General features: G+C 42.6%; 1 protein-coding gene across 1 annotated transcript; it reads right to left on the minus strand.

The window, feature by feature from the left end:
• Positions 1 to 13,163: 13,163 nt before the first annotated feature.
• On the minus strand, positions 13,164 to 42,348 carry LOC115482512 (pepsin A-like). Its single transcript, XM_030222364.1, has 9 exons — positions 42,231 to 42,348; positions 41,687 to 41,840; positions 38,118 to 38,235; positions 37,036 to 37,154; positions 36,374 to 36,573; positions 28,842 to 28,958; positions 25,644 to 25,788; positions 14,295 to 14,393; positions 13,164 to 13,719 (listed from the first exon to the last, which is right to left on the minus strand). Exons 1-9 carry the CDS (start codon positions 42,281 to 42,283, stop codon positions 13,570 to 13,572), a joined length of 1,155 nt encoding a protein of 384 aa, XP_030078224.1. The 5' UTR covers positions 42,284 to 42,348; the 3' UTR covers positions 13,164 to 13,569.
• Between the last annotated feature and the right edge of the window lie 26,516 nt (positions 42,349 to 68,864).

A 68,864-nucleotide genomic window follows, 5' to 3' on the forward strand; every position in this document is an offset into this window, starting at 1 on the left:
GCCTCATATTGAACCCTGAGAAAACAGTGGCAAGTTGGATCAGAGATTCATTACCTCCTCCTTTGATTATACCTATTTTGTTTGATAGGCAAATCACCCTAGTTACCTCATTTAAGTATCTTGGAATTAGGGTACTCAGACCTGGGAGATCTTGCCCTGGGAAAAGCCCTGAAAGGAGGAAGCTGATAGATGGGGCAAGATTTCTCAGGATTGAGCACCCTAAAAGGAAAACTCAGAAGGGATATAATAAGTTTGAATTTGCTGCTGTGATACTGGAAGCACTGTGAACCTCTGATTTGATTTTTTTTTTCTGGCTACCCTTTTTGGGTTCATTTCTGGGGTCCCTGATGCAGGCATTCTGCCCAAACATGGCTGTGTAGGGTCAGTCAATAAAGGATTTTTTTTTCTTGATATGTGGTTGTGCCTTCATTTGGGCTACCTCCACTGCCTTTGGTTTCCAACTCAAAAACCCAACACTTTGCACCTATGATTGGGATTGCTTTTCCCTATTTGCATCAATTTGCATTGTCCACATTAAAATTCAGCAGTTCCCTAGTGTCACAAGATCATGCTGTAGTTTCTCAATAACATACTTGAATAACTTTGTGGGGCCCTTTTACTAAGGCATGTAGGCACCTACGCGCGTCCAACATGGATCAATTTGGAACTACTGCCCAGCTACTGCGAGCCCCCGATGGAAATTCCATTTTTTACGTGCATCCAAAACGCGTGACAGAAAATATTTTTTATTTTCTACCATGTGGCTCAAACCGGGCAGTAATCGGCAGCGTACGCATGCTGATGATTATAGTCCAGTTAATACATGAGACCTTTCCGCCAAGTCAATGGGTGGCGGTAAGGTCCCAGGCACAAAATGGACACGCGCCAATTTTTTATTTTGCCACACATCCATTATCGGCCAAAAAAAGGCCTTTTTTTGCAGGTGCACTGAGAAATGGACCTGCGCATGTCCAATACAAATGTCTACACCAGCGCAGGCCACTTTTCAATACACCTTAGTAAAAGGACCCCTTTGTGTCTTTTGCAAATGTGGTCCCCTCACTCTTTGCCAATGGCGTTCCTAGTTCGGCTGCCACCAGGGGCCGATCAGTGCTTTGCACCTCCCCTGGCGCATCATCTCCCCCCCAGTGCATCACCTCCCATCTAGCACATCACCTCCACCCCCCAAGTGCATCGCTGTTACCTCCTGGAGGGGTGCAAGGAGCAGTCGCACAGCTGTCGGCTCCGCTGGTTCCCTGCCTGGAACAGGAAGTAACGTTAGAGGGAGCAGGGAAAGAATAGTTACTTGTGGCTAGATAATCACGGAGAATCACCATTACAGATAAGTAAACGGTGGTTCTCCGTGATTACCTAGCCACACAGCTGAAGTGACTCCTCAGTGATGTCACCAACCCGGCCTTTGTATAGCACAGACAACTCAAATAGAGCTCTCTGCGCATGTCCCTGCCTTCCTGCCACTGATAGGCACTATATATAACTCACACTCAGCCCTCTCGCCTCAATTAATTATAAAAGCTGGCAGCAACTCTGGGTGGGAGAGTGAGTCTGTGTGTCTAGATGATCTACTGTCCACGGAGAACCACACAGCTGAAGACTCCCAAGCTATAAGAGGGAAACAGTCCATACAAAAATACCACATATATGAAAATGTAATTATAGTAGGACATGGGAGATCTTGCCCTGGGAAAAGCTCTCAAAGGTGGAGTCATACAATTAACATCAAGAGATGGCAGGGCACCGAACTTGCCCAGGACATGGCATCTCCTTAGGGATATTGAGTGTTTGTTCTTGGCATTGATGAAGAATCTTTATGGGAGCCATCAGGTCAGGTTTACAGGCAGCTGCTTTAACCATTAGAGCTAGAATGGCTCTTTCTCCAGCAAAATCTGTGCTGCTGCAAAAGCAGACACCTGATCCCCGGGCACTGAGGCAAGGGGGAGAGCAGATATTGTTTGGTCTACCGAAGAATGTGTAGTTGATGCCGAAGTAGAGTGATTTGATATGGAGCACTTTGTAGGAGAGCTTGCAGTTCAAGTCATGGAACACGAAGCATGGACAGGGGCGGCCCAACCATTAGGCCACCTGAGGCGGGGGCCTCAGGCGGCACTCTTCAGGAGTGGCATCACGGGTAGAAGCAACTCCCCCTTTGTTGTGTTTTACCTTGTCATGGTGACTTTCCAAACCCGGCAGTGGCAGCGATTCCCATACACTACCCTGCCGCCGCCAGCACCCGCCTCCTCCCTTGACTGTGGCTGCCTCTCTGATGTAGCTTCCTGTTTGATCAGAGACTCAGGCAGCCTCAGTAAAGGAAAGAGGCAGGTGCCAGCATCAGGGCAGCATATGGGAATTGCTGCTGCTGTTGGTTTGGAACATGACGAGGTAAATGCCGCCTGGGGGGAGGGCGGCATCTTGACCTGGGGGGTGAGGCCAGCCCTGAGCATGGAGATATATATTAAGTTTTAGTGCTCTTATTTTCAGAGTCTTTTGAGATATAATTCTGCAGGTAGGGCAATTTACTGTATCCCGCTGTTTGCCTAAACAACTAAGGATGCTGACATAATGAACATTGTAAATAAAAGTACAGATAAATGAAATTGTATAATAATTACTGTCAAAATGGAAAATAATTAACTAAAATGAAAAGTAAAATTAAAATATCTAAATCTTGAAGGGACTGAAAGGCAGCACAGGTCCTTGCAACCACGGAAGAAATATAACTGAGGTGAGAGGGATGAGTGTGTGGTATATATAGTGCTTATTAGTGGCGGGAAGGCAAGGACATGCACAGAGAGCTCTGTTTGAGTTTTCTGTGCTATACAAAGTCCGAGTCGGTGACGTCACTGGGGAGTCACTTCAGCTGTGTGACTAGATGATCACCCTCTGTGGAGAACCGGTGGAGCCGACAGCCACGCAACTACTCCTTGTACCCTCTTGCAGCATGCACCTGGGGCGGACCACCCCCACCGCCCCACCCTTGGTACGCCACTGCTCTTTGCTCCTTTTTCAGATCATTTATGAATTGTTAAACAGAACAAGTCTCTCTACAGACAGACCCATGGGGTGCTCTATTTTTGACATTTTTCCATTTGGAAAACTGACCTTTTAGTCCTACTCTGTGTCTTGTCTTTTAACTAGTTATCAATTCACGATAGGTTATTACCTTTTAGCCCTTGAATTTTTTAACTTTCTGAAGTCTTCTATGAGGGACTTTGCCAAATGCTTTATGTAAGTCAACATACTTGTAACACAGTATGCCTGACTTTAAACATATGTAGACTGTCCCTTCTGGATACTTGTTCATTAGCAATGTGTGATCTGCAAACTACTCATGAGAAAAGACATGCTTTAGATTGGCTGTCAGCTTTTACTGGACCACACTTAACATTTAGAAATTAAAGCTATTGACTGGAAGAACATTCCTTGGTTGGATCACTTCATAGCTGAAATCACCCTTTCTGTGTCCTTTGTCCGCTTCCCCTTCTGTTTCGACTATTATATCTACAAGATGTAAAATACAACCAACTACTTTTTGGAATACGGTTCTCTCCCAATTAGGCCTTATCAATGTGTTAGATCATTTAGAAACTTGGAATGATGCTCTTTCCTTGACAGTTGACACTCTGTTTCCTTTAATTTCTAGGATGAGACCAGGCAAGGACAAATCAAACTCGGGTATACATATAAAGTATTGCATATCATGTAAAATGAGTTTATTTTGTTGGGCAGACTGGATGGACTGTACAGGTCTTTATCTGCCGTCATTTACTATGTTATTATGTTACAGCTAAGCATCAGGTCTCATGGTATACTAAAGAACTGTCAGAATTAAAGAAGTCTTGTCAAAGATTGGAACATCTATGGAGAAGAACCAATGATGTAGCTGTGAAACAGAATTGGAAGAGGGCTTTTAAGCGGTATAAAACCGTATTGCATTCAGGTTTTTAGACTTTTCCACAAGTTGATAGGCACCAGTCTGAATAATGATAATTCACAATCTTGTCCTACAGTAGATAATTTGTCACACTATCTCTTAGATAAAATTATGAAAATTATGGTTTCAGTCTTTCCTAATTTGGATTTATTAATCGATTTTTCACATCAATATGATTCTACCGTTTATCCAGCCAATAGACTCTGAATTGATTTTCCACCCACTGAGGCTCTGAAAGCCAAATCTTAGTTTAAAAAAATAATTGTCCAAATCTAACTTTTTACAGGACAGTTGCCCAGCCTACCTTATGGTAGATCCTCCAATTCAGATAGTGGATTGGCTCATTTCTTTTTTAATGATTTTTTGTTAACTGGTTCTTTTTCCTCTGCTTTGGGAGGTATTATTTTAACACAGATTCTTAAAAATACTAAATTGGATATTAGTCAGCCAGCTAGCTATAATCCTGTAGCAAGCATCCCTTTTTAAGCTAATTTTTTAGAATCTTATGTTACTGAATTATTGTCAGATTTTTTGATTAAATTTGATAGTCTCCGTTAACTACAGTTTGGCTTCAGACCTTTTCATTCTATTGAAGTTGTCTTACTGGCCATTACAGCCAAGGCTCCATTTGTTTGAGGTAAAGCAACGGTATTTTTGCAATATGACCTTACAGCTGCATTTGATACAATAGGCCATAACATTCTACTGCACAAATTGAGCTGTTTAGGTATTGCGGCTAATGTTCTAAACTGGATGAAAGATTTTTTGGCGGCCCTGTTCTTTACCTATTAAGCATAGGACAATGCCCACATAGCATAGTTGTCATTTTGGAAAAGTTTGAAAACAAATGTGTTTTGTAAATCATTTTACTAATTTTGTTTTATTCTATATTTTTGAAATCTGTAATCCACTTTGAACAAGTATCCTGAGAGTTGGTGGACTATCAGGCTTATTTTCGAAAGAGAAGGACGCCCATCTTTTGACACAAATCGGAAGATGGGCGTCCTTCTCTCAGGGTCGCCCAAATCGGCATAATCGAAAGCCGATTTTGGGCGCCCCCAACTTCTTTCCATCGCGAGGACAACCAAAGTTCCCGGGGGCTTGTCGGAGGCGTAGCGAATGCAGGACTTGGGTTTGCCTAACACATGGGCATCCTCGACCCATAATCAAAAAAAGAAGGGCGTCCCTGACGAGCACTTGGACGACTTTACCTGCTCCTTAGCCACAAAAGGTGCCCGAACTGACCAGATGACCACCGGAGGGAATCGGGGATGACCTCCCCTTACTCCCCCAGTGGTCACTAACCACCTCCCACCCTCAAAATAATTCTTTAAAAATATTTTTTGTCAGCCTCAAATGTCATACTCAGGTCCATCGCAGCAGTATGCAGGTCCCTGGAGCAGATTTAGTGGGTGCAGTGCACTTCAGACAGGCAGACCCAGGCCCACCCTCCCCCCTACCTGTTACACTTGTGGTGGTAAATGTGAGCCCTCCAAAACCCACCAGAAACCCACTGTACCCACATCTAGGTGCCCCCCTTCACCCATAAGGGCTATGGTAGTGGTGTACAGTTGTGGGTAGTGGGTTTGGGGGGGGGTTGGGGGGCTCAGCACACACGGTAAGGGAGCTATGCACCTGGGAGCAATTTGTGAAGTCCACTGCAGTGCCCCCTAGGGTGCCCAGTTGGTGTCCTGGCATGTCAGAGGGACCAGTGCACTACAAATGCTGGCTCCTCCCATGACCAAAGGGCTTGGATTTGGTCGTTTCTGAGATGAACGTCCTCAGTTTCCATTATCGCCGAAAACTGGGGACGACCATCTCTAAGGACAACCTAAGGATGACCATCTCTAAGGTCGACCTAAATGTTGAGATTTGGGCATCCCCGACCGTATTATCGAAAATAATGGACTGCATTATAGCCCATTAGTTATGTTTGAACTAATGAGAGACCTGCATGAAACCAAATATTTATTTTTATTATTTTGACTTATAAAACCACTTGTCCCTGAAACATGCCAAAATAGAATAATCCACTTGTGTATCTAAAATGTAAACTTCTATAAAAGAGATGAGGTGAAGATGTGATTCCATGTGCCCCAATGAAAGGAGAGTTTAATTTTACTTCCATTTCATTTCTGTGTATTCCATTATTTTTATAACACCAGGCTTCCCAAGGCAGATTACAACAGTTAAGATGAACCCATCAGGAAACTGGATATCCTCACTGAAAATTGGCCATCTGTATTGTATAGAACTGTGTAAAAAATGAGCACAAAATACAGAGTTTATCTGTGCTATTTATACTAATCTACATCTGTTAAACTCATTCATTGTGTATGCCATTTTGACTACATTTCCCCTGTTCTCTACCTTTAACACTGACCGCCTGTCTCCTCCTGTATTCATTTCAAACTGCTCATGATAGTCTTTAAGGTGCCGAAGATCAGAAGCCTTGCGCTGTTCCAAACATTGCTCTAAAATAGTGCAGGAAAAGCACGGGGCTATAACACCCCTATGATCAAAGTTAATAGCCCAAGGCACAATCCTCCCGCAGAAGTTGTTTGACAGGTCCGGGCTGTCAAAAGCCCAGACATGTCAAACAGGAGAAGAGGTTTGACAGGTCCAGGATTTTCTTCCAGACCTGTCAAGCCTAAGCCCCCCCCTAAACACAAGACGTTCCCACCCCCAAAACACAAAAACCCTGGAGGTCCAGCAGGACCGCTATCTTTCTAGCTAGCCCTCCTTTCCCCTGGCGGCCTACCTCTCCCTAGTAGTAGTTGGAAGAGGGAGGGACTAGCACTTCCTCCCGCTTCTGTTGCTGTATGCTCCACAGTAGATGCGTGCATTCTCTGTGGGCTTTGACCCCCTTCTGCAGAAGCTGTATTTTCTGCTATCAGTAGTCCACCATCTACAAATTCTGCATCAGCAGTTTGTTGGCCATCCACAGCACCTGTTACCTGTGGCAGTAGGGACCTCTACTAGCAGGCTCTGGCTCCTCATCAACCTTTTCTGCCTCTACTGACCATCTGCAAATGCCAGGGGGTGGAGTAGTTTGCACCATTAATTGCTCCTGCTGTTCATCCCCTGCAGGTGACTCCTGGCTAGTGTCCTCTGGGTGCTCTCAGCTACCACTGATTCACCTTCCTCCTCCTGCTGATGTGGCTGCTCTGCCTGCTTGCTACTGGTTCCAGACTCCCCGTTGGACTTTGCCTACATAGGAAAAGTAGAGGAAATGTGTCTGTTGCACTAGCTAACCTGCCAGTCTGCTGGAGCCTTCCTGAACATACCCCTCCATATGCACTTCTAGAACACAGCTGATGAGGAATGCATTGTCAAGCAAGCCTCTACATCCAACACTGCAGGAGACAAGGGGTATGGTGCTCGGTGAACCTCAGATGCCAGGGTTGTCACACAGCTACACAGCCAGGTGGGTACAGAAGGAAGAATTGTGGAAGGGGTGTGGAGGATACAGTGAGAGGAATACAGAGGTGTGGAAAGCATAAACTGAAATGGGTTGTTGATGGGCCTAGGCTGAGGTGGGGAAAGAAGGCAACTAAACATTTCAAATACAGGGGCCTTCCACCTGGCAAGCTGACTGATCCCAGGCCTGCCCACTAATCTGTACTCTCTGTTGAATTGTTGGGACATGGCCTCTGATAACCAGTCTTTCATCATGTACTCTGGTGTGCCTTCTTACCCCCTCCTTCACCTACCTGAGAACCTGTACTATCCATGGGAGTGCTATCAATGAGGCCCCCCCCATTGTCCCTGCTAGAGGAAGAGAGGGTGGCACAGAGAGTACAGCCAGCACAGCTTGGTTTGCCCAAACACCTGTTTCCCCAGCCTGTACTGAGGTGTCCTGACTTCCCAGGCCATGGATGCCCTCCTGGGGTAGGAGCCTGTGCACCATGCGCTCCATTGGGGTGAAGTTTACAGTATCTGTACCCGGCGGGTTGGCCCCAGCCTTATGCTTCACTAACCTCTTCAGATACCTCCATTTTGCTTTGATGTCCTCTATAGATCTATTTGCATGGTAGATCGCATTAAGCTTATCGCATATGGTGATCCATTCTTTTCCACTAGTATATGCACGTATAGTGCACATGGGAGCAAAGAGATTGTGATGGTGTGCCATGACTCCTTGACAAGAAACTCAATCTCACCATCACTGAAATTGGACATCCTGCTCTGGGCCTTCTTTTTGGGTGCCATCACAATAATGGGATATAGAGGGTTGAAAATCCCAAGATGCACATTTGTATAGGGCACTGGAGACATTTTAGTTGCAGCTAGTTAGACATTTGGGACATGGACTTTTTTATTTCGATTATGACCCGCACACGGAAATGTTTTGGGAAAAATGGCATCTAAATCCTTTGATTTAGATGCCATTTTTGAACCTCAATGTTGCTGTTAACATTGCTAATGGGGAGGTGGCTTCTCATCTTGCCTAAATTTCCTACTATGCTATTCAAGATCTTTATGTAGCAATAAGTGTCTATTTTCTAAACTATTTCCATCAAGATCGATACATTGTAAGCCACATTGAGCCTGCAAAAAGGTGGGAAAATGTGGGATACAAATGCAATAAATAAAAATAAATAAAAAATCTGCTTGGAATCTTCCACGCCTGGGAAACTCCATTCTGTCTCTGCAGCATCAGGCAGCTGAATCCTGGAAGCCATGAGCCAGCTGGGCAGTGGCGTCGCGAGGGCAGCTGACACCCGGGGCGGGTTGCCGCTGCGCACCCCCCCCAGGTGCAGCGCGACGCACCCTCCCCCCTCCGTAGCGCAACACCCCGCCCGCCCGCCCGCGAGAACATACCTGGAAGGCGGTGAGGGGCGGGTGGGAGGGCCAATCCGCCGAGAGCACGTCGCTGGGGGGGTGTCGGCGCCTCGCTGGTTCCTTGCTCTCTCTGCCCCGGAACAGGAAGTAACCTGTTCTGGGGCACAGAGAGCAAGGAACCAGCGAGGCGCCGACACCCCCCAGCGGCGTGCACCCGGGGCGGACCGCCCCACCGCCCCCCCTTCCTACGCCACTGCAGCTGGGAGTCCCCTTTTGCCACGGTCTCCAGGTATAACCAAACCAAAACACGGGGTATACTATTATCATTAACACTGGAGGAAACAGTCACAAAAATCACTTTAAAAAAAAAACCTACAGTGTGATGACTTATAAATCAATGAAGTTCAAACAATGTTTCATAAAACGTTTTAGACTATACATATAGATATGCGCTTATATTAGGTGCGTAGCTACGGGGGCCATGGGAGCCTGGACCCCCGAAAAATTTCATCCGGGCCCTTGGTTTGGCTGGCGGGGGTCCCCAACCCCCGCCAGCTGAAGCCTTCTTCAGCGCTGGTCTTCAGCGCAGCTGTGTTCGCTGCCCTGCTCTTTTTTCTTCTTGCTCCTCCTGTGCACACTGACGCTCCTTTACGTGAAACTGAGAAGCGTCAGCGTGCACAGAAAGAAGAGCAGGGCAGCGAATGCGGCTGTGCTGGAGACCGGCGTTGAAGAAGGCTTCAGCTGGCAGGGGTTGGGGACCCCCGCCAGCAAAGGTATTTGTTTGTGAGGGGAAGCGGCAAAGAGGCGAGGCGGTGGGGGGGGGGGAGGCGAGGAGGCAAGGCGAGGCAGTGGAGAGGCGGGCGAGGAGGCGAGACGAGGTGGTGGGGGGCAGGCGAGGAGATGAGGTGAGGCGCTGTGGGGGCGAGGAGGTGAGGCGAGGCAAGGTGCCCCCAACCTCAGGCTCTGGCCCCCTCCCACCATGAGGTCTGGCTACGCCCCTGGCTTATATGTGTAGTCAAGGGACCATCATAAATCCCAGTGTATTCTCTTTAACCCCAATAGGGGATGTGGGTTTGATTCTCAGTGTGGGTGTTTGGGGATATTTTTGTATTGGTTGTTTGAGGATGCTCACATAGCCTGTGACAGATGGCAACATGCAGATTGGGGGAGGGGCTGAAGGGGTGGGTATGCATTACACAGGCACAGGTGCTGTGTGAGCTGAGGTAGCCATGTGGTCAGAGGGTGTCATGGTGGCCTTTCTGTGGAGCATGTGCACTGTTGCTGGGAGGTAGATGGGCAGTGGGGTAAAGTAGGTGTGCCTTTGGGGGGGCTCAGTGTACTTTAGTGAGCTGCTGCCAACATGCCCATCAGTATGTAGGCATGGGCTAGGATGTGTGTGTGGGGGGAGGGGGTCCACATATTTGGAGCCCCTCATTTTATTATTGCATAGTAAGTGGAGGGGGGCCATAATTAGTTGTCATTGGAATTTCTGTACATTTTGATTTTAACAATTTTTTTTGGTATGGAAAAGCAGTAACATGTATTGCAACAACAAAGGGACATGAGCGTATGTGACCCTGCCTATGTATGGTGCTTGCACATGAGTGGTGCTGTGTCCCTGGGGGGGGGGGGGGGGGGGGGGGGGGCAGTACTTCACACTCACCTTTCTAGGCTGCTCCTTGTAGATCTCCATGTCTTCATGGAGATATTGTGGGGGGGGGGGGGGGGGCAGATGGCAGTGGTGTTTCATTTTTTGACTCCTGTGCCGGACCTGTAGCTCCTCCATGAAGGAAGAAATTTGGTTCCTTTCTCATAGATATAGCTGGGCACTCTGAGGAATGATCCTGCACATGGAGGGAAGATCCTGCCATTGGCACGGATGTTTTTTCAATGCAGGGACCAGTACCTCTGTGGCATGTTTTATGTAGTGTATTTTCGATTGGCAGAATCATTTATCTCTGGACATCTAGGATGTTTTCAGCATGTCCTCTTTCAAAATGTTTTTTTAAGTGTATTTTCAAATATTAGAAAATGTTTCTTTTTTTCTTCCATTATGGACTTCAGTTTTCAAACATTTTACAATAAACGTTTATTTTGCTATTTGGATGTCATAGCAAAAATGCTCCTCACTATGTACTATTTTATCCCTATTGAGAAGAATCTATATGGAAGTGGATCCCCAAAAAGAGATACTGCGTGTTTGATTCAGAAGGGAATACATTTCCTACACAAGAAACCATTTACCCCAAAGACTGATTATCAGGGCCATTTCATGGCATGGGCCAGGGCACCAAAAGTCTGCCTCACCTGCACCCCTGCAGTGGCCAAGCCGTCCATCCCTGGGTCCCCCGATCTCTCAGGTCACCCCCCCCCATCTACCTTTAAATGCAATTATTTCCTCCTGAGCACCAGCAGCGTTTCACCTAACTCTACCTGCACCAGATCCAGTGTCTTCCCTCTGCCACACCCCTGTGGAAACAGGAAGTTACATCAAAGTAGAGTGAGCGCAGCAGAGGGAAGATGCTGGAGCTGGTGCAGGTAGGTGAAGCGCTGCCAGTGCTCAGGAGGAAACAACCTTATTTAAAGGTAGATCGGGGGAGAGGGTAGCCTGAGAGAAAGAGGGGGTACTCGCCAATTGAAAGGGGCACCAAACCAAAAGTTGGTCCCGGGTGCCAAACTGAAAGTCAGCTCAGGGTGTCAAAATCCTTTGAGTTACCCTGCTGATTATTATTAACAGGAATCAGAGACACTGAAAAAAGGAATTACTCTGTTTGTGCAGTGCTGTACTACCTCAGGATAGAGACTACCTCAAAGGAGTAATTGTTTTGTATATATCTTCAGTCAAAAGAGTTGGCTCATGTCTGTCTGAGTGATTGTTTGGAGCAGGGGCATAGCCAGATGAACAATTTTGGGTGGGCCTGAGCCCAAGGTGTGTGGACATAGAATTCACCCCCCATCCCCCTCCGGTTTGCTCCTCTCTCCACCACTTCCTGCCCACAAACCCCAAATATTAAATACTTGAGCTGGTGGGGATCCCCAAACCCTGCCAGCTGAAGATTTCCTCCTCCTTCTCGAGGAGCCAGCACTCTTCCAAATGGCAGCCAGCAGCACTTGCCTCAAACTGATGCTGCTGCCAGCAGGCCGTGAATGCTCAGTGCTTTTGTATATGCAAAAACTGAGCATGTGCAGAGGGGCCGGTCTCAGCGTCAGCTCAAGGCAAGTGCTGTTAGCTGTCATTTGGAAGACTGAGGGCTGCCCAAGGAGAAAAAATCTTCAGCTGGCAAGGTTTGGGGATCCCCATCAGCCACAGCAAGAATGTCACAATTTTGGGTGGGCCTGAGTCAAAAGTGGGTGGGCCCTGGCCCACCCAGGCCTACCTGTGGCTACGACACTGGCTTGGAGGAATCTCAATGCCAGGGCCTTGAAGTGAAATCCCTTTCCTCCCCTCCCCCACCACACTCGAGAGAACATGATCCCTTGGATAAGAGTGTACATGCCATGGCCAAAGTGTAGAGGACTAGGAAAATAAATGTTCATTGAGGGCCTTTGGTATGAATCCTAAAAACTGGGACACTCCCTTACAATAAATTGGAAATAAAATTAAGCAAGGTTTAATAGGTCACTTTACTAAAATCTTTATATCAACAAAATCCAATCCTGAATTCAGATTCCTTGAGCTAAAGCTGATCTTTCCTTAAATAATTAAAACAAACTAGATAAAAGAATTTCTTTCAGGTTGAAAAACTCTTCCCCCAATCTATACCTTACGTCTTTCTTCTTACAAGGATGTGCAGATCCTGTCCCCTGCAAGGTTACATGGATAAACTGTTCAAAATGTCTTTTAAACCCAGATTTTTAACAAAGAGAGAGAATGAGTTACCATAAGCTAGTTTGGATATCAACAACTGATTCTTTGCCTCCATGAGCCACAGCAAAAAATCATTATATTCAGGGGTATGCTGGTAAATTTTTAACAACAGGCTCTCTCTCCGGGCATAGCTGGCCCTGAAATTCTTTTTTTTTTTGGGGGGGGGGGGGGGGGGACATGCCTCTCTCTCCCCTCCCTTGTGCGGGCACGCTAGGTATACCTTTGTCGAGCCCCACCAGCCAATAAATGGACTGCCACCATTTTCTGCTGCTTGTTTCTGGCTCTGAGCAGCATGATGGAATCTTCTTGCGCTTGCATGAAAAGTCTCAGCCTGATGCTCAGAGTCAGAAACAAGGAGCAGGGAGCAGCAGCAGTCTATTTACTTGGCTGGTGGGGCCAGCATCACTGCCAGCAAAGTAAAAGAGAATTCAGGAGGGGGCCCAAGCCCACATTTTGGGAGTCAGTTGTTAAAGTAGCCATGGGGAGGCCTACTTTAACAACCGGCTCCCAAAATTCTTAAAAACTTAACAAACGGCTCTCATGAGCGCGTGAGAGCCTGCTCCAGCACACCACTGATTATATTATAGTTTCATGACAATCTGATGTCCTTAGAGTAACACTTATTTTCAGCAATTTTTGTCTATTTGGTTCTCTACATTTGTTTTGGGTAATTGATAGGTGGAAATGAAGTGAGAGAAAAAGTCTTGAATGAAAGGCTGTAAACATCATCTTGATGGACTATTAAATAAAGAAATGGGGGTTTTGTGTTGCTTTTAAAGACCTCTTTATTCTACATTAGGTAACACTGTAGTGTGATCCATGCTTCTGAAGGTTCCACATACACCAGTCTGTACATCCCTGCTCACAGTTACTAAACACTACTCTCGATGATAAGGAACGGCCAAAACAGGTTGGAAGAGTCAATATTCATTCTGCAAGTGGGTTACTGAAAAAAATGTCTGGTTTAGGCAACGGGGGCCATGCCAACTTGATTGTTTCCTCTGTCAAAAACTACAAAGTACTGTCTGATGAAGATATCACCCAAAATCCAGAGTTCCCCAGAGGAGGTAGGCAGGTCCATGTTCTGGAATCCGCTGGTACAAGCACCCTGGTTCTAGAAAGGGAAAGAGAAGGCAAAGAGCACTGAAAGGCAATATCTGGGCTTGTCTTGCCTAACTTGGGATTATAAGGTAAAAGTAAAACATTACTATAGCAAAAAACATGAGACAAAACTGATTAATGAGCTCACTAGCACTGTCCCCTCTCAGCTGAGTGGGGATCCTTCACCTACAGTCTTGCCAGTGGGTGGTGTTGTTTCACAATTATGTTTTCATTAGTGAGGGACAGGTAAGTTCTGAAGGATTCCAAGGAACGTACCTGACTCTAGTGATTGAAAACACAATTTTGAAGCACCGCCCCCTGCTGGCAGCAATGCAGTTGGAGGACTTCCACTCAGGTTAGAGGAAACAGTACTCACTAGTAAACAAAAATGCACATAAAACCTTGGACAGCTGAGAATAACTCTAGTTTAATTTCACAGTTATTTTCTGATTCAAAGACACACTGATTTCAGTACAAAAAAAATGACGATTCTCCTTCAGCAATACATGCTGGTTGCAACTTGAGAAACAATTTCTCTTTCAATACTGAATAGAAAGAGGGGATTTTCTTCTGGATAGATTTTCTTACCTGACGGACGTAAGCGCTGGCCGGCACGGGGTACTGGATACCATTGATGGAGAAGATGATATCAGGCATGCTGCTGATGGCATTACAGTTGATCACATACTGGTAGGATGAAAAAAAGACAGTGAGTTTCACTAGCATCATATTTTCTACAGTGAATGATCACTTTAACAATATCACAAGATGATGGGAGTGAAGACAGTGACAGAATACATATCGGTACCCAGGTATTGAGGGGAGCGGATCCCATAGTAAGGGAATCTGGAGAAGCGGAGCCCTTACGGGGAGATGAGACATCCCTCTCCCCTCCTTCAATGTCGCTGATTCCTCCATGCCCAGCATTAGCAGCTTCACTAGAGGGAACCCGGAACGCCATCGGAAGTGTGACGGAGGTGGAACCCCACAGGGGACTAGCGTCGCTACAGAAGTCGCTGAGGTCTGAGGCCCAAGAATCGCTTGGAGCTTCAGAGAAAATTCCAGCGGTTAATCTAGAAAGGATTTGGCTGATGTTAATCAAAATGGACTCAACCTTGCAGAAATCTTCAGGTGAAGTAAATGCTCTTTATATTAAATTTGAAGATTTAAAAAATACAGTGGACTCAGTTAAAGAGGAATTAGCCATGCGAGTTACACAGCTGCAAAAAGATTTTGAACAGTTTCAAGAATTCAAAGCTGCTGTAGCTAAAGATAATTTGGCTATTCGTAGAAAAATTGAGCAGATAGAGAATTTCAACAGACATTTGAATCTGCACCTTCTGAATTTTCCCAAGCTCCCTGGGACTACTCCACTGGAACTATTCGGAAGATACTTAACAGAAAATTTAAAGATACCACTGGAAGCTATACCTCCAATAAATAAGATTTTCTATTTACCTAGTAGCCCCAGGGGGGAAGAAGGAGAAATAAGGGGTGCAGAAAATGTGAACTTTGATGTGAATAATATATCTGCCATATGGAAAATGTAACAGAGAGGGCTACACTCTTAGTTTCCTTTATTTTCGAACAGGATCTTAATTCTGTCCTGAGACTTTATTTTAAGAACACCAATTCTCATTTTGGAGGTGGGAAAATATCGATATACCCTGACGTAACAAAGTTGACCCAGCAGAAAAGGAAAGCCTTTTTGGCAATGAAGTGGGGGGGTCCTTTTTTCTCGCCTACCCTTGTAAATGTATCATTCGGTTGGGTCAGACGAAATATGTTTTCTTTTCTCCTGATCAACTGAAATCCTTTCTAGATTTAAAACAACTAAAATAACGTCTGTTTGACTTGTGTTGGAGGATAATGCATGTAGCCTTAATTAAGTTATAATTATTTTTCTTTGTAATCTTGTCTAATTCATTAATGCCCTCACTCAGTGTGTGGTCTAAGAAAGCGGAATAATTGTGGTTTAAAAGTGAACTAATATTCTTTGATTTTTTTTTCTTTTGCACTTATCTTCATTTCACTTTTCTTGTATCTTAATATTACCTTGCTGTATTTCAGTTGACAAGTGTACTCTTGTTAAAAGAACTTAAAATTAATAAATATATAACAAAAAAAAAAGAATACATATCGGTAATATTTTATACTTGCCCAGGACATCATTTACAACAGTTGTAATGCCAGTAATAGGGGTAAAAGAGACAATGGGTTGTGTGTATAACAATTCTCATTCCTGACCATTCCTGATTCACTTAAGTGGAGCTTAGTAATGTTACTGGGTAGGAATTTAGGATAGCTGGAGAGAGAGAGGGAGAGGGAGAGAGAGAGAGAGAGAGCGAGAGAGAGAGAGAGAGAGAGAGAGAGAGAGAGAGAGAGGTTTAAGGTTTATTGTATCTGATAGATCATCTTTCCTATCATTATCAGCAGAGTGGTTTACAATAATTACAATATTAATTTAATTTAAATACCCCAAGAGGAAACAAGACAATTAATCAGACATAGAAACAATAGGGTTTCTAATACAAACACTCCCCCTACATTCCTTAATGCAGAAGGTAAGGTCCAACAACACAGCAAAAAATTATGCTCCCCACAGTCAGAGCACCAAGTCATTAAAAAAAATCCCTTCAAAAACAATCAATAAACGCACAAGAAAATAACCAAGCTTTTAAAGCTTCTTTAAGTTGTTGGTAATCAGCCTCAATATAAAGATTTGGAGGTGATCTATTCCATAATAATGGGGTCATATAAGTAAAAGTAGACACTTGAGCAAGCTTCACTGCAAATGACCAAAGGAGAAGGCAAACGTAGTGAACTAGATATAGTAAAGACAAACTGGACTCCTCATAAAATACAGACAGTGGGTAGTACAAAGTTCAAAAGGAAAACTTTATTTCTGTACAGGCTTGTTTCTCACAGGTTCTGCACTAGAGAGTTGCACGGGGACAGAAATCTTACCCATCCCCGCCTGTTCCTGCAAAAATTTAACCCATCCCTACTCATCCTCATCCGTCCCTGCAAGAATTTAGCTCATCCTCACCCATCCCCATAAGAATTTAATGGTACCTAAAAGAAAATTCCGGTCTGCTCCCTCAGTATCTCTCTGGATTTTGCCACAGCACTGTAGGCAAGGAAGGAATGGAAGTTGAAATTTGGAACACTCTGGTGTGCACATGTAAGATTTGTCTCTGTTTTACTGGCACTGTGTGCTGAGAGGTCGCCATGTGCATGCGCCGGTAGGTCAGGTGACATCTGATGCTCATGACTGTGTCAGAGCTGAGGTCTGCGCATCAGGAGCAAAGAGGATTAATTGTAACATAGTGACAACAACGGTCCATTCAGTCTACCCAATAGTCACACTCATTATCAATTCATGATTAAATCAACGAGTGTGATATTATATACTTGATTATGGTCTGTCTTTGGTGTTCCTGGGACATAGATCATAGAAGTCTATCCTGCCTTATGTTCCAACTGCTGGAGTTGCTGTTGAAGCCCACTACAGTCTATTTGTCTTCTCGTTTGTGGGACACAGACCATAAAAGTCTGTCCAGCCCTGTCCTCATGTTCCAGCCACTGAAGTTAATGTCTAAGCCCTTTCCAGCCCATCCTAAACCAGATTGCCATGTATGAGACACAGACCATACAAGTCTGCCCGGTATTGGCCCTAGTTCATCACAGCCAAAGTCACCATCTAAGCATCACTTGACACATCCACACATATGCAGCCATTTAAGGTTAGGTTTTTTTTTAATAACTTCCATTTTCTAATTAGAGATCCTCTGTCTTCATCCCACGCCTTTTTGAATTCCATCATCATTTGTGTCTCTACCACCTCCTTAATGGAAGACTTTCCACATTTGTGCTGTTAAAGCAAGGAGGAGGAGGAGGAGGAGGAGGAGACACATTCAAAAAACTTGGTACTCGGAAGATGAGAGGCTGGCACAGGTGCAGCTTCCACTTCCATGGGAATCCTGCAGAACTGCTTCCATCCCCGCGGGAACCCGGCAGGAACTGCCTCCGTCCCAGTGGGAACCCTGCAGAACTGCTTCCGTCCCCACGGGAACCCCACAGAGCTGCTTCCATCCCCGCTGGAATCCCGCAGATTCTGCAGGATTCCCGTGAACCCCATTCCCATGCAGCTCTCTAAACTGCACCCTCAATAAAGTCTCTCAAATACAATCCTTATACTCTGTTCCACACTTCACTATACACTGTTTTCCCTCATGAATCAGTGCCCCGGTAGCTTGTTTCAGACACAGCTCTCACAGATTAAACAGTCACTTCTCAGAGTCTCTTAACTTAGGCTCCTATGAACTCCTCCTACTTTACTGGAACCTCTTCTTCACAAAAACTCAGTAACAATGTCCACTTAAGGACACTCCACTTCCCCAGGCCTTCTTCAGGTACTACAGCAAACAGTTCACACTGGAAGGATTGTTGATCTCAGTAACTTCCCTTCCAGAGGCCTCTTGCTTCGGGACCTCCCTCCTGGAAATCTCTATACTCGGGACCTCACTGGTTCTACGCTCTCTGAGGGCATTTAACCTTTCTTCCCTCTGATTTCTGCCCTTCTGACTCAGGACCTGTTTTGGCAGTTTAGCGCCACCTGCTTTCAGGCAGCTAAACTGCACCCTCAGAGGGTCTTTTACTAAGGCGCACTCACGTTTTTGGCGCACACTAAAGTTTAGAGATGCCAGTGCATTCCTATGGGTGTCTCTAACATTTAGAGCGCCCACAATTTTAGCGTGCGCTAAAAACGTGAGCACGCCTTAGTAAAAGATGCCCTCAGTGATAAATTGCTCATCGCCATACCATCCACTTCCTCACAAAGACATAATGGAGGGTAATTCTGGAAAAGAGCACCTGTTTTTAGACAGGTGGAGCATGGACAGGCCTCCTACTTACCACACATAGCTTACAGAATATTATACGTTACATGGGACCCTGCCACATTTACGCGTCTGCAATTCCACCAGGTCTACAGGGTAACTGCAGGTGTGATACAAGGTTATGCTAGTTCTGAAGTAGAATCTGAACACCCGTTCTAGAAAAGGCTCTCACTGCACGTCCTCAGGGCGCATAAATGGCGGGGCCCAGTTGTAAAATTGTCCCCATGATGTCATTTATTAAATTACCTCACACATAAAGCTGTGTGTTTGGTGTAGGCATGTTTTGGGACAGAGTTTGAGTGGAGCATGGACAGAGTCATAATACTCGTTTGTACTATACGAACTATGTGAGTTCCCTGGGTATAACATTTACACCTGCTCCCGAGCAGCTGTAAATATATATGGGGTCCACTTTGCCTGTGATTGCAGCTGGATTGGTGCCAGTAATTTTATGAAGACACAGGGCTAACGTACAATAGGAGCCTGTGGTGCTCATTTTCAAAACAACTTAAAAATGGCAGATAGACATTTTTTTAATGGGAAAACGCCCATGTCGTGAATTTCAAAACTCAGATTTAAGATGGTTTTCTCCGCAGTTTGTCTAAATCACAAGGGGGCATTTTGGGGGCATATCTTGGGCGGGATTTGGGCAGGCCAAGAATTTGGACATTTTCCCAGGATAATGGAACAAGATAAAAATGTCTAGAGCAAAAACTGGGACATTTTTATCTGGACCTGTGTCAATCACAACTAATTCACAAAGAAGTACCCTAACTGAACAATTAACTACTGAAGGGATTAAGGCATTACCCCCTCCTTAGTCCCCCACTGGTCAGTGACCCCCTCCCACCCTCCAAAGTTGTGACAGTGACAGTACATACCAGGATCTGTGACAGCTTCAGATATGATGGCCATTCCTATTAGAGTAGCAAGCTGGTCCCTGGAGTAGGCTAGTAGTCAGTGCAGTGGACTGTAGAGTCCAGGTCCGTATATCCCATTCTAACCAGTATACTTATGGTGGAAACTGTGAGCCTTCCAAGACCCACAAAATACCAACCTACCTATAGATAGGAGACACCTGCTGACCTGAAGGCTTTTCTAGTGGTGTACAGTTAGGTACAGAAGGTTTTTCTGGTGTTCCTGAAGGGCTCACAATACAAAAAGAGTGTTAAGGTAGGATTTGTACCTGGCTTCCTTTATGTAATGTCCACCACACTGACCGCTAGGCTGCCTCTCTGCTCTGCTGGGTTGTCTGTATGGCCAGTTTAATAGGAATGGTGCCACACAGCCATCCCTATGATTTGTTTTTGGGTGTTTTTCTCTAGGACTTTTTTTTTTTAATGAAACCTAAAGAAACATGTACTGAGCACAAAAATGTCTGGAACACAGCGAGTTTTGAAACAACAAAATAGACATTTTCCATTTTGAAAATCGCTATGTTCAGGATGAGAATTTCAGACGATTTCAGTAAAATGTCTACAACTGGATTTGGACGTCATATTGAAAATGCCTCTCTATGTGCCCTTATAAATTATGCTCCCGAAAAAACTCCAATAGCATTCAAACACCCACACAGAAATTCACACCTGCCCCCGAAAGTATCAGTTTGAGCGTGAACTCTACACGTGTGCAGTGGCGTACCAAGGGCGGGGCAGTGGGGGCGGTCCACCCCAGGTGCACGCCACTGGAGGGGTGTAGAGAGCAGCCGCGCGCCTGTCGGCTCTGCTGGTTCCCTGCTCCCTCTGCCCCGGAACAGTCCTGTTCCGGGGCAGAGGGAGCAGGGAGCCAGCGGAGCTGAGAGCTGCGCAGCTGCTCCCAGCAGCCAAGAATGCACCCGGGGGGGGGGGGGGGGGGTTGATGTGCTAGGGGGGGTGTCATTGCACCGGGGGGAGGGGGGGTGTCGGGCTGCACCGGGGGAGGGGGTGCGCGCATCGGTGATCCGCCCTGGGTGGCAGCCGACCTAGGATCATCACTGCACGCATCCCATGTGTTTTATAAAATATACATGTATAGTTTATTTTGTAAAAGCAGCTAGGTACATATGCTGCGTTAACAGTTTGAATGAAAGGAACTAATTCAGTTAGGGATCCTTTTACAGAGCGGCGATAAGCTCAAAGCGGGCTTACAGCTCATTCTTCAAGGACTACCGCTGGCTCAATGTGGCTGCCAGCAGTAGTCCCGACCCGAGCACGCGCCATTTCCAGGGGAAAAAGAAACCCCCCAGAAATGACTTGTGCAGCGATAACCTGGTGGTAATCGGGCATTGCCACTCGTTTCACGGTTACCACTGGGTTAGCGCAGGAGCACTTATTGTTACCTCAACGGGTGGCAGTAAGGGCTCCCTGCCGCATGGCCAGGCGGTAAGAGTTATCTCACCGCGTGGCCATTTGTTTTGGGGGGGGGGGGGCTTTTAGAATGGCACTGAAAAGAACACTCATCTTAATGTAGATTCAAGACGCCATTATGCAGCCCTGCTTTCTCACAGCACCGCATTATCACAGGCACAGAAGCAAGACAGTGTGAGAAAGCAGGGCTGCATAATGGCGTCTTGAATCTACATTAAGATGTGTGTTCTTTTGAGCGCCATTGTAAAAGATTTATTCTAAAGAATATTTATAATAAACATAATGACATTGCCTTGGACATTTATTTTTTGGAGGTTTTTTCTGACCAATGATTACTTTTTCAACTGGTTGCTGTAAAGAACATTGATTTCCTAAATTCTACAGCCTCAGTTTGATGAGGTCTTTCCCTCCTATTTTCATATTTTATATTGATAAAAAATACACATAAAAAATAAAAAATATATTTCTGTGTAAGACTTTTCAAAAATTTATTTCAGATTTACATATGCTGTATTATCCACTATGCACTGATCTGCCATTCCTCTCTGGCTGCCTGTCTAAGGATATTTTTATAACTGAGCACATGTGTGAATAATACATACATACTTTTCTCTGTGCGGGCACCGGCAAAATTTCAAAACAAATGTATGCGCATGCTCCTGCTTTGAAAATTATTCCAGGAAATTTAAGTGCATGTTGGCATTCTGATCTTCAGTTTACACAAAAGTTCTGGCTTACCTTATCACATTCATGCATGTTCTATAAAGTATCTGATTTTCTAATTGATTTACATAATTGTTCATTTTCTTTAGCTTTTACAAAGTTTGCACATGAATGGTAACCCTTTCCTGATCCCACTATACATGCATAGGGGCCCTTTTACTAAGCTGTTTGGATGCGTGAAATCGGCGCGCGCTGGGCCATTTTTTACCATGGTGGATAAAAAGGCCTTTTTAAAATGGGGCAGTAAATGGCCATGCATCAATATTAAAAGTAGCGTAAGGCTATTTACTGTCTGAGCCCTTAATGCACCTATTTACTTGGCGGTAAGGGCTCACACACTACTTGTGCAGTAATCAGGCATCATGGGGCAATGTGACCGTGCTGCTGATTACCGCCGAGAACGCCCATGGTAGAAAATAGAAAATGATTTCTCTACCTCAGGAAATGGTACATGCCAATTTCAGAACTACCATCAGGCACCCACACTACCCCAGCAGTAGGGTCGATTTGGCACGCGCTACCCACGTGGTAGCCCTACTGCAGCTTAATAAAAGGGCCCCAAAGAGAGGGTAGATTTATAAAAGCCGATTTCTACACATAAACAACTAGGTTTAGTTAATGGCGCTCAAAATTCGGCACTGAAAAAAATCAGCACTGAACAGTATTCTATAAAGGGCTCTTCAGAATGGGCACCCTTTGTAGAACAGCACCTAGCGCCAGGATCTGCACTCAACTTTGGGCGCGAGGATTTATAGCAACTGAAATCAGGTATAAATCCCGGTGCATAAGTTAGGCACAGATCCCAGGTTCTCTATCATATTGTGTGCATCTTTAATGAATGCCCATGACCTACCCATGCCCTTCCCATGGCCGTGCCCCCTTTGAGTTGCACGCTAAAAGACTGGCATACAGATCTTTACAGAATAGCACATAGGAAGATGCGCACGCAAATCCAAATTGCTGATAATTAGTGCTAATAATTGATTGCTAGCACACAGCTATTGTTGCTAATAGGCTCATTAGCCAATTTAGTTGCACATGCATCTTGGGATTGCACACAATTTTGCACGTGGAAATGTACGCGCTTTTTAAAAATGATCCTTCCTTGAGATAATTTCCTAAATTTATGTTGGTTGTTGCAAAGTCTTGTGGGTACTTTTACTTTGAAAATTGCCCAAGGGAAAAAAAATCCCACAGAGATTTATTGCTTTCTGGACAGATAATTTTCCACACAAATCAATGCACATAGTTTGAAAATGTAAAACTTATATATGTTGTTACCTCCCCTAACCTAACCCCACCACCTATGTGCCCACCTATTCTACCCACAGGTAAAAGTGTGGGCTTGTTGATCTCCACGTCACAATTTTTTGATAGCCTGTTTACTAGAGTAAATAGACATTTCCTTTCCACTCTAACCATACTAGTCCAGAATGCATAGGTTATACTTGTCAGCCACCAGATGGAGACAGTGACCAAAGAGTTATAAAAGGCACCATGCAATCACAGATAGTGATGGGAATTCCGTGCAGCTAGAACTGATCATCCAGTTGAGCTTGTACAGATGGAGCAGAATTAGGATTTTCAAACCGTGGGGTATATGTGGAGGAGTCCAGGTCCCTCCCTGATATCCCAGATGGATTCTATCAGGGTTGAGTAGTCTCCATGCTTCACTTAAGTGTTTATTTTCAATTTATGAAGAAAGACTCCTGAGGATCCCCCTTACAGGACTGCTAAAGAATTATTATTGAAGGAGGGAAATCTTGTCTGACTTGCCTTTCTGTCCTCCTCCCTCCTTCCCCCATTGGTAAGTGTGTCGGGAGTGGCACATTCTAAACAAATATTTTTGAGCAATTTTTTCTGGTACCATAAGAAGCACTGGATTGTAATTTTTCAATCTTTCAGTCCCGATACAGAGTATGGGGTGAACTGTAAAACATACTGAGAATAGGTATGAGTACTGGCAATAGGTTCTGTGAGTGTCTTTCACGGTACCGAGTCAAAATAGTCCTGTCAAAACAGCCCCAAGAAAATGGCCTTTACACCAAATTCCCCCAACAAAATATCTTCTAACATAATAGCCCTCCACAAAAAGGCTCGCCTATAAATCGCTCGTGAGAAATCAGCCACCAACAATACCTCTCGCCTTGACTACTGCAACCTACTCCTCACTGGCCTTCCACTTTGCCATCTATCCCCTCTTCAGTCCGTTCAAAACTCTGCTGCACGTCTTATCTTCCGCCTGAACCGGTACACTCATATCACCCCTCTCTCAAATCACTTCACTGGCTTCCGATCAGGTACCGCATACAGTTTAAACTTCTCCTTTTAACCTACAAATGCACTCAATCTACAGCCCCTCCCTACCTCTCTACCCTCATCTCCCCTTACATTCCTACCCGTAACCTCCGTTCTCAAGACAAATCCCTCCTTTCAGTACCCTTCTCCACCACCGCCAACTCCAGGCTCCACCCTTTCTTCCTCGCCTCACCCCATGCCTGGAATAAACTCCCTGAGCCCATACGCCAGGCCCCCTCCATGCCCATCTTCAAAGCCTTGCTCAAAGCCCACCTCTTCAATGTCGCCTTCGGCACCTAACCACCATACCTCTATGCAGGAAATCTACACTGCCCCTATTTGACATTTCTCCCATTAGATTGTAAGCTCCTTGGAGCAGGGACTGTCTTTTTATTAATCTGTACAGCGCTGCGTAACCCTAGTAGCGCTCTAGAAATGTTAAAGTAGAAAAGTAGTAGTAGTAGTACTATGTGAAAGAACTATGTCACTCAATTTTGTGACTATTCACAGCAGGCTACAAAAAAATTTCAAGACATAGATTCTGGTTTATCTGATTGCTTTAAGCATCTGGGAGGTTTAGAGTAGAAAGTGAATACACTGCAGGCTACATCCTCCACAGGCATTAAAGATAGTGTTATTTTATACAGTAAATGTGAGTCCTTATAGAATATGTATAAAGCCAAGAATCTGAGAGTACTTAATTTTCCTGTGAGTTATCTGTTGTCTCTTAAAATTTTGTTTCATAAATATACGAAGGAGGTCTTCTCTCTCTATGTAGCTGATTCATTTAAGATATCCAATTTATATTATATACCCTAGAAAAGATTATTTAAAAAAAGAAAAATAAGCACTTGATGTGTTGGAATCTATTTCAGATTTTGGCGTTACTAAGTTTCTTGAGACTTCACAAGATGAGTTCCCACATCATGCTACTCTATTGGTTACATTTATATGTGAATCAGATAAAATTGAAGTTTTCCATGCTTAAAATAAAGATGCCTTTAAATGTGGCTGCTATCTGTCTTTGCACTCCTGTGCCAAATTGTACAGGTTAGATATGCAAGCTAAGCAAGAAGTGGCTTTTGGAGCAGGAGTTTTGGTGGCTGGAGTGTCTTCGTCCCACCTGAAGTAAGTATTATAGTTATATCTCATGCATTCTGGACTGGTCTGGTTAGGACAAAAACAAGAAAAAATTTGATCTGACCTGCTAATTTTCTTTCCATCAGTCCAACCAGACCTGTCCAGAGGCCTGCTCTATAGTCTAAAAACTGTTATCCTTATTTGTGGCTCTATTTTAGGTTTTGGTCTAATGAAGACTGTGCAGACAAGCCAGAATCTCCTTGGGCTGTCCTGGAGAAGCACAACTAAGTTTTGGAGCCCTGTATTTTTTTCTCCACATATTTCCAAAAACGGTATTTAATTTTGTTGATCCATATGTGCTTTTTTACAAGAATACTGCTGAGCCGTGGCTGCACAGTGCCTTTAATGGCGCAGAGCTAGCAGTTCATTGGCCTGTCTCCATCTGTTGCCTGATGAGCATAACCTATGTGTTCTGGATTGGTCTGGTTAGACACAGAAATAAAATTAGCAGGCAAAAACCAAATTTTTCCTTAACTTGGTAAAGGACTTTTGAAAATTGCCATCCCTACAAGAACCATCTTAATGTCTACCTGGCCGTTAGAGTCCTCGCTGGCTCCAATGTAGTACTGGATGTTAGCAATAGGGGTGGGTGGACCAACAAGCAGAGATGTTCCAGTATCCACAATAGCCTGACAGCTGCTACTGCAGGCAATGACCTGCCCATTCATGCTGATGCTGAGTGAGAGAGAAAGTAATTAAACACAGTGGCTCACCCAAAGCTAGAATGCAGTCATAGACCAAAGATATCAACTTTCATGCAACACTGTTCCTGAAATCAGATCCCCTCCCTCAGGAGTCAAGACAGGATTCTAGAACAAAGCTCATCAGGGTCTTCAGGAAGAGTGATGTGAACCTAGAACAAGATTAATTAGGACCTGAATTCTAAGGTTCACATCTCCAAGATTACAGAATGCACCTTGTTCACACACACAATCACTTTTATTTGATATTTTCTTATTTGTATTGCATTTGGTGACATGTTTCTGTGGCTTGTGGTCCTGTTAAAAAGTCAACTCTTTTATTAAAACCAACTTTTAATACAACTATATTGAAAAGGGCTTTGAATTTTGAAACTCCTTGGCAATGAACATCAGAGTTATATTGAATTATGAGAGTTTTAAGTGTTCTGTGAAAACATGGTTATTTCGGAATATTTTATGTATTTATTGTTATAGAGATTTAATGATTGAGTACATGTTTTTTTTATTATTATTGTTTTTAGAGGGAGGCATGCCTGTCTGAATTTTGAAAATGTTTGGAAAATTGATTGTGTTGCTATCCGCCTTAAACTACTTTTAGTTAATCAGAATATAAGTGCTCAAATTAAATTAAATGACATTCAACTTTTCTGTGCAGTTGGGTTAATTGATTAGCTTTTAGGGATAATTTTAAAAAGTAATTTTCATGAATTTGTGGCCACATATGTAAATACATTCCTCTTATAAAATACCAACTAGTGTAAAAGTGCATGTCCTGACATGATAGCGTATACCCCAAAATTCTATAAGTGGCGCTTAAAATTGTGCATGCAAATATAGCCGTGCACTCAATTTGTGCGTGTAATTTAATTGAATAACAAGCTAAGTAGCACCAATAATTGGGTGATAATAATCAATTATCAGCACTAATTGGCCTTAATTGAAATTTATGCATGCATTTTTAGTTGTACGGATCCAAAAAGGGGGTGTGGCATGGAAGAGTCATGGGCAGATCAAGGACATTCCTAGAATGTACTGTTATAGAATAAGGGGGCTCCATGCATAATTTATCCCCCTTTTACAAAACCATGCTAGCAGCTGCAAGTGCAGTAATGTTGACACAGTCCATTCAAAGTGAATGGGCTCTGTCAGCATTGCCATGCGGCTTTGTAAAAGTGGGAGTTAGATGTGAGGATTTACACCAGGGTTTACTTGGTGTAAATCCTTGCATCTAAGGTTAAGCACTAACCCTCTATTTCTATAAAAGTTGCCAAAAACCGTGCATGCAAATTCAGGTGCGTGCACAATTTAATTGAATAATGAGCTAACTAGTGCCAAAAATTGGCTTTTTTACAAGCAATTATTGGTGCTAATTGAAATCAATTAATATGTATGCACGTAAATATAGGTGTGTGATCCACACTTAACTTTTATGCATGTCCCGGAAAAGGGGGCATGGAAATGGAAGGGTCATCAGAATTTCAGGGCGGAGCGTGGGCATGAATTCCAGTTATGCACGCAATTATACAATAAGGGGGGTTCCATGCTTAAATTTAGGTGGGGGCATTTGCACCATGGTTTTGCTGGTGTAAATGGATGTATGTGACTAAATTTATACACGACCCCTGCACTTAAGCTCTATTCTATAAACCGCGTCTAACTTTAGGCGCGGCTTATAGAACAGTGCTTAAGCAGTTTTTTTTGTGCGCCAATTTTTAAGGCACAATATAGAACTCAACCCTACGTGTATTCTAGAAACAACACCTAACTTTCAGCGCCAATTATAGAATAGCGCTTGCGTGTTATTTTTTCAGGGTTGATTTTTCAGTGCTATTTATAGAATTTGGTCCATATTGAACAGTGGATATGTGCATGCACGAAGTTTGGAAGAGCATGGGTAGAATTTGCAAATATATACATATATGATAAAATATGCTAATCTACATGAGAACATAATTAATCTAGATCAGGGGTGTCCAATCTCGGCCCTCACCAGGTTGGGTTTTCAGGATTTCCCCAATGAATATGCAAGAGATCTATTTGCATACAATGGAGGCACTTCATGCAAATAGATCTCGTGCATATTCATTGGGGAAATCCTGAAAATCTGACTGGATTGTGGCCCTTGAGCACCAAGATTTGACAACCCTGATCTAGACACAGATCTGTACATCAGCTTGAGAGTGGTAGAAAAGTGTCCATGCCTGCAAGTAGGCGCAGTTTCTGCTGCTTATGCTAGTATTTTTTCAAGGCACGTGGGGTTGGATCATTGGCATACCTAACTTGCTTGCCACCCGGGGTTTTCAGTGGTGCAAATGGCGACACTTAAATTTACACATGACCTCTCCGCCAGGGAGTGGGAGGGGGGGTCGAGAGGGTCATCGGCAGGGGGGTCCAGGGCCAAATTTACGGGGGCCCAGGCCCCCTGGCTCCACATAGCTACGCCACTGCTCTCCGCTAAGCGTTATTCTATAAACTACATTGAACTTTAGGTATGGCTTATAAGAGTATCACTTAAGCAGGGTCTTTTTGAGTCGATTTTTTGGGGCACCATTTATAGGATTCACCCCCCCTTACTGTCTAATGATCTGATTTGTGGCATAAATTAGAACTTAACAGAATTAATCAGAACCTTTTTAGATCCAAAATTGTTTAAGTAAAAGTTAGAACTTTCTCCAGCCCACCTCTTCCTGTTCTGCATTAGGTGGCGTCAACAGTCCATACCATCTTCACATGCTCCGTTTACTGCTGTTAACTAGGAGGCATGAAGAGCGAGTTTCTCACAAAACTTTACATTTTTACTACGTTTCATGTGGAAGATTTAGTTTCCAGTCTATTTTTATTAATCAGCAAACTGCCTTGTTCTAATTCTTTCTTAAGCTCAGAACAAGTTTACGTTTAAGGTCACAGCGGTTTGCAAACAATAAAATCATTATAGAAAGGAACACCAACATTCAAAAGAGCAGGTATTAGTCAGACATCTCCAGCCGGCAAATAAAGAAAGGTTTTAGCAGCATCAGTAATACTTACCTGTCCACAGTAATCTGCCAGTAGCCTTCGGCTGAGAGAGGCACCCAATTAAGGCTTCCCGTGTAGTAGGATGAGTCAAATCCACCAAACATCACCACACTGCCACTCTGGTCATCACTAAAAGGTGTATGATTGTAAGAATAAGAACACAGTGTGAATTTATCATATAAATAAGTCCCTATTGGGTTAAAACCAATTATATGAGACCACCTCTAAGAAATGATGACTAAAGTCTGCAGAAACAACAACAAAAGAGGTTTTAATTAATTCTGTCAGAGCCAACAATTTATAATACAATAGACCAAAAAACCCTCGTCCTTTTGTGTAAAAAAATTAAAAAGTTACAGGTGTTCAAACATGTAACTTTTTCAGACTGTTTATGGACCCATGACATGAAAAATCATCCATTCTCAACATTTTGGATCCACTACATTAGTCACCTTTTCCCAGAGACGGTCACATACTTCTTGGGCAGGTCTCTGTGAATCAGGTTAGCAGATGAATTAATAGGCTAGATCAGGGCTCTACAAAGTTTCTTAGGATCTAGGAGCTGGCATAAAAATCTAGGCGACGGAATGACTGGAATTTTAATTTATACACATTTATAAATCGCACATTCATAATGTGCTCAAGGTGATGCACAGAAAGTTATTTATTACAGTATACTGTGCCATGAGGAGGGTTGGAGGGGAAGTAGAACAAGGCAACAGTGTGCGATGGGATGGGAGGGGCTGGAAGAAGAACAAGTTGAGTTCCATGGAGAGGGTGTGGGATGTAAGCAGAGCAACAGAGCAAGGTAAGAGTGTGCCATTGGGATTTGGGGGAGGAGGCAAAGAAAGTTGAGGGTGTACCATGGGGATGGGAGGGAGGCAGAGAAAGCAGAGTACGCACCACAGGTATGAGAGAGGTAGCAGAGAAATCTGAGAGTGTGTCACTGGTGTGGGGGGAGATCAAGTTTGAGAGTGTGCCATGGGGAGAAAGGGGGAGAGATACATTGATAGCTGGGGAAAAGAGTTGAATGAGCGATGGGGGTGTATGCCAGGGAGGGAGAGAATAAGTCAGGGTGTAGGCCTGGGGGGGGGAGGGGAGGAGAGAGAATGAGAGGTGGAGGTATTGCATGTAGATGATTTGGAGGGGGGGCAGACAGAATTAGGGGTCTTGCTAGGAGTTAGAGGGAGAGAGAACTGCAGTTGGAGTGAGAAATGGAACTGGGGAGGCTAGAGCCTGAGGAAGGAAAAGGCAGAAGAGGATTTCAGGCCTTAGGATGGGGAAATTCTGTGCAAACGCACTATAAATAATTAAGACATTTTCAAGTATTATGCACAGAATTTTCTGAAATTTTGTACAGAATTTCCAAGGACAAAAAGCAGCAGGGAAGGAGTGGTAAGAGGCAACTGCTGTCAACATCACCCACCCATCTACACTGTATCTGGCAACAGAGAGAGGCTCTAGGCTGTGGTTGCTGGTGCAATGCAGGAGAAGCTAAAGCTGCTAAGGATGGAAGGGTGGAATGGTGCACCCACCCACCTACTCTCAGAAGCTGCAGCCTTAGCCTTTCTCCATTGACTACCTGCACCATGGAAGGCCTTATAATGCCCTCATTTTGTTTTACATTCCTTTCCTAATAATACCTAACATTCTAATTGCTTTCTTAGCTGCCGCCGCACACTGAGCAGAGGGTTTCAACGTATCATCAACGATGTCACCTAGATCTGTTTCCTGGTCGGTGACTCCTAATGTGGAACCTTGCAACATATAACTATAGTTTGTGTTCCTCTTTCCCACATGCTTCACTTTGCGCTTGCTCATATTAAACGTCATCTGCTATTTAGACACCCAGTCTCCCAATCTTGTAAGGTCCTCTTGTCATCTTTCACAATCTTTTTGTGATTTAATGACTTTGAATAACTAGTGTGTTGTCAGCAAATTTAGTTACTTCACTAGTTACTCCCATCTATAGGTCATTTATAAATATGTTAAAAAGCAGCGGTCCCAGCACAGTCCCCTGGGGAACCCCACTAACTACCCTTCTCCATTGAGAATACTGATTATTTAATCTTACTCTCTGTTTTCTATCTTTTAACCAGTTTTTAATCCACAATAGAACACTACCTCCCATGATTCTCCTATTTATTTTTTTTATTTACTTATTGCATTTGTATCCCACATTTTCCCACCTCCTCTGGAGTCTTTTATGAGGTACTTTGTCAAATGCCTTTTGAAAATTCAGATATACAATATCAACCGGCTCACCTTTATCCATATGTTTGTTCACCCCTTCAAAGAAATGTAGTAGATTGGTGAGGCAAGATTTCCCTTCACTAAATCCATGTTAGCTTTGTCTCATTAATCCATGCTTTTTAATATGCTCTGTAATTTTGTTCTTTACAATAGTCTCTACCATTTTGCCCGGCACCAACATCAGGCTCACTAGTCTATAATTTTCCAGATCACCTCTGGAATCTATTTTAAAAATAGGCATTACTTTGGCCATCTTCCAATCTTCCAGTACCATTCTTGATTTTAAATATAAATTAAATATTACTAACAATAGTTCTATAAGTTATTTTTTTAATTCTGTCAGTATTCTGGGATGAATACCATCTGGTCCAGGTTTATAGAGATTCCATTCAGTTTCTCTGACTCGTCAACTTTGAATACCATTTCTGGCACTGGTATCTCTCCCATATCTTCCTCAGTGAAGATCGAGGCAAAGAATTCATTTAATCTGTCTGCTATGGCTTTGTTTTTCCTGAGTGCCCCTTTTACCCCTTGGTTATCTAGTGGTCTAACTGATGCTTTCACCAGCTTCTTGTTTTTAATATATCTAAAAAGGTTTTACTATGTGTTTTGTCTCCAACGCAATCTTTTTTCAAAGTCCCTCTTTGCCTTCCTTATCAGCTCTTTACATTTGACTAGCCATTCCTTATACTGTTTCTTATTTTCAGTCGGATCCTTCTTCCATTTTCTGAAGGATTTTCTTTTAGATCTAATAGCTTCCTTTACCTGACTTTTTAACCTTGCTGACTGTCGTTTGGTCTTCCATCCTCCTTTTTTAATATGTGGAATAAATTTGTCCTGGGCTTCCAGGATGGTGTTTTTGAACAGCATCCATGCCTGATGTAAATATTTGACCTTCACAGCTGCTTGTCTAAGTTATTTTTTCCACCGTTCTTCTCATTTTATCATAGTCTCCATTTTGAAAGTTAAATGCTAACGTATTGGATTTCCTGTGTGTACTTACTCCACAGTCGATATCAAATCTGATCATATTATGATCATTGTTATCAAGCAGCTCCAGCACTATTACTTCCTGCACCAGATCATGCACTCCACTAAGGACTAGGTCTAGAATTTTTCCTCCTCTTGTTGGCTTCTATGCCAGCTGCTCCATAAAGCAGTCCTTGATTTTATCATGGAATTTTACCTCCCTAGCATGCTCTGAAGTTGCATTTACACAGTCAATATTGGGGTAATTGAAATCACCCATTATTATTGTGTTCCCAGTTTGTTAGCCTTCCTAATTTTTGATAACATTTCTATATATGCCTGGTCATCCTTGCGAGGTGAACAGTAGTATACTCCTATCACTATCCTTTCCCCCTTTACATATAAATTTTAATCCATAGGGATTCCAAGATGTGTTTTGTGTCCTGCAGAATTTTCAATCTATTTGATGCAAGGCTCTCCTTAACATACAGTGCTACCACTCCACCTGTCACTATGATATAATGTGTACCCTGGTGTGACAGTGTCCCACTGGTTATCCTCCTTCCACCAGGTCTCAGAGATGCCTATTACATCTAATTTTTCATTTAGTGCAATATACTTTAACTCTCCCATCTTATTTCATAGGCTTCTGGCATTCACATATAGACATTTCAAATTATGTTTGTTGTTCCTATTTACATGTTTGTTGTTCCTATTTATATCTTGCTCAGCAGTTGATAGTGATAATTTAATTTAAAGCCATCTGGTCTACTATGTTCACTATTGCAACCTCACTATCGGGATACCCTATCTTCTCTGTTTTGGTTATATCTTTGAAAGATACCTTGTTCATGGAAGAAAGCATTTATAAACCACTTGAAAATCTGAAAGTGGATAAGGATATGGGGCCGGATGGGATACATCCCAGGATACTGAGGGAGCTCAGAGAAGTCCTGGCGGGACTTCTTAAGGATTTATTTAATAGATCTTTAGAGATGGGAGAGGTTCCGCAGGTTTGGAGACAAGCTGATGTGGTCCCTCTTTACAAAAGCAGAGACAGGAAAGAAGTGGGGAAACAACAGGCCGTAAAGCCTCACATCAGTGGTAGGAAAATAACGGAATTGCTGCTGAAGGAAAGGATAGTTGACTTTCTAGAAGCCAACGGGTGACAGGATCCAAGGCAACATGGCTTTACCAAAGGAAAATCCTGCCAAATGAATCTGATTGACTTCTTCGACTGGGTGACCAAAGAACTGGATGAAGAACATGCAATAGATGTGATCTACTTGGATTTTAGCAAAGCCTTTGATACGGTCCCCCATAGAAGACTCGTGAGTAAGCTCAGAGGGCTGAACTTAGGACCCAAAGTGGTTAAATGGATTGGAAACTGGTTGACTGACAGGCGGCAGAGGGTGGTGGTAAATGGAATCAGATTGGAGGAAAGGAAGGTGAGTGCCCCAGGGGTCGGTGCTGGGGCCAATTCTGTTTAATATATTTGTGAGAGACATTGCTTAAGGGTTAGAAGGAAAAGTTTCACTTTTTGCAGAAGACACGAAGACAGCCAATAGAATGTGGATACCCTGGAGGGAGTAGAAACCATGAGAAAGGATCTCCAAATGTTAGAATGGTCAAGGGTCTGGCAGTTAAAATTTAATATCCTGTGATCTATGGATACCTGAATCTGTCTATCATCCGACACTAAGCTACTGTGGAGGTTTTTTTTTTTAGCTAGATGTTGCGCCGGGCCCACGCCTTATAGTCTGATATTCTCGGGCTGGCTGGGTAGCGTTACTGAAGCTTTTTTTTCTCCACTATGGTACATAATGTTGTTTCACAATTTGGGTGATAGCTGTTTCCTGTACTCAATTATCTACACAGCGAGTGTGAAGCTGTGATTTGAATTTCGAATAAGAAGGTTTGAGCTTGAGTGAACTAATAGTTAAAATTTAATGCCAAGAATTGCAGAGTGATGCACTTGGGGTGCAGAAATACAAAAAAGACGTACTAGATAAGAGGGGAGAAAATGGTAAGCTTGACTCAGGAGAGGGACTTTTGGGTGATGGTGTCTGAAGATCTCATGGTGATGAAACAGTGCGAGAAGGCAGTGGCTGCGGCCAGAAGGATGCTAGGCTGCATAGAGAGGGGAAGAAAGGAAGTGTTGATACCCCTATACAAGTCGTTGGTGAGGCCCCACTTGGAGTATTGTGTTCAGTTTTGGAGGCCTTATCTCACTAAGGATGTAAAAAGACTTGAAGTGGTTCAGAGAAAAGTGGCTAAAATGGTAGGGGGTTTACGTAGCAAGACATACATGGAGAGATTTACTGACCTAAAAATGTATAGCCTGGAGGAAAGGAGAAACAGGGGTGATATGATACAGACATTCAAATATTTGAAAGGTATTAATCCACAAGCAAACCTTTTCCAGAGACCTGAAGGTGATAGAACCAGAGAGCATGAATTGAGGTTGAAAGGGGGCCGACTCAGGAATAATGTTAGGAAGTATTTTTTCACTGAGAGGGCGGTAGATACCTGGTATTCCCTCCCATGGGAGATGGTAGAGATGAAAATGGTAACGGGATTAAAAAAAGCATGGGACAAACACAAAGGAATCCTGTTTAGAAGGATCAGATCCAAAGAAGCTTAGCAGAGATTATGTAGGAAAACCAGTACTGGACAGACTTCTATGATCTGTGCCCTGATCGAGGCTGAATAGATTTGAATGGGCTGTAGTGGAGCTATTCAGGGGCTTTGACAACAACTTCAGAAATTTTAGAACAAGGCCAGTGGCAGGCAGACTTCTACGGTCTATTCCCTAAAAATGGCAAGGATAAATCAAGATCAGGTATACATATGATGTATCACTTCACACCATATGCGATGAATTTATCTTATTGGGCAGACTGGATGGACCATATATGTCTTTATCTGCCATCGTCTACTATGTTACTATTTGTAAACTACTGTGATCTGTCTGTCAGCTACAGTGGTATATCAATTTTTGAATAAATAAATAAATAAATAAATAAATATCAGCACTTAATCACATAAATGCCGCTTCACACTGCCCACAAAATAACCAGCTTTTGCTTTAGCAATCTGTGGTGTTGTTCAGCAGCAGTAACCGGTTAAGTCCCACTGAACATCAACAGATAGCCCCACACAAGTGATTTAACCAGGCAGGTGCCACTTCTGGCTGATTAAATTGCTTTAAATATCGATCCCACTGTCTCATACGAAAAGCTAGGTCAGTCCTAATTTTGCCCTGTAGTTCTAATTTCCCGATAAAGGAAGACGAAATTGTTCCAGGTGACAGAAACTCCTCTTGAAACTGCCCATGTCAGAGTCATGCCTAAGATCTCAGATTTGTCATAAAGGTCATTGTGAAAACATTTTGAAACTTTCTACAGGAAATCATGTATAGGGCAATTTTTTTGTCCACTCAGATGCAAACTCAATGGGTACTTTTTACATCTGGACTTGGCACAGATTTTCAAAGGGAAAGCGTTATTTATTTATTTGTTGCATTTGTATCCCACCTTATCCCACCTCTTTGCAGGCTCAAAGTGGCTTACAATACATCATGAGTAGTGGAAGAATGTTAGTAATAAACATTATTATAAATGTATATATATATATATATATATATAATGTATATAAATTATAAATAAATATTATGTACGAATTTGTACCTGTTTTGCTGGTAAAAGTATGCATTTGCTTTGGAAAATCAAAAAGTAGTCATGTCTTTACAAGCCCCTTCATCATCCCAAACCCTGGAATGTCTCTCCTTAGAGTGGATAAAATAATGTGCAGAGGGTCACAACATGCATGATGCAATCCACAGAGGGAGTTGGCAATTTTCAAAGAGACCATTAATCCATGGAAATGGCTTCTGAAAAATGCACTTCCTATACATCTTGGAAAAAAAGTAAATATTGCAAGAGGCACCCTGCAAGAGAGAGAGAGAGAGACAGACAGAGAGAGAGAGAGAGAGAGGACAAGCTGGAGAGTTCTCCATGTGCACATAACACCAAATGTAAAATATTTCACTGTCAAAAACTGGGAAGGGTCTCATGTCAAACACACTGCTTTAGCCTAGCCATAAGTTATATATTTATACCTCCAAAATTCAATATCTCTTCCTGAATCAGATTTCTGCTTGTGATAAGTATGTGACTTCTCCTCATCTACTATCATCTCGCATTGTAGCTTATAAAATATACCAGAATAAGAAGCCTGGGAAAATTTTCCAAAATAGATCCTTCTCAATGCAAAACTAATACTCAGTCCCCATCAGAACTGACCAAACATCTCCGACTTACGAGCTCAAGTAGACGGAAAAGAGGTCCTGTGGCACTAGGCCCTGGTTCCACATGTTGTCAAAGACAGGGGTGGCTCCTGAGGCGGCAATGTTGGGGTAAGCCAAACCCAGGATTCCATCGAAGGGAGAGTAATAGAGGAACGAGCCGGGCTCAGTCTCACTCAGGCCAAAGATCTGGTTGGTGTCCGCAATGCCTCCAACCTACAAAGACAAACATCAACCATTCTCTTCATTCCTTATTTTGAAAGTATGGTTTTCTAAGTTCCAGATGTCTACTAATAACACAGCCTGATCTATAGAAGCACATCTTAATAGCCTTTCCCAGGACTGTACATTCATGAAGAAGTGGTTATGACTATTTTTTAAAGGTTTAGGGACCCACACCATAACAGGTAGATGTTCTGCAGTTTTAGACATCAATATCCTGGCTTTATAAAATTGGGATTTGGACATCTATGCAATATAGATGTCTAAATGCCAGTTTTCATACATCCGAAACCGAAATAGAGCTTCTACAACAGCTACCTAAATCGAGCCTCTCAGTCTCTTTCCATTTCCATCTTTCTTTAAATGTTTCTTTCCTTTCCTTTTCTACCATTACTTTTATTCATTTGCCCCTTCTCTTACTCTCCATGTAAGAAGGTGGTTCTCTGCTGTACTGACCTGTACAGTGTCATAACCCAGGACCCCAGTCATGCTCCCTGTGCCATAGGTGACAGCAACACTAGTACTGGTTGACTGGAAGGTGGAGGACTGCTGAGGGTTGAACCTGTTGTGGTTTGCTGTGGAGAGAAAGTTTGATACGTGAACTCCCTGCCATCACACCCAGGTGGCAATTCTATAAATTGAAGCCTCAGTTTAAGTGCCCCCCAATGCCATGCGCGTGGCACTAACTCAATAACAGCATTTTGACACCAAAATGGCAGGTGTAAGTTGGTGCATTAAAGTGACGTGACCATTTTATGAGTATAACTGGGAGATACTTCCATGGCCCACCCATGCTCCACTCATGTGTTCGCTCCCTTGCAGTTAGGCCCTAGGGCACCTAGGTGCTACCTTATGGAACAGTGCCTAATGCACACAGACACCTGTCAATTAATGGTGACTTTGATGCATGTAGGTGGTTTAAACAGACCAATGGAATGGGATGCTTTTTTCTGTCCTCTTTTACATAGTGAGCTCAGAACTATGATCCCATGATGCAATGGGGCACAACTAAGCTTGGATGACTGACCAGCTGAAATGAAACCAGTTGGCAACTCCATTTAAATTTAAAAATGCAGTGCTTAGCGTGCATTCAGGCTAGACAGCTGAGGGCCCCTTTTACTGAGCCGTCTATGCGCCTACATGCACCCAACGTGCGCCAAAATGGACTTACTGCCCGACTACTGTGTGGCTCTTGCGATAATTTCAGCGTGCATCCACTATGCGCGTCTGAAAATAATATTTTCGGATGCATGTAGCGGACACATGCCAAGTGGCACCTGATATGCGTAAGTCCTTACCGCCCAAATTCTTTACCACTAGGTCTATGGTTGGTGGTAAGGTGTGAGTCCCAAAATGGACACGTGACAATTTTGATTTTGGCGCATGTCCATTTTCGGGGGGGGGAGGGGGGAGAGGCCTTTTTTATGGGTGCACTGAAAAATGATTCTGCGCATTCCCAAAACCTACGCCTACACTACCACAGGCCATTTTTCAGTGCACCACTGTAAAAGGACCCCTGAGTGAGTGAGATTACGTACAGCAGGCTGAGCTGGAGCAGTAGACAGAAGGGACCCAGAGGTTGGATGAACCAGTATCAAAGAGCACATTGAAGGACTGGGGTGGAGTTCCAATACCGATGGTTCCAAAGTATTCGATCTGTTGTAGAAAGGAAAGTAGTATCATTAAACATTTTACATGTTGCAGTTATTGCCTACTATTGAGCATAACTTAGCTTCATCTTTAACACTGGCTTTAATATCATAATCCACAATTGATAAGATTTTAGATAATTTCCAGTTTGATCTTTGTCACTGACTTTTGACACCCAGGCTAATTTATACTGCTAGAGACAGGGCAGCCTATGCTGTAAGATGGTACTTTATAAAAAGCATTCTGTTTTGTATTGTTGGATTGGGGAACTGCGTATTCTATTTGTTTTGCATTATGCTGTATTGAATGGATTTTATTCTCCAATTGTAAGTTTTATTACTTTTCTTTTATGTTTTTAATATGTTTTAATTCTAACCAATCTTGGGTGAATTTTTTTTTTCAAAAAGGTGGTATATAAATTGTAATAAATAAATAATGCATAAACATGGGATAGAAATCAGATCATATAAATCAATAATAAATAAATAAACAACATAGAAATGTTTATTGATGCTGAAATGATAGTTATGTACTTTGTTTTGTCATTTACGTCAGTTAGGGCCCCCTTCTACCACACTGAAGTAAACGGAGGCCCAAGCTGGCATCAGCCCATGAGTTTGCCACACGCTGAGGCCCCCTTTTTACAGCAGTGGGTAAAAGGCAGCTTTCCCTTTAGAAAAGGCTTTGTGGTAAGGCGAACACTTGCTGCTTGGCTATTTCCTGGGGAATCCCTTACCATCTCCTATTTAGGAGGCGGTAAGGGCTTCCACGCTTACACAGCAGTAACTGGGAATAGACTTCCCGAGCATGTACGTCTAGCCCCATCTTTGGCCGTTTTCAAGTCCAAGCTAAAAGCCCACCTCTTTGATGCTGCTTTTGAGTCCTAACCATTGCTCACTTGCCTGTACCTTTTATCCCCTCCTCTTTAATTCCCCTTACCTCTTAGTTGTTCTGTCTGTTACCTGTCTTATTTAGATTGTGAGCTCTTTGAGCAGGGACTGTCTTTATGTGTATGGTGTACAGCACTGCTTATGCCTTGTAGCGCTATAGAAGTGATGAGTAGTAGTAGTAGTAGTAGTAGTAGTAGTAACTGATTACTGTCGGGGTAAACCCCTGGTACAAAAAAACCCCTTTGACGCGCTGGAAATGGTGTGCGCTGGGGGGCAGGCACTACCACTTGGATCCTGCGGTAGCCTGGCTGCAGTGCCAGATTGGCATGTCCCAACACCGCGATACCTTTACTGTGCACTGTATAAGGACCCCTTATTGTTTTTAGTTTCAATATAGTTTTAATATTAATTATTTTGGTACCCTTTGGCAAAACTGCAGTAAGCACTAACACAGGATTACCCAAACAAAAAATGGTTTACCATGGAGCGTGCTGATGCATCCCGTGGTAATTTGGTGATGTGCTAATGCTACCCATGCACTAAAAAGTAGAATTTATTTTTTAGTGCTGGCGGTGGGTCTCGGAGTGGAGAGTGGGCATTTTGTGCGCTGTTTATTTATTTATTTTATTTCCAGACATTTGATATACCGCAAATTACTACTACTACTACTACTACTATTTAGCATTTCTATAGCGCTACAAGGCGTACGTAGCGCTGCACAAACATAGAAGAAAGACAGTCCCTGCTCAAAGAGCTTACAATCTAATTGAGCCTATACAGGTGACTAACAGGTGAATTTTCGAAAGAGAAGGGCGCCCATCTTCCGACACAAATTGGGAGATAAGCGTCCTTCTCGCAAGGTCGCCCAAATCGATATAATCGAAAGCCGATTTTGGGCGTCCTCAAGTGCTTTCCATCTTGGAGACAACCAAAGTTCACGGGGGCATGTCGGCAATGTAGCGAAGGCAGGATTGGGGCGTGCTTAACACATGGGCGTCCTCGGCCAATAATGGAAAAAAGAAGGGCATCCCTGATGAACACTTGGGCGACTTTACTTGGTCCATTTTTTTTCACGACCAAGCATCAAAAAGGTGCCCGAACTGACCAGATGACCACTGGAGGAAATCAGGGATCACCTCCCCTTACTCCCCCAGTGGTCACTAACCCCTCCCACCATAGAAAAGTTTTAAAATACTTTTTTGCCAGCCTCTATGCCAGCCTCAAATGCCATACTCAGGTCCATCGCAGCAGTATGCAGGTACCTGGAGCAGTTGTAGTGGGTGCAGTGTACTTCAGGCAGGTGGACCCAGGCCCATCCCCACTATCTGTTACACTTGTAGTGGTAAATGTGAGCCCTCCAAAACCCACCACAAACCCACTGTACCCACATGTAGTTGTCCCCCTTCATCCCTAAGGGCTATGGTAGTGATGTACAGTTGTGGGTTTTGAGGGAGGGGGGTTGGGGGGCTCAGCACCCAAGGTAAGGGAGCTATGCACCCGGGAGCTTTTTCTGAAGTCCACTGCAGTGCCTCCTAGGGTGCACGATTGGTGTCCTGGCATGTCAGGGGACCAGTGCAGTATGAATGCTGGCTCCTCCCACAACCAAATGGCTTGGATTTGGTCGTTTTTGAGATGGGCGTCCTCGGTTTCCATTATTGCCAAAAACTGGGGATGACCATCTCAAAAACGACCTAAGAACGACCTAGATTTCATGACTTGGGCGTCCCCGACCGTATTATTGAAACTAAGGATGGACGCCCATCTTGTTTCGATAATACGGGTTGCCCCGCCCCTTCATGGGGCCGTCCTGCGAGGACGCCCTCATGAAAACTTGGGCGCCCTGTTCGATTATGCCCCTCTAAGTGATTTACACCAGTAAAAACAAAATTCTTCTTCTGAAGATGTGGGTGAGGTAGAAAAAGAGGAAGATTAAGCAGAGGAAAAAGAGGAAAGTTTTCAAAAGAGCTTTGAAAAATTGAAGAGGCATTTCAGTTCTCGGAAAGGGAGGAAGATCATTTCATAACCTGTGTCCTAAATAACTGAGGGGTCCTTTTACTAAGCCACAGTAAAAAGTGGCCTGCGGTAGAGTGGGTGCAAATATTGGGCCTGCACTGGGCCATATTTATTTACCACAGCTGGGAAAAGGGGCTTTTTTAAATGGGCTGGGAAATGGGCATGCGCTGAAATTAAAATTAGCACGCACCTATTTATGGCCTCAGCCCTTACCGCCACCCGCTGACCCACACGGTAACCATGCAGTGTGCGCCAACTGCTGATTACCGCTGAGAACACCCCCTGCAATAGAAAATAGAAAATTATTTTCTACCGCGGGATTTGCTGTGCGCCAAACTCAGAATGACCACCAGGTGCACATGCTAGCCCGGCAGTAGTTCTGATTTGGCACATGCTACCCACACGTTAGCCCTCCTGCTTGTTAAGTCCTCCTCTTGTTAAAAAGTAGTTATTGTAGAATAGGCGCTATTAATATGTATGGATATGCACCATGATGAAGATTCAGGCATTGAAGACCTTTCCTAAAATATGGAGCATGACTGGTAAGTACTCACATCCATGTAGTTCTCAAGAGGTTGGCTGGATACTTGGGCTAGGGTTGGGAAGTATTTGGTGGCAGGATTATAAGGGTGCTTCTTCAGGTAATCAGCCAACAGGCCATGTTCCTTCAGGTTCTGCCTCAGAGTTTTTCCACGTCGCAGGGGAACCCTGACAATGAGAAAGAGAGAGAGAGAGGTTTCAAAATCAAGACAGTTTCTAATTGATCTGTCCTTAGATCACATTTGTCTCTATATCTCCAAATATCCAGGGCTATATCCCACAATTGCAAAGAACTTTCTCCATCATTCTGTATCCTGTTGCTCCACCTGTTCTACATTAGGAAGGCCAATCTGTAAAATTCTCGGAGACGCTCCAGTCCACATAACCCAGATTTTTGTCCTTCATTGGAGCTGGATTTTTTCTAGGATACATTTTATTAGTCCCTCTGTATGGTTCACATTCTATCCCTTCTAGCTAGCACTGTCAAGAAGAACACAGGTACAGAATTTGTTAATTAAAAGAAGAAAAGGTTAAATTAGAAAAAAGTCTCAAGCTTACTTCACCAGACACTCTGAAAGTGCCACCAATGCCAGAAGCACCAGCCACTTCATGGTTCTACTGTCTGTCCCAATTACTCAAGAAAGAACTAAATCCCTGGATCTCAACTGTGAGGCAATCAGGGAGGAAGGCTCTTTATATACAGTTCAGTGTACTCACCAAACATCAGTTATTTCATTACTGTTACTAATCTTTAAAAAAACATGTAAATGATATCATGATTCTAAAACTTACAATGTCCTTCTGGCAAGGTTGCAACATGATAATCTGAAGACTTATCAAAATAGCTAAAAACAACTTTCTTATCATAACTCAGTATTGTATCTTTATCTTGAATCATTCCAATCATGTGCCAAACAAGCACAGAGAACCCGATATTCTAAAACAGCAAAGGCATAGAGATATTTCCAAAGGAAACTGGGTACCAGTTAACTTTGTCAGTTTTCAAACCTATGAGTGATTTTTAAACCAAGTGTCCACAAGCATTTCAAGAAAAGGGTTACATAGGACATTTCAAATGGTTGAGATGGCTAGGGGAGTACCCTTCGGAGTTTTGTTGAGGGTGAATCCCCTCTTTTTGGTGATTTGAGATGTTGGGAAAGGCAAGGGTCGTTGCCTGAGGTATGGCGAGTAGTGTTGGTAATATTTCTAGGAAACTGGCAACCCTGCCACACTTCTAGAAATCTGACCCCCCCCCCCCCCCCCCCCCTGCCTTCCACCCCAGCATCTTCCCTCCTTGGAGAGTGGTGCATGGGTGATGCACTATTTCCCACATATAGAAGTGAGAAAATAAGAAGGCAAACAGTCTACTAGATCGAACGTGGAACACAAAGAGAAGCAGACCTTATGAAGAAAAGCAGTCTTTATTGGATTCATTTACAAGTGATCACAGTTTTAAACTAACCCAGGAGGAGGTAAACTTTTTACCAGAGTTGGTGAAGTTTAAGGTTTAAGCTGGTTTTCTGGGCCCCTGACGCAGCTGTTTTTTGGTGAAACATGGCCACGTCAGGCACTTGTGTGTGAAGCCTGGGAGTATTGATGAACCAATAAAGACTGCTTTTTTTTCATAAGGTCTGCTTCTTTTTCTGTTCCTCTTTCCCACATATATACTCCTATACATTCTTGCTCCTTCTCTACTACCCTTCCTTTTCTATTTTTTTTTATTTATAACAAATGAAATTTCTTTCAAATGGCACTTGAATAATGAAATATAGAGAAGGAAATAAAAACAGAAGAAAAAAATATAAAGAAAATAATCACAAGTTCTCTTCCTTAGACCTCAAAAAGCATTGGGGGGTAAAGATGAGGAGATCAAAATAAGGCAATAAATGAAATAGAAGAAATAGCTTAACCTGGTTAATCCCACAGATTTTTCATAGCTTTAACCAATTTTTTCTCTCAGTCCTCCAGAAAGTTTCTTCATATCCAAAAAGGTTCACAATTGCTCTGGTACAAAAAAAAAACCATACTAATACCCAAATAACGAACTAAACATTTACATGGATAAAAACGATGCACCTCGTCTCTTCTCTAAGAGCCAAGAATAACTTTCTTTTGTCTTGTGTAGCCTTTGCTACATCTGGATATATCCATACTCTATGACCACAAAATGGTGTATAAGAGTTCTTGAAGTATAGTCTCATTAAAACATTAAGGTCTTGTTCAAATACAAATGAGACAATTAATATCTCTCGGTTAGAAACGTCAGACAGGGATTCCTCCAATAATGCGGAAAGATCTCGGATTCCAGTTTCAATATCTTGTTTCTGAACTAAATTTCCAGAACCCACAGGCTCTACCCCAGCTGGAGGGATAAATAGGAAGATCGTAAATCTTATTAAAAGGAGGAATCGCCGAAGAAGGAAATTTTAAAATTTCAACAAGATATTTCTTGAAGAAATCCATCGGGGTTATACCTATAGTTCTGGGAAAATTCAATACACGAAGATTCAAACGTCTATTATAGTTCTCAATTTGCTCTATTTTTCGGTGAATCAAGGTCTTATCTTTTACCAAGATTTCCATTGTAGATTTTAAATTATTAACTTCTAATTGTGTCTGTGAAGATTGCTTAGCGGAGTCTTGTTTAACACTTTCCAAAGATAAAGTCAAATTGTCCACTTTACTCACGAGAAGAAAGGTATCTTGCGCTGATTTTGTTATCGCTTCAGTCAAATCTTGAATTGCCTTCCAGATGGACTCCAACGTAGCCACCACGGGAGCCCCAGACTCCTGGTTTACTCTCTCTGCAAATTTGGGTGCTGTACCACCGGTCTGGATCCTGCTGATAACAGATTCTGTTTCAGCTGGGTTTCCTGCTGCGCTCCTAAATATCGCAGGGCATGGTGGTGGATTCAGCTCCGGGGATGATAGTTTCCGACCCCAGGAGGGCCGATGCTCCTCTGTTGGCGCTCTGAGCAGGGTTCGCCACCCTGGTTTCCAGCTGGTGACTCGTCGCATACCGGTCTAGTATCTGCTGGACTGGGGAAGAGGTTCTGGCCAGCGGCAGTTGGCCTTTAACCATCCCCTTTCACTTACAGTGAGGCATCAGAAAGGAAATATATAAAGAAGAAATGCCAGAGAACTCCAGAACCCGGTATGCTCCCGAGACTCAGGCTGCCATCTTGCCACGCCCCTACCCTTCCTTTTCTAATCCTATTTAGTTATCCCCTCTTCTTCTCCTGTTTCCCTCTCACTCTTCCTATTCTCCACCCACTTACACCAGACTTCCCTTCCACCTCCACACCTTCTGCTTTCCCTTCCCTACTTTACCTCCACAAGTGAATTGAAAAATAATTAAATCTTCCCCTAGAGGCCAATCTGGCCATTGGTAAGGAACATTTAGCTGGAAAGGCCAGTTCTGTGGGCCAGATCCAACTCACAGGCCATAATTTGAGGGTCTTTGATTTAAGGTATAACCTCTGGGCCACAAATTTGTTTGGGATAATGTGGGATATAAATGTCACAAATGAATAAATAAATAAAATAAATAAATGCAGTGGGTTTTGCATCATGCCTTTTACATGGTGTCCTTGGAAGTCATAAAATCCATTAGACTAAAACATAAGCCCATGCTATCCTTAAGACATTGTTTTTTTACCCCACAGCAAGCTTTCAAAAAACTTTCAGATGCCTATTGGAAAAATGTCAAGATTTTCTGCTTATACTTTTACTGGGGACACAGATACATTTTATGAAAATGCTGGAGACATGAACAAAATGATAGAAACTAGGATGTAGAAAATCAATCCTCACTCAAGGACATCAAAATTTAATCCCAATCCATTTCTTTTGTTCTTTGCTAATACTATCAGGCTTATTTTCGAAAGAGAAGGGTGCCCATCTTTCGACACAAATTGGAAGATGGGTGTCCTTCTCACAGGGTCGCCCAAATCAGCATAATCGAAAGCCGATTTTGGGCGTCCTCAACTGCTTTCCGTCGCGGGGATGACCAAAGTTCACGGGGCGTGTCGGAAGCATAGCAAAGGCGGGACTGGGGAGTGCTTAACACATGGGTGTCCTCGGCCGATAATGGAAAAAAGAAGGGCATCCCTGACGAACACTTGGATGACTTTATTTGGTCCTTTTTTTTACGACCAAGCCACAAAAATGTGCCCTAAATGACCAGATGACCACCGGAGGGAATCGGAGATGATCTCCCCTTACTCCCCCAGTGGTCACCAACCCCCTACCACCTTAAAAAAAGTTTTTTAAAATATTTTGCCAGCCTCTATGCCAGCCTCAAATATTATACCCAGCTCTATGACAGCAGTATGCAGGTCCCTGGAGCAGTTTTAGCGGGTACTGCAGTGCGCGTCAGACAGGCAGACCCTGGCCCATTTCCCCCTACCTGTTACACTTGTGGTGGTAAATGTGAGCCCTCCAAAACCCACCACAAACCCACTGTACCCACATGTAGGTGCCCCTTCATCCCTAAGGCCTATGGTAGTGGTGTACAGTTGTGGGGAGTGGGTTTGGGGGGCTCAGCACACAAGGTAAGGGAGCTATGAACCTGGGAGCTTTTTCTGAAGTCCACTGCAGTGCCCCCTAGGGTGCCCGGTTGGTGTCCTGGCATGTCAGGGGGACCAGTGCACTACGAATGCTGGCTCCTCCCAAGACCAAATGGCTTGGATTTGGTCGTTTCTGAGATGGGCGTCCTCAGTTTCCATTATCGCTGAAAACCAGGGACGACCATCTCTAAGGTCTAACTAAATGTTGAGATTTGGGCATCCCTGACCGTATTATCGAAATGAAAGATGGATGCCCATCTTGTTTCGATAATACGGGTTTCCCCACCCCTTCGCAGGACGTCTTGCGAGGACGTCCTCAGGAAAACTTGGGCGCGCCATTCAATTATGCCCCTCATTACCACATTAGCTGGCGCACAGAACAAAGCAGTTTACATACAAATGAAAAAAAACAATAAAGATAGGAAAAGGAACTCTAATATCATATAGGACAGATGGGGAAAGAAACACAATGCACATATACCAAACAAACCAAGGAAGACACAATGGGGAAAGATCAGAGGGAGAAGAAAGGGAAGAAGGGTAAGCAATCGACATCGCAAGAACTCTGCCCATTCATGGGCCAAAAGCCTGTCTGAACAGCCATATTTTAATAGCTGTTTTGAATTTTGAAAGGGATAGTTCACCATGAATTTCTAAGGGAAGCCTATTCCAGATCACAGGGGCTAAAAAATAAAAAGCACTGTGTTTTTTTTTTGGGGGGGGGGGGTGGTAAGTGCTCCCCCCGAAATGGCCGCGTGTCAAGTGGCCATTTCTTTAAGAAAAGAAGAACCTAGGACTGGAAAGTTAATAGAATGAAGCAATCTTGTAGGGGAATAAGGAATTGTTAAAGAGGACAAAGACAGTGGAAGACCCAGGTGAAAGGCTTTGAAGGCAAGCAAAAGAACTGGTAGGCAGTGATGGTCTGAAATAAATATTCCTTTCTACCCTGTCAAATGCTTTCTCCACATCGAGAGGAACAGTGATTAATGATTCATCAGAGGAGTTGGGCGTATGACAGGATATTCCAGAATAGTCTAATTGTCACTGGGGAGTGAAGCCATTTTGATCCTTGTGAATTAGATTTGGAAGAACTTTTTAAAAATCTGGATGCTAGTATTTTGCATAAATTTTATTATGAATGTTTATTAGTGAAATTGGCCTGTTGGTTTCTACTTTTGTGTGATCTTTATCTGGTTTGGGGAGAACAATTATAGTTGATTCTAAGGAAGAACCTTAGCCTGTGCTTTCATTTTGAAGAGAGTAGAAAATATGAAGGAGTTTTGGAGCTAAGATTAGAGAATGACATGGGGACAGGGACATGCAGTTGACCTCAGGGATGAAGACAAATTTTGTCCTTGTGTCATTCTCTAAAAGCTAGAGATTAGTCTTAAACAGGCTGTTCCAACTAGATGGAACAGCATTTATAAAATGCTAGTATCAATATTTAAAAGCTTATCACACCTTAGACAACTGGCGTCTGAATTCAATGATAAAAAAAACTGCAGAAGCTGCTTTTGGATTTAAATGAAGCAGTATTAAATGACATCATCTGTGTTTTGTCTGCCTTTCATGTGGCAACAAGTGTCTGCTGATCAGACTCCTACCATCTGCAATCTCCTTCCATCACGTGGCCACTTGCTCAAGTTTCTTACTGTTACACAGATTCATCCATTGTTGCTGGGATCAAGGAACATTTCCAACACTTAATTGATACTTATTTTCTTGCTCATCCATTACACAGTCTTTGTTCTCTTCTATACCCATGTCTGAAAGAGAATCCAATTGTCTGCCCAAATGATATAAAAACACAGACAACAAAATCTTTGAGAAAGTTGTACCAAAATCAGATCGAAATGGAAAACCTCGACTCCACCAACATCAACAACTGAGGATCCTCCACAATCCACATTCCAAGAAAGTGTCACATCTGTGCAAGAGCCCCCCTCCAAAAGAATAAAAATGGATGGTAGCAGTTTTATGAGCAAATTTTATGGAACAATGCCTCCTCTGAATGCTGTTGTTAATGAATTAGACATCTATTTACATTCAAGTAACGCAGATGTTGATGTTTTGACTTTTTGGAAAAACAAGCAAAAGTGCTGGCCAAAACTGGCAAAACTTGCATGGGGGATGTTTATAGTTTATTATACTAGGCATATTTTCAAAGCACTTAGCCTTCCAAAGTTCCATAGGTTTCTATGGAACTTTGAAAGGCTAAGTGCTTTGAAAATATGCCCCATAAATATTTATACCACTTAGCTTTGTGCTTAAAAAGATTACAGTGGTGTACAAAATAAAAAACAACCAACAATAAAGCATATTAATAAAGAACTACAAAATAGGAAAGCATTGTAAGTACATAAGTACTTAAGTATTGCCATACTGGGACAGACCGAAGGTCCATCAAACCCAGCATCCTGTTTCCAACAGTGGCCAATCCAGATCACAAGTACCTGGCAAGATCCTGAAAAAGTTCAATACATGTTATTCTGCTTATCCCAGAAATAAGCAGTGGAATTTCTCCATAAGCAATGATCAAACAAAATTACATCACTGCAGATACCCAGAGCCTCAACCCAGTCGTGCCTCAGCAAGATCAGTTCCACATGCCAAAACCAAATAATGAGCCTTAAGTACCCGCTTAAACTGCTGTAGTGACTTGGCATGGACCTCCAAGGGGACTGCATTCCACAAAAATGGAGCCAAATAGAAATATGCCCCTTTCCCGTAGCCATTAAATGAGTTTTGGCTACCAAGGGAATGGTCAGCATCAACCCACCTAAAGAACGCAATGTTCTAGGTTGCAAATATGGCTGAATTATCTTAGCAAGTAGTTGAGGGACACATTCATAATACTCCCTCTACCATCAGCTTAGAAAAGATCCTATACTGCACCAGAATCCAATGATAATGCAGGTGCAATGGTTTTACATGCTCAAATCTAGGCATTCTCCCCAGCAACCATACTGCAGTATTTTGTAACATTTGTAACTTACGTAAATTCACATGTGAAATGCCTGCCAAAATAGCATTTGAATAATCAAAATGAGTCATGAAAAGTGTATGTAATAAAATTAAAAAATGCCTTCTCATCAACAAAACCCCTAATAGCTCTCAATGTACACAATGTAGCCTACCCATGATGCACTACAGCATTATTTTATTTTTGTTACATTTGTACCCCGCACTTTCCCACTCATACCAGGTTCAATGCGGGTTACATATTATATACAGGTACTTATTTGTACCTGGGCAATGGAGGGTTAAGTGCCCAGAGTCACAAGGAGCTGCCTGTGCTTGCAGTGGGAATTGAACCCAGTTCCCCAGGACCAAAGTCCACCACACTAACCACTAGGCTGCATTAACCTGACTAGTAAATGTGTAATTGAAAATCAATGAATACCCCGAAATATTTAAATGTATCAACCACAGGTACCTGATCCCCCTATAAAGTCACTGTCATCTTTTTTCCCAGTTATCCAACAAATCTCAATTTTCCCTTTATTCAAAACTAATCGATGATCTCTCAATGTCAGCCACAGCACTCACACACACCTGCATTCATTCTAAATTGCTAGCAACATTCGACACTGGTACTACAAGCAGGTCATTTGCATAAACATAGGGACTAACCTTGTAAGACTGAATAACCTCCATGAGAGGGCTCAAAAATATATTAAATAGTATCAGTGAAAGTGCTGAATTTTGGGGCACCACATTTTCCAATTGCCTAACAACTGACATCTCCTGACCTACTGCTACTGCAAAGGTATGATTTCATTAAAAAATTTAAAACCAAGTATATACCATATCTCTAGTTCCAATCAATTTCAACTGCCAAAGAAGCAGCTCATGGTCACTTACATCAAATATGGACGCCAGGTCAAGTGATATATTTAAAACTAAACCACCCTGATCATTCTGTGCATTCTTGCTACCAGCACCTCTTTTGAAAGGACATTTTCTATTGCAGGAAGGACTGTGGAAGACAGTAGAGCTAGACTGAATCTCGAGATTATTGATGACTTATTATTCATCCACACATTAAAAAATCATAACAGTGCTTCATAGGGCATATTTCTTCCCCATTACTGCATACAAAGCAGGTTGCATTTTGTACCCCTGGACATTTTAACAGGGTGGATTATGTTTTTTTGGGGGTAGTAGAAGTCAGCTATTTTTGAAGTTGGAAGGGTAGAGGGTGGCGACGGATATTATACTTGCTCATTGTTATTGTTTTCTATTTGTGATTTATAAACAACAGTTTCACAGAATATTGTTCCTTTTTATACTTTAATAAAAAGATTTAAATATATATAAAAAAATCATAAGTGAGTGAGGCTTGTGCAGATGAGGCAGAGCATGTGGGGATGGGGTGGGGGCGGAGTGGGGCATGTTTCACTTCTTTTTTTTTTTTTTTGAAAAATTGAAACCTATTATTGATTTTTATTTCACCAAAGATTCAGTAGCACACAGTCCTCTCTGTAAGAATCATTTTCCAGAGTTCACTAATCCATCAGAAGCCTTCATGCAAAGCCCCTAGCGAAATGTTTGAGTCCATCTTATTACAATATGCATGAAGTGGTCACAGCAACAGAATTCTAAATTCTGTCCCCAGTTGAAAATGTTCAGCATCACATAATTGTCTTTAAATATAAATCTTAGCAGATCATGAACCGTGATTTGTGGATTGCATGATTTATGATGTGTGGATCATATTTTGTAATTTGCTGATTGCGATTCTAATGGAGAGCATTTCTGTATAATGCAGAGAGATTGACTCATCTGTGTCTGCAACTGTGATTTAGTAAGAAATAGAGGAATGTGCTTTAATTCACCTCTGAAATGTACTGGAAGAAAAGAATATTTAGGAGGGAGACACTGAAGCTGTTAAGATTATGGGGCATGAAAAGAGAGAATCTCTCTCTTACAAAGAAAGAGTTTACAACTCTGATACATTTCCTGAGTTCTCACTAACAAAAAAAGACAAGGAGAGAAGTGATGAATGGGTGTGATTAATTTCCTTCCATCTGTAGATTTTGGATGTCGAAGAAAAAAGAACCCCACACTACGGTGACACATTCCTGGGGATTCTAGAGATCCGCACCGAAACCCAGACATATTTTATAGCTATGCATGTAACTTAATTGGCTTAACAAGCCAATCAGCATTGATGACAGCACTTAACAAGCAATAATGAGAACTGATTGGCAATAATTAGAATTTACATGCACAACTCATTAAGCGTATTCTGTAATTAACAGTGTCTAACATCTCATGCAAGCAGATCAAAAGGGACATGGTTAAGGGCAGGGAAATGGGCATTTCATGGGCGTTCCAGACTTTATGTGTGTTGTTATAAAATATGGCCCAGTGTGTGTAAATCTACTTGTCGGGATTATTTACACTAAGTTTTCATTGGTGTAAATGGACGCATGTAGTTTTAGGCGCTACAATATCAACTAAGGATATTCTATATACCATGTGTAAATCTTATAGAATACGCTTAGGTGGAAATGTGTTCCATGCGGATTTTTTAGGTGCCATATATAGAATCTGGCTCATTGTGTCAGAGTTTTTGCAAATTTTATTTCAAATATTAGCTGTGATTTATGGATTTGAAAACACAGGGTGGAATTGCAAAAACCATAAAAGAATCGCAGATTATTATCCAACTTCTACTTGAAAAACATAAACAAAGCATGGCAACAGAGTGTGAAAATCTCTTTAGAAAGTGAATCTATTCAGTTTATTGTAACTGTAATTTTCCATTTTGAAAGCTCTGGGGATGAAAGAGTGAAATGTTACACAGAGTCAATGGATAAATTGTTTATCAGACTCACTGGAATATGTAGCAGTGCAGTTCTAAAGGTTTAGAAGAAATGGAAAATTCCTGATCTAGGAAGTTCTGATAGGAAAGGTAATTCAGGACTAACTATCTCAGCCAGTACTAGCCTTGTTCAAATTGAACAGATTAACTTATCTGAACAAAACAAATGTTCCAGTACATGAAAAGGTGACCTTTCCCTGCTCTTCAGAACACAAGCCCAGCCTGAGACAGACCTGTACGTCATTCTGTGCCTTTTATTATCAGAGGAAATACATTCAGTCTTCAAGCTGTCAACATTTTTCATCCATACGTTAGGTCTTCAGGGTTTATGAGTTCTTTAGAGCACAACTCCTGTTTTTTGGATCATCACTTATTCCTGAACACTAAGAAACGCAAATCTATACATTTCTCAACTCCTTCTGCTGTTAATCGCTGGAGTCCATCTTCATCTACTCTGTCACTTCCTGTTGTTAATAAGAATCTACCATTTTGAGAGTCCATTAAAATATTAGGGGTCCATTTTGACTATCACCTTACTTTTAAGGACCAAATCAGCACGGTTATTAAAGTCTCCTTTTTCGTGTTTCATAGAATTTGTGCAATCCGTTCACTCTTCTCTCTTCCTGCTATACTTTCCCTATCTCTCAATTTAGTCATTACTCATCTGGTCTATTGTAATTCTCTTTATGCAGGTCTCCCTCTCTTCTCTCTTAAGAGACTCCAACTTGTTCAATCTACCACAGTTCGCTTTCTTCATCAATCAACTCTTTTTGAGCATGTTACACCAGTGCTCCAATCAAAACACTGGTTACCTCTCTCTGCCTGAGTTCAATTTTAGTTTATAAATCCTGGCTTCAATCAGTACTGGATTATCTGGCACGTCTTTTCATACCGTATGCACCGTTCTGACAACTTCATTCCTTTGCATCTGGTTACCCCCTCCCTCTGTTATATGTCTTGATACAACTCATTGTTCTGACCTGGTTTTACAGCCTGCTTTACTGACACAGACTACTCAGTAATTACTGTGGATTCTTTTGGATTCGTATTAGGTCAATGAGACTTTTATTAGAGGTTCTAAAATCTAAGATACACAGTGATATATACACAATGATTATAAGTACATAAGTAATGCCACACTGGGAAAAGACCAAAGTTCCATCAAGCCCAGCATCCTGTCCACGATAGCGGCCAATCCAGGCCAAGGGCACCTGGCAAGCTTTTCAAACGTACAAATGTTCTATACATGTTATTCCTGGAATTGTGGATTTTTCCCAAGTCCATTTAGTACTGGTTTATGGACTTGTCCTTTAGGAAATCATCCAACCCCCTTTTAAACTCTGTCAAGCTAACCGCCCTCACCACGTTCTCCGGCAAAGAATTCCAGAGTTTAATTATGCGTTGGGTGAAGAAACATTTTCTCCGATTTGTTTTAAATTTACTACACTGTAGTTTCATCGCATGCTCCCTAGTCCTAGTATTTTTGGAAAGCGTGAACAGACGCTTCACATCCACCTGTTCCACTCCACTCATTATTTTATATACCTCTATCATGTCTCCCCTCAGCCGTCTCTTCTCCAAGCTGAAAAGCCCTAGCCTCCTTAGTCTTTCTTCATAGGGAAGTCATCCCATCCCCACTATCATTTTAGTTGCCCTTCACTGCACCTTTTCCAATTCTACTATATCTTTCTTGAGATGCGGCGACCAGAATTGAACACAATACTCAAGGTGCGGTCGCACCATGGAGCGATACAACAGCATTATAACATCCTCACACCTGTTTTCCATTCCTTTCCTAATAATACCCAACATTCTATTTGCTTTCCTAGCCGCAGCAGCACACTGAGCAGAAGGTTTCAGTGTATTATCGACGGCGACACCCAGATCCCTTTCTTGGTCTGTAACTCCTAACGTGGAACCTTGCATGATGTAGCTATAATTCGGGTTCTTTCTTCCCACATGCATCACCTTGCACTTGCTCACATTAAACATCGTCTGCCATTTAGATGCCCAGTCTCCCAGTCTCATAAGGTCCTTCTGTAATTTTTCACAATCCTCTCGCAATCCTTAACGACTTTGAATAACTTTGTGTCATCAGCAAATTTAATTACCTTGCTAGTTACTCCCATCTCTAAATCATTTATAAATATGTTGAAAAGCAGCGGTCCTAGCACAGACCCCTGAGGAACCCCACTAATTATCCTTCTCCATTGTGAATACTGCCCATTTAACCCCACTCTCTGTTTCCTATCCTTCAAGCAGTTTTTAATCCACAATAGGACATTTCCTCCTATCCCATGACCCTCCAATTTCCTCTGTAGCCTTTCATGAGGTACCTTGTCAAACGCCTTTTGAAAACCCAGATACACAATATCAACTGGCTCCCCTTTGTCCACATGTTTGCTTACTCCTTCAAAGAATTGAAGTAAACTGGTCAGGCAAGATTTCCCCACACAAAAGCCGTGCTGACTTGGTCTCAGTAATCCATGTCCTTGGATGTGCTCTGTAATTTTGTTTTTGGTAATGGCCTCTACCATTTTCCCTGGCACTGACGCCAGACTCACCAGTCTATAATTTCCCAGATCTCCCCTGGAACCTTTTTTAAAAATTGGCGTTACGTTGGCCACCCTCCAATCTTCCGGTACCACGCTCGATTTTAAGGATAAATTGCATATCACTAACAGTAGCTCTGCAAGCTCATTTTTCAGTTCTATCAGTACTCTAGGATGAATACCATCCGGTCCAGGAGATGTGCTACTCTTCAGTTTGCTGAACTGCCCCATTATGTCCTCCAGGTTTACCATGAAGTCAATAAGTTTCTCTGACTCGTCCGCTTGAAATACCATTTCCGACACCGGTATCCCACCCAAATCTTCCTCGGTGAAGACCGAAGCGAAGAATTCATTCAATCTCTCTGCTACGTCTTTATCTTCCTTGATCGCCCCTTTTACCCCTCGGTCATCCAGCGGCCCAACTGATTCTTTTGTAGACTTCCTGCTTTTAATATACCGAAAAAAGTTTTTGCTATTTTTTTTGCCTCTAATGCTATCTTTTTTTCGTAATCCCTCTTGGCCTTCTTTATCTGCGCCTTGCATTTGCTTTGACACTCCTTATGCTGCTTCTTGTTATTTTCAGACGGTTCCTTCTTCCATTTTCTGAAGGCGTTTCTTTTAGCCCTAATAGCTTCCTTCACCTCACTTTTCAGCCATGCCGGCTGTCTTTTGGACTTCCGTCTTTCTTTTCTAGTTCGCGGAATATGTTTAGCCTGGGCCTCCAGGATGGTATTTTTGAACAGCATCCACGCCTGTTGTACAGTTTTTACCCTCTCAGTTGCCCCCCTAAGTTTTTTTTTAACCGTTCTTCTCATTTTATCATAGTCTCCTTTTTTAAAGTTAAATGCTAACGTATTTGACTTCCTGTGTATAGATACTTCAAGATTGATATCAAAACTGATCATATTATGATCACTGTTATTAAGCTATATACACAATGATTAGCTATATAACTGAAAAGAAACAATAATACCCATCTATAATTAACCAATAGCTATCTATTTTCAATCATTACATCACTGGTCCCTACATCCAAGCAATGCTAGGAGTTCCTAGACTAGGAAAAGAAGCAACAAACAATCATTATACATCCATCCATCACTGGTACTTAATCTCTACATCCAGGCTTTTTACATCAGCTGAGAGAAGCCCCTTTTTCAGCGAAGCCGGAAACTGACCAGGAGTCTGGTTCTACGTGGTGCGTCCACCCATAGATGAGCTTCCAGCTTCACTGCAACAGGCCCCCATTTTTTATTAGGCTTAGAACTCATGTTCAGAGCTAAGGAAAATTACAGAATGCTTGAGAATACTGTGGGAATGTGGTCACATGTTTCTCAGTCCAGGTGGCCAGTCTGAACTCAAATTTGATGGAAACCCGGGTCTCTGAATCCAAACTAAAGCTAAATAAAGACAAAACTAAATTCATGGTCATTACCAACCTATTTGACCAAAACGACTACAACAGTTTCACTACTGACAACACTTCATTCCCCATTGACAATAATCTGAAAATTCTAGGTATAATTGTAGACAAACATTTAACATTTGATACTCAGGTTTTCTCAGTAATCACAAAATCTTTCAGGTCTCTTTGGAAACTAAAAAGGATCAGACCCCATTTCTCATCAGAAACATTCAGACTATTGGTACAATCATTAACATTATCCCAATTTGATTATTGTAATGCCATATATGCTGGCTGTAAGGAATACCTGTTGAAAAAACTCCAAACAGCTCAAAACACGGCAGCCAGGTTCATATACAAAATATCTCGTTTAGAATGTGCCTCCCCTTTACAAATCAAATTACACTGGCTTCCCATCAAAGCGAGAACCACCTTCAAATTATGTACCTTTATCTTTCAAATCCTAAATGGCACAGATCAAGACTTTATGGTACCATTAATAAACTTACTTCAAAGAAACATTAAATATGAGGCAAGAAACTATCTTAGACTACACCTCCCAAATTGCAAAAAAGTGATCTACAAAACTGTCCACTCAGCAGACTTCACTTACCTAGGAACCAAATGGTGGAACTTCTAACCTCCCAAAATAAGAAATATATAGGAACATACTAGATTCCATAAAATCCTCAAATCGTTTCTATTGAAACAATCCCTCACAAAGAACAACCATATCTCAAACAACTAATTGTTACCTGAATTGGTTATTACTCTATTTACCATTAGCTTTCTTTTTGCTTCATGTACAATTTCTCATTCATAATCGATTTTCTAAATGTTAAACATCCATAGCTATCCTAGTACATTTATGATACTGTATTCTAAAATTGGATTCTTACAACATGCATTATTCTTTTTTATGTATCCTATACTGTTTATTGTAAGCCACATTGAACTCAAACTTGTTTGGGATAATGTGGGATATAAATGTCACAAATAAATAAATCACCAGTTCCATCAGAAGAGACTAAGTTAGCTTTGTCAAGGAGTACACTGAGTCAGTTTAACATACCATCCCTCACTGACGTAAGTAGAATTATTCAAGTACTAAGAACAGCCACAGAACCCACAGATCCCATCCCATCTACTTTGATCAAATGATGTCTTGGTTCTTTTCTTCCATTCATATATGTTATGATTACTCTTAGTCTGGTTCAGTCCCTGACTTTTGAAAACAAGCCACTATTCATCCTAAGACCAAGAACATCTCTGGTCCAACAAATGATCTAATGAACTATCGTCCAGTAGCAAACCTCCCTTATACTGCCAAGATTATCGAGTTCATAGTACATTCCCAACTTACTGACTTCATAACTAAAACCAACCAAACAGTATTCAGGAAACACCATAGTTCAAAAGCCGCATTACTAGGTATTACGACTTACATTTATTATGCTCTTGACCGGTTTAAATCAGTTCTTCTTTTATTATTAGACCTCTTTGCAGCTTTTGACTTGGTAAATCATTCTCTTCTCCTTCAACATCTTCATTCAATTGGTATTACTGATACAGTTCTAAAATGGTTTACCTCTTATCATACTGACCACACCTATACCGTTCTCTTTAATGGTTCAACCTCAGCTCCATTCCATTCAGATATAGGTGTACCTCAAGGATCCACTCTCTTATCTACTCTTTTCAATATTTTCCTGGCCCCTCTTCTTGAATTAGCACAATCCCTTGAACTGACAATGTTCGTTAATGCCAATGACATTCAGGTGTCTGCACCTTGGATACCTGTACTCCTGCTGATATTTCGAAACTAAACCTTAAACTTTCTACTATCACTAATTGGCCTCAGGAACATCACCTTGTGCTTAATCCTGAGAAATCTAAGCTCGTTCATTTCTCATCTACAGGGTATTTATTTATGTTACATTTATAGGATTTGGTCCTACATCTATTAGCACGCCTTAGTAAAAGGACCCCTAAATTACTTGATAAGGAACTTAAACATTTGATAATAGAGTTCCACTTTTATGAGTCTTTTTCCAGTTACATTTCCCTCTTGCTGAGAGAAGATCTACATACCATGCAGTGGCGTACCAAGGGTGAGGTGGTGGGGGTGGTTCACCCCGGGTGCATGCTGCAAGGGGGTGCAGGGAGTAGAATCACATCTGCCTTCCCCGGTGCATCACCTCCTGGAGGTGCAGGGAACAGTCACATAGCTGTTGGCTCCACCGGTTCCCTGTTCCATCTGACATTACTTCCTGTTTCAGGGTAGGGAACTGGCGGAGCCAACAGCTGCATGACTGCTCCCTGCACCTCCTGGAGATGATGCGCTGGGGGTGGTGGAGATGATGCACCTGGGGGTGGAGGTGATATGCCGTGGGGTGATGTGCCGGGGGGGGGGGGGGGGGGTGAAGCACCGGAGGGGTGCGCAGCGGCAATCCAACCCGGGTGGCAGCCGACATAGGAACGCCACTGAAACCACGACCTGAAAGTTGGTAAGTTAACATTATTCCAGCTTCTCAGGATGACCCTGCTTCCAGCAAGTAGCAAACCATTGACCATTTTTCTTCATCCTTATCACCATGACTCTTCAGGAAGACAAAGAAAATATAAATCCTAACACCAGCAGATAACTTCCCATGTGTAATACTTTCAACTGCATTAATAGACCCCCAGAAATTTTTCACTACTAGACGTGTGACTACATCCATACAGAGGCTCATTTTCAAAGCACATAGACTTACAAAGTTATATAGGTTACCAACACCCTTAGAAAAATAATAACCAGATGACAAAGTTAAAAAAAAGAATTTTCTATTTATTGATTAGAATATATCAGTTTTTGTAAGGTGCTTCTGTCAGAACCGGTTTTAGACACAGCTGGGGCCCACGAGAAAAACCTCACTTGTTGGCCTTCAATCTCCAGCATAGTGGTGGTAAATCTCCAGCTTTGGGATGGGCCACCCTTGGCATCTCTGAATGTGCTTCCACCAGTCAGGTAAGCCAAGCTCCACTTAGAACCGTGCAGATTTTGTACTTGACCTGAGTAATTGCTAGAGACTTCCCTGGTAACTTTGAGGAACCAGGCTAGTGACAAGTAAAGTGTGCTGCTGTACTGAGAGGCCGTAGAGTACACAGTGGCCCTGCAGTAACAGGCCACATGAGGACATTGCTATATTTACAGGCTAGTTTTATGTTGCCTTTTTCCTCCTACCTGTGAATAGACCTAATAGCTTTAATAAATGTTCTTTTCCTTCACCTACAACTGCTGTGTGGCTCTGTCTTACCTGGGCACTGGGCCTGCCGTCATTCATGTTACCACAGAAGCCTACACCCATATTTCCATACAACCACTACACTAGAAGTCCCTATGATTGATAATCTAGGTGTCAGACTTGTGAGTTCTTGTACCAAGTAGAGCACTGCTGAGCCCAGTACTCAGACCAGGTTCTGCTTGGCGGATGGACAACCCCGGTTTTCACCTGCGCTGACCGCCGTTCCCCAGAGGTTGAGCCCCTACGTGCGGGCAGCCTGCAGGACTTACGGGACAGAGCTGGAAGCGGGGTGATGAGTGTATCGGCCAGGAAGGCTGCAGGTCAAGAGAGTAATCCAGGTACAAGCGGCAGTCAGTAGGCAGGCATCAGTGAAGGGAGTAATCCAGGTACAGGCAAGTCAGTAGGCAGGCGGCAGGCAAGAGAGTAATCCAGGTACAGGCAAGTCAATAGGCAGGCGGCAGGCAAGAGAGTAATCCAGGTACAGGCGAAAGTCAGTAGGCAGGCAGAAGGGTAATCCAGGTACAGGCAAAGTCAGCAACGAGGGACCAGTAGATAAGAAGCAGACTACAGAGTTAGAAACACCTACCAAAGTAGAAGCCGTAGCATGGAGTCCAGGGAGCGCTCAGCTAATAAAGTGCTGGCGTCTGACGTCAGCAAGGAGAAGGGGCACAGCCATAGGACAAGAGCAGGGGAAAGAGGAACCGGAAGACCAATAGGAGAGAAGAAAGGGAAGCCAGGCAGAGAGAGAGAGAGAGAGAGAGCAGAAACAGGTGCATGGAAGCAAAGCAATTAAGGAGCCTGCAACCACCGCTCTCCGAACAAACCCAGAGAGGACTACACACACATGGCTCAGGCAGTGCCAGTCAAGTGTGCGTGTCGACGAGACTCTGCGCAACCCGAGGACGCCGCTTGCGTTGAGGTAGGGACATGATACTAGGGCCAGCATTATCAATACTAGGTTCTTTCATTTGGCCTCTCATCCACACCGAGAGTGTTCACAAACCCCCTGATATTCAGCAGACAATGGGCAACATGGTTAGCAGTCGCCACCAGCATTGACTCCAGATATTAAATGCTGAGCTGTATCTGGTGACTGGCATTAAATATTTGGTTTCAGTTTGGTTGGTGACAACTTAACCAGTTAAGCCAATATTCAGCGCTAACCATTAAGCGCTTAGCTGTAAAAGATAGGCCTGCTATTTATGTGGCCCACCTTAACCACTAAATTTAGGTGGTTAGCGTAAATATTTGTGCTTCATTGGCTAAGTCATGCAACATAGCTGGTTCGCGGTTAGCTGCTAAGTGCTAATATTCAGCAGAGATAGCCGTTATCTCTGCTGAATATTATCAGTTAGCAGGCTAAGTGTTATTTAACCAGCCAGGAGCCAGTTAAATAGCACTGAATTTCGGGCCCAAATTGTCTAGTTTTCATTGTGACCTACCTGTGCAGGAAAGGGATATTTATTTTCTCATTCCTCAATGACTGGCTTATCACTGTGCAGTTACAGAAAGAAACTCGATGGAATCTAGAGACAACCATAAAGGCACTCAAAACCTCGGAGTTTTTCATAAACAAGAAATAGTCCAACTTAACTCCCACTCAGTCTTGGCTAGTAATGCTAGTACGGCTAGTAACTCCTCAAGCTGAAGCATTCCTGGCAATTCTGGCGCTTGGCCATCATATGTCTTCTGTTCAGTCCATTCCAGCCAGAAATATCCTCAAGCTGGGAAAATATAATGGCTGTGTTCAGTGTCATCCTTGTGCAAAATTATGCATGAGACTATTGTGAGGAATGAAATCAATACCAGGAACCATTAATTAAAAAAAAACATACAACAATGATTATTCCTTTCATGAAGTGAGCCATATCTTGCTGGTAGTTGCCCTTTAAACTCATAGGGGGTGTCAGTTTCTGATAGCCTCCGTACCAAATTATCCTCATCGTGATTGCATCCCCCAAAGGATGGGGAGCTCACCTCCTTCATTTTCATACTCAGGATGTCTGGGCAAGTAAATGACAACTGCACAGATAGGAAAAGCAAGCAGTGGTACTCCTTAATTTATGGAACCATAAACCAGAAATGGAGCTAACATTGGTCTTTCCTCATATCAAGGAATGACCTTAATTGTACAGGCTCAAAGAATATGTATTTTTTATCCTTGAATATCAAAATACACTTGCAAGAAAAACGTAATTGGAAAACTGCCCCAACATTCAAAGATTCCTGCCTCATATCCAGGAACTTTTTCTGCCTTTGCTGAGTCCAACGAGCAATGTCTGGGGACATAGAGACCTTGCTTCCTTTAAACTCAGGATGAATTTTTTTAAAGTCTCAATAAAGATTCCTTATCTTGCAAAAAGCCAAAAGATACAATTAAGGTTGCTCTAATCTCTGTATTGTCCATACACTGCTTCAAAAGGTTTGTCAAATCCAGCATTTCAGGAGGAATGTCCTGTTTAAAAGTAGCTTGAGGTGGAGGGGGTTTCATTTCCAAATAGTAAATCTTTTGAAGAGGAGGGAGTGTTTGATCTGAATAAATATATATTTCTTTAAGAAACTTAGCAAACATATCCTTTGGGGCGACAAATTGAGATTTCAGAAAGTTTAACAATCGTAGGTTTAGATTTCTTGATAAATTTTCCATATTCTCTATTTTTCTTTGTATAGAGGCACAATCTCCTACAATATGAACTTGTTGTTGGGACATGTTCCCCATTTGCGTCTCTAGGTTAGTTTGCTTTGTTATTACCCCCTCCAGTTGTCCTTTAAAGGATTTTATCTGAGAAGAGTTATTCAGGACTCTCCTCATTCTAAATGACAACCAGGTTACAATGTTCTCAATCAGAAAGCAAGATAGTTGTGGTTCCTACAAGTAATGCCAAGAGAAAACTCAAATATGGAATCTGTCCCAGTCCATTTAAGTTCTCTTTTAAGCAATTTACCTACTGGAAAACCAAAATCAGCTAGCAGACTGCCTGAGTCACTAGCTCATTCCAAATGAGTAGTCTTTTGTCAATCACATGGCTCACAGTTTATTTGGAGATGGGAGCTTCCCAGTCATAAATCTCTTTGCAATATATAATCTTTTGTTCAATATAACCAGCTCCAGACACCTTTTCTATTCCATGGAACCAAGTCTTTGTGTATGCTTTGGTGCCCATCGCACTCATACCCAGAGACATTCAAAAAAAATCATACAGAATTTGGCATAAATCATTCTCAGTGCCCTTATTGGTCCGATTCCCATGACTCCTTTCTTTGGCTCAAGACAAACCCTTTTTTGGGGGGGAGGGAGGTGAAGGTACCCATCCATGCTGACACAACAGGGAGTCATCTGGAACACTCTAACCTGAACTCCCTCAATAGCATGGCTATTGAGAGACATTTAGTAGCCATGATATCCCTGATGGGAGAAATCCAATCTTGGCATAATGTAGACCTTGCACAAGGAAGTCATACTAACTAAAATGGTCTCAGTTCACTTGATGGTGCAAAGAGCATAGTTATAATCTCTTCAGATGCTTTGGCCCAAGTCTTCTTATATATCATTTCCTTCTTTCCAACACAGAACTGAAGACAGATTCTATCTAACTCCACCTCGGTGCTACTGCCTATCATCAGCACTTTCCAGAGAAGTTGATTGTGATCCTCCCCTTTATGTCCAGATTTCTGAGAGGGTTAATGAACATGCAGCCTCCTCTTCAGCCACTACCTCCAACTAGGGATCATAACATCATTCTTGACCAGCTCATACTGGCACCTTTTGAACCAATGAGTGACTCCTCCCTTAAGTTTCTGAGATGGAAGAGCCTGTTACTAATTGCCAGTACCTCTGTCAGAAGAGTCAATGAACTGCAAGCACTCATCCACTATCCTACACATATCCAGTTCCACCCAAATCTGATTGTCCTCTGTACACCCAAAGTTCATTCCTAAAGTTGTGTCAGACTTTCACATCAACCAGTTCATACTAGTACCCACCTTCTTCCCAAAGCTCCACTCCTTGGACTGCAGAAAAGCCTTGTTTATCTTCATTGTATTCACAAGATGCTCCCAATTCTTTATTTCCTTTGTTTTCTCCCATTTGGGCATGTGTCATGAACTTACCTCACAGAATCCGGATCCTAAATAGATGAGCTCAAGCCTCTTCCTGTTTTTATAATACCCTGTGAGGTGGCACTACCTCATTTGTCTCTTTCTAGATTCCTTGGGTTAATTGGTTCCTTACACACATAGGCAACAGAAGGGGTGGGCCACTGGCACCATAGCCCCACCAATATTTTGTTCAACACTTCATTAGCAACTACAGAGCTTGGAGGCGGGGACCATCAGAGAAGGCAACCCTTACCTTTGCAGTTGTGTGACTGAATTATTCCATGGTGATCCCATATATGCAAAAGGACATCAGACAGATTTGTAACAAATTGAGGCAGGAGGCCATAGTAAACCCACACATTCACAGCAAAGTCTAACACAAGCTTTTGGGCCATGGGAGGGTAATTTCATGCTAGGAGTGGTTAGATGTTGTCAGCATTTGGCTGTATTATCCTGCAGTCTTTGGTCAGCCTGTATTACAAGTAAACAACTTCACTATCTCTTTCTTGTTTAAACGGTTTACAATTTTTGCTCTTTTATTTAGCAAGAGGATTTTTTTCACCTCAAATGCATGATTTCACACTTTTTAGCACTTATATTCATTTTCCAAACTTTCAACCATTTTTCCAGATTATTCAAATCCCATTGAATTTTTTCACCCCTTCTAGAATGTCTGCTCGTTACATAATTTTATATCATCTACAAATGTATTTCTCATCAATCCTTGGGTGCATTGTCCCTAATAAAGATATTGAAAAGAATTAGTCCTTGCACCAAGTAATAGAATTCCCTATGAATCACTTTACCTTCACTCTCTATGTTGTCATTCAGCCAGTACTTTATCCAATACACAACTCTCCATCCCCTCCCATACTGTCCAACTTCTTTACTAGACATCTTATATGGAAAAGTTTAAAAGGAGCTACTGAAGTCCAGATAGGCAACATTCACTGCACCTTGCTGGTCGATCACGTTTGTCACCTCACTAAAGAACTCAATCAAGTTTGGCTGAGAGGATCTTGTCTTTGTTTCAAGTTTTTGAATTGTCTTCTATAGCATTGTTTCCATAGTTTTGCCTGTTACTAAAGATTATCATATTTATAGTTGCCTGTATCCTCCTTGTTCCCATTTTTGTGTGCCGAAATGATGACTACTCTCCTTCAGCCACCCATATCTCCCCCATCTGCATGGACAAGTTAAATGAAGTGGTGAAGAGTACAGGCAGCATATTTTTGAGCTCTTCTAATATCTAACGTGGAGCAGTAGTCCTAGCGGTTATGGCACTGGGTTGATAACAAGGGAATCCTAGTTCATATCCTGTTGCTGCCTCTTTTGATCTAGGGCAAGTCACTTACCACGTTTACTAAGCCGCGCTAGTGGCTGTCATACACTAATGCCGACACAGCCCAAAACAGGGAAGATAGGGCATCCTGATGGCGAGGTTGCAATAGAGAGCATAGTAGACCAGGAGTCTTTAAATAAAAAGCAGACAGATTTTCAAGATTGCACACTATCACTGTCAACTGCTGAGCAAGATGTAAATAGGAACAACAAACATAGTTTGAAATGTCTACATGCGAATGCCAGAAGCCTAAGAAATAAAATGGAAGAGTTAGAATATATTGTACTAAATGAAAAATTAGATATGATAGGTATCTCTGAGACCTGGTGGAAGGAGGATAATCAGTGGGACCCTGTCATACCAGGATACAAATTATATTGCAGTGATAGGGTTGATCAAATTGGTGGAGGGGTAGCATTGTATGTTAAGAAGGGCCTTGAATCGAATCGACTAAAACTTCTACAGGACATGAAACACATCTTGGAATCCCTATGGGTTCAAATTCCATGTGTAAAGTGGAAAAGGATAGTAATAGGAATGTACTACCATCCACCTGGCCAGGATGAAGAAACAGATGTAAAAATGTTAGCAGAAATTAGGGAGGTTAACAAACTGGGGAACACGATAATAATAATAATAATGGATAAATGTAACATCAGTGCATGCTAGAGAGGTGAAATTCCTTGATGCAGAGACAGGGAATACAGATGCACTCGGCTCCCGCCCCACCTACCTTCAGGTAACACAGCCATAGAGTTCGATTCCCATTTCAGGCACAGGCAGCTCCTTGTGACTCTGGGCAAGTCACTTAACCCTCCATTGCCCCATGCAAGCCACATTGAGCCTGCCAGGAGTGGGAAAGCACGGGGTACAAATGTAACAAAAATAAATAAAATAAAAAAATAAATAGGCAGACGGTCTGAAAAAAATTCCACAAGTCATGCTTTACATGTTTTCCCCACTTGGATAATTTAGACACTTTTCTCCTGTTTGGAACTTTACTTGTCTAACTACCACTTCCAGACTCCCTTTCTTTTTCCTGATAATTTTACTGGTCCTCTCTTCAGCCTGTATTTTTATTCTTTATAAGAGGTCAGGACTCTTATCTGTCCATCTATCTGAGGATAAAATAACTCTCCCAAAACTTAATGGAATGAGTGAGCAGTGGTGTTCCTAGGGGGGCTGACACCCGGGGTGGATCGCCGATGCGCCCCGCCCCCCGGGTGCAGCGCCCCCCCCCCCAGTTGCAGTGCGACCCCCCCCCTGGCGAAAGGACACCCCCCGTGAAAGAACCCCCTGCCCGGGTGCACGCCGCTGGGGGGGTGCCTCGCGCACCTGTCTGTCGTTCGTTCCATGCTCCCTCTGCCCCGGAACAGGAACCTGTTCCGGGGCAGAGGGAGCATGGAACGAACGACGGACAGGCGCGCGCGGCACCCCCCCCAGCGGCGTGCACCCGGGGCGGACCGCCCCCACCGCTAGGAATGCCACTGTGAGTGAGACCAAATTTGGTGCAGGTGAAAAAACTGTGGAAAATACAGTATACATAGGAGTTCAAAAAATCGGGCCGGATTTGATTGAGGGTACTGGAGAAATAATATTCCCCAATAAATGGCCTAGTGCATTTCTAAGGGAGATGCAGTTCCAGTAGCTGCTGCACAGACATACTGATATCATGAAACATAGCAGTTAGGGAATTGTTTTTAAAAAGCCCTTTCTCTCTCCCATTCAGACACACACATAGAGGCAACACTAGGGTTATCAACGGGATCCACAGGGTTGATCCAGTCCTGGCCTTACCCCATTGCATACAGGGACTTCTGGTCCTGATTTCTCCATTGGATTCCCTAAGAAAAGCAAGGCTACAAGTCCCTGCATGCACTGGAGTAAGCCCAGGCCTGGATCAACCCTGTCAGGTGAATCTGGATCCAGTTGGAAACCCTAGGCAACACGTATAAATTTACCAAAAGGTAGCCAAACAATCTTGACTCCAGAAAAATAACACCATAAATAATTTATGATCATGGTGATAATAAATTGACTTCTTTATTGTGTTGTATTCTGTTTAAATACGATAAAGAAGACTCAATGTAACATTTCTTTTAAGTTTCAATTTCTTCAGTAAAGGTTGCGAAGCTAAAACTGGACAGATTCTGTAAATGGTGTCTCAAATCTGATTTCCATCTGCGTCCTTGTTTGAAAACTATTACATCATATGTGAGGGACTCTGGTCATTTACTTGACCACGTTAGGAGTTACGGACCAAGAAAGGGATCTGGGTGTCGTCGTCGATAACACACTGAAACCTTCTGCTCAGTGTGCTGCTGCGGCTAAGAAAGCGAATAGAATGTTGGGTATTATCAGGAAAGGTATGGAAAACAGGTGTGAGGATGTTATAATGCCGTTGTATCGCTCCATGGTGCGACCGCACCTTGAGTACTGTGTTCAATTCTGGTCGCCGCATCTCAAGAAAGATATAGTAGAATTGGAAAAGGTGCAGTGAAGGGCGACCAAAATGATAGCGGGGATGGGACAACTTCCCTATGAAGAAAGACTAAGGAGGCTAGGGCTATACAGCTTGGAGAAGAGACGGCTGAGGGGAGACATGATAGAGGTATATAAAATAATGAGTGGAGTGGAACAGGTGGATGTGAAGCGTCTGTTCACGCTTTCCAAAAATACTAGGACTAGGGGGCATGCGATGAAACTACAGTGTAGTAAATTTAAAACAAATCGGAGAAAATGTTTCTTCACCCAACGTGTAATTAAACTCTGGAATTCGTTGCCGGAGAAAGTGGTGAAGGCGGTTAGATTAGCAGAGTTTAAAAAGGGGTTGGACGGTTTCCTAAAGGACAAGTCCATAAACCGCTACTAAACGGACTTGGAAAAATCCAAAATTCCAGGAATAACATGTATAGAATGTTTGTACGTTTGGGAAGCTTGCCAGGTGCCCTTGGCCTGGATTGGCCGCTGTCGTGGACAGGATGCTGGGCTCGATGGACCCTTGGTCTTTTCCCAGTATGGCATTACTTATGTACTTATGTACTTATACTGGAAAAGACCAGGGTTCCGGATAATCAATGCATATGCCTTCTGACGTTAGATGTCACAACGTTATACACGAACATCCTGCAAAAAGAGGCAGTTGATTTGATTGAAATACAAATAAATGCACTCATCTACCTTCTCCTACATGAGTACGCAGTTCTGGAACGCGATGCCACGTCACCTGAAAACGGTCTATGAATTGACCAACTTCCGTAAATCATTACAAACTTATCTCTTTGACAAGATATGTCACAATGATCAACACATGTAACTGTACATCTTATAATGCCTTTTGCTGTTACACTACCATGTATTTCATCTTCATGTAACCCGAAACACTCTGTAAAACCAAATGTATACTCTCTTATTTCAGTATCCATGACAAATTGTAAGCCACATTGAGCCTGCAAAGAGGTGGGATAATGTGGGATACAAATGTAACAAATAATAAAAAAAATAAAAATTGATACTTTGTTGAATACGTTACCTTTGTCGGCTTCTAAAATCCAGTTGTTAGGGAACATGGCCAGATTGATTATATGAAAGATAAAAAGTGAGGAGAATGGGTGAGGATACCAACACTTGTATATTTTATTTAAAAATAAAAAATAAAAAATTACACTGTATAAAAATGACCCAACACGGCCGTGTTTCGGCCAAAAGGCCTGCCTCAGGGGTCTTTACAACCTAAAATAAACAATAAATTGAGGAATATTGTTACAATTATAGCATGAACATAAATGTGGTGAATAGAACAACAGACATTGGATAAAAATATGAATGAACAAACAGCCAGAAAAATATCTATAACATATTCTGATGGTATGACATTGAGTGATAAAGTTAAAACAGATATGTGAAATATAAAAGAAATTGGTGTATGAATGAAGAATTTTTTGATGAAGACAAATTAATTTGAATAATTTACTATGAATTATAAAAAACGTGAGTTATGCTTAAAAAGATACATCAAATTATGTATGTACAAATACTGAAATTTATAATTAAAAATTATATGTGTTTAAATATATCTTAGCACATGAGTGGTGCTTTAAATGTATCAAA

The sequence above is a fragment of the Microcaecilia unicolor genome, chromosome 1 (genome assembly GCF_901765095.1).
Source record: "Microcaecilia unicolor chromosome 1, aMicUni1.1, whole genome shotgun sequence".
NCBI classification, from domain to species: domain Eukaryota; kingdom Metazoa; phylum Chordata; class Amphibia; order Gymnophiona; family Siphonopidae; genus Microcaecilia; species Microcaecilia unicolor.

What these genes read in the sequence shown, in the direction of transcription:
- LOC115482512 (XM_030222364.1), bottom strand. Translation starts at nt 42,283, where the DNA reads ATGAAGTGGCTGGTGCTTCTGGCATTGGTGGCACTTTCAGAGTGTCTG. An exon ending in CTGCTCCAGCTCAGCCTGCT is followed by an intron (nt 37,155 to 38,117) that starts GTACGTAATCTC and finishes TTCTCTCCACAG; the next exon opens with CAAACCACAACAGGTTCAAC. An exon ending in TGGCAGATTACTGTGGACAG is followed by an intron (nt 25,789 to 28,841) that starts GTAAGTATTACT and finishes TCTCTCACTCAG; the next exon opens with CATCAGCATGAATGGGCAGG.